General features: G+C 39.5%; 2 protein-coding genes across 2 annotated transcripts; one reads left to right on the top strand and one right to left on the bottom strand.

The window, feature by feature from the left end:
- Window positions 1-19,948: 19,948 nt before the first annotated feature.
- On the top strand, window positions 19,949-40,228 carry QUA1 (Nucleotide-diphospho-sugar transferases superfamily protein). The gene is made up of 3 exons (XM_010248417.3): window positions 19,949-20,381; window positions 20,470-21,720; window positions 39,589-40,228. Exons 1-3 carry the CDS (start codon window positions 20,199-20,201, stop codon window positions 39,862-39,864), a joined length of 1,710 nt encoding a protein of 569 aa, XP_010246719.1. The 5' UTR covers window positions 19,949-20,198; the 3' UTR covers window positions 39,865-40,228.
- Window positions 40,229-41,326: 1,098 nt separating this feature from the next.
- On the bottom strand, window positions 41,327-55,276 carry LOC104589936 (putative magnesium transporter NIPA2). Its single transcript, XM_010248415.3, has 9 exons — window positions 54,977-55,276; window positions 54,716-54,871; window positions 54,498-54,554; window positions 50,608-50,698; window positions 50,264-50,424; window positions 49,791-49,918; window positions 49,315-49,452; window positions 42,921-43,013; window positions 41,327-41,840 (listed from the first exon to the last, which is right to left on the bottom strand). Exons 2-9 carry the CDS (start codon window positions 54,840-54,842, stop codon window positions 41,658-41,660), a joined length of 978 nt encoding a protein of 325 aa, XP_010246717.1. The 5' UTR covers window positions 54,843-54,871; window positions 54,977-55,276; the 3' UTR covers window positions 41,327-41,657.
- Between the last annotated feature and the right edge of the window lie 16,813 nt (window positions 55,277-72,089).

Here is a 72,089-nt window from a genome sequence, read left to right as displayed (position 1 = left end):
AATCTTTCCATCTACAGAGAATTAAGATTATCAAGTTTTCAATTTTGCTAGTATTTACAAAAAAAAAAACTACTTTCTACTAATCTGTGGTTGAATTTTAGTAGTTAAATTTCTGATAGTTAATTCCAGTGGTTAAATTCAACTTAAAGATCACCACATATTGCATTAACTTTTTTCTATTTAGCAAATATAAGATAATATTTTCTGGACAAAACCTGTTATTACTAAACTATGTATTAGGGTAATTTTTTTGTTTGACAGCAAAATAAAATATACCAAGACTACATTTGTTTGAGGTGTAAAAACAAATTTACACTGAATATAAAATAAGAACCGGTTAGATGAGAGTGTAAATGGGAACCGGTTGCAGGCCCCATTTACCCTCATCATGTTTGGATGTAATTTAAACGTTTCACACTTTCATTGCCTACCCCCTACTCCTGCATCTTGTCACTGTTTCACTGCCTACCCTGCATCTTGTCACTGCCTACGGCTATCTAGCCAGTAGCCTAGCCTAGGCCGCAATCAACCAAGGGATTGGATTTACTTTTACGGTAAGCTCCCATCAGCTACCACCCCATAAAATTCTACAAGAAGATTTTTGGGGTCAAGCAACCTTTATAACACTGTCTCCGACCTTGGTAAAGAGGAGAGAGATTCACCAACCGGCTGAAGGGATGAGAGATCCATCCCATGGACGCCCAAAGATTGCGGAATAAGGGGCGAATTTCAAAAATTTTTCTCTCCCTTCAACTGGGAATCGCATTCCCTATTTAGGAAATCATATTTTCAATGATCATTCTTGAACCATAAACTAAACCAGATCTGAACCAAAAGGAGTAGGGGAGGATTATACCTGATACGGAGAAATAATATCCCCCAACGAAGGTGTTCACGCCCAAGGAAGGATCCAAAGATTGCTTCCACTGAAGATGGCACAGTGCAGGATGGAACAAAATCAGCAATGTTCTTCTTCAAGAACTCTGTCCTTCGCAAGAAACAGCAAGATGGTATGTGAGCACAGCTTCCTTTCAATCCTTTCACAAAGAATTGATGTCAAGATTGAATCTTGACTTCTCCCACAATTGGAGATCGAACTGGCAAACAGGGCGGCAAGAACAGGGAGGCGGCGCAGGGTGCAGAATTCTCTCTTCTTGTGATTTCAGCACTGAAGAAAATCTGATGTGTCTTCTAAAGGCTGCCGCCCCCTTCTTCTTTTGTTAACCTAAAAGAAGCAGCTCCTAATCCCATTAGGAGTTGCTTATCCAAATCATATTTGGATCAGCCTTCTCTTTAGATGATAAGGATAAACCCTTATCTTATCTGCTGAACACTTTCTGCTCACTTGGGTCATAGAATAGGTAACCTACAGAGCCTTTTGGGTAGCCTACAAATAGGCAACGGCTGGTCTTGGATTCCAACTTGTCTGCACTCGTTCTTTTAACGTGTGCTGGACAACCCCAAATCTTCAAATGTCTGACACTTGGTTTCTTTCCAGTCCAAAGTTCATATGGAGTATTCAGAACCGATTTGGTTGGAACTCGATTCAGCACGTAGATCACAGTCTCTAATGCGTAACCCTAAAAGGATGTGGGGAACTCTGAGTGTATGAGAAGTGACCGAACCATATCCAATAAGGTCCTATTCCTCCTCTCTGAAACACCGTTATGTTGTGGTGTAGCAGGAGGAGCTAACTGTGATACTATCCCATTGTCCTTTAAGTAGTCCCTGAATTCGTCAGAGAGATTCTCGCCACCTCGATCTGATTGAAGGGCTTTAATTTCTCTCCCTAACTGTTTCTCGACCTCTTGTCTAAACTCTTTGAACTTTTCAAAAGATTCAGACTTGTTGATGAAATACACGTGTTGGTTCTGTGTCCTAACACTCAGGGGACCACATACATCAGTATGTATTAGATTAAGTGTGCCTGTACATCTTTCAGGCTTACCGTTAAATGGTCGTTTCGTCATCTTACCTTGTAGGCAAGGCTCACAAGTGGGAAGATCTTCTACAGTTAGAAAATCCAAAGGACCATCCTTTACCAACCTTGTGATTCGGTCAACACCGATGTGGCCAAGTCGGTAATGCCACAGACACGTGGGATTGACTGTATCACGGGCTCTCTTCTTGGGGATTTCAGCCGACGTAGTTTCGGTTATGTTAGTTTCTAGAGAAGGATGTAGAACATAGAGACCGTTCTCTAGTTCCCTGTATGCAATGAATCTGTTGTTTCTTTTAATAGTAATCGTATTACTAAAGAAGACAGAATAACCATCTGCACACAGTTTTGAAATAGAAATCAAATTTCTCCTTAAATTTTGTACATAAAGACAATCTTCCAGTACAATTGTTCCTTCTCTAAAAAATAACTCCACGGTTCCTATGGCTGCGGCTGCAACAGTTGCATTAGTCCCCAAGTAGAGTGTGACTTCTCCTTCACTCAGCCTTCTGCTTACCTTGAACCCCTGCAGTGAGTTATACGCATGAGTTGAAGCCCCGGAGTCAATACACTAGGACGCAGAAGCTACCAATAAATTGGTTTCTATAACACAAGTTTTGAAGTTACCTTTCTTAGATTCCAGGTAGGCAGGACAGTTCCTTTTCTAGTGGCCGGTCTTCTTGCAGAAGTGACAGGCATCCGATGCTTTGTCTTTCTTCTACTTCTTGCCTTTAGTGGCTTTCTTCTGAGGCTTCTTTGCCTTCCTCTTTCTCTTGCCTGTCTTGCCAGCTTCAACAAGCATAACTACAGGCTCATCCTTTCTAATCAGTTCTTCAGCTCTTTGCAACATATTGCTGAGCTCTTGCAAACTGACATTCAGCTTGTTCATGTTATAGTTCATAATGAACGGATTAAAGGAAGGAGGCAAAGAATTAAGGATAGCATCTATCTGGGTTGCAAAGTCCAGCCCGGATCCAAGAGCCTCCAGTTCGTTGATGTAACCCATCATCCGAAAACAATGGTCGTGAACTTGTTGGCCCTTGGACATTTGTGCGGTCATGAACTGTTTCAAGACCTTTTGTCGAGTAGAACGATTCTGCTCTTCATACATTGTCCTGAGACTGTCCAATATGTCATTGGCAAGTTTGATCTGATCGAACTGCCTCTGTATTGGGTTGTCCAATAAGGCAATGATGTAACACCGGGCAAGGGAGTTTTTCTCCTCCCACTCCTGATAGTCTCTCCTTCCGGCCTCAGAAGCCCTATCACCCGGACGCTTCGGGGTAGGATTCTTTGCCACTTTGTCTAGCTTTTCGAAAGCTAGGACCAGCATAAGGTTTCTGTACCAGTCGGCATAGTTTGGGCCCTTCAACTTGTTGTCATCAAGCAATTTTGCAAATGATCCGTTTGCCATTTTCTGAAAAAAAGATCAAACATCAGTCCACAACCTAATTTGATTCATGTTCATTTCATAGATATGGATTTTAATCTACGTTCCATTTCCATTTATTCATCTCTGAGATTTCCCTCCTTTCTCAGTGATGGAGACTACGAGTCGTCTCTGGAAATGTGGGAAATCACATAGGGTGCATGGAGCCAACTGTTTCAGCTGCATAACCCCACCACCTTTCTGTGAAGGATCATATCCACTCATCATATGAGTTTTCCCATTGACCTCTGTCAGACAAGGTTCAGAGCCGTTTTTAGGTAAACCTTTTTTTCCAATGAGTGTTTACCCATCATATTCGTGAACGCCAAGGTACCGTGAGAGAGTTCCCATTTTCTGGTGAAACCCCTCCCACATCGGTCTATGATGCCCCTATCATCTTATGAAACATTTAGACAAGCCCAACAGCAAATGGATAGCCCATTTTCTGGTGCGTTTTCTCATTACTGAAGGACCCAACCTCATGCTAATGATGGAAGGCCTTTAGAGAGTTCATCATATGAATCTCCCTATCACATGCACTCATATTAGCTGGAGGGAACAGTTAATTACGCCCTAGTTCTAATTTTAGGTCAAACCAAAGTGGCTCCCACTGACTTTCATAAAGCCAGATTTCGGTGGGCCTAAAACGGCAAGGGTTCCGCACGTAACCTCTCAATGAGGTGTGGGGCCCACCACTGAGGGAGGTCATCCAATGACCAAAAGGGACACCATGGCAATGATGTGCATTCAGCCATGGTATGCGCAAGAGCCACTATCGATTGAGCATGGGCCAAGTACTTATAGCCCATGTTACATAGCACATCACACATCCATACATCACATGCAGGGATAAATTGATACAATCTATTAACCAACTGTATGGACCATTTGAAGCCCATTTTAAATCCATAATATTAACCATTAATATTATCTAGGTACATGGGCCGAATGGTTTAGCCCATATAGCTTTAAATGTTAAGTGGGATTTTAGCAGTTTTAACTTTTTAAAACTGGGCCTTTACAGGTTGGGCCGAATTAACCATTTAATTAAACATCAATCCTTAGGCCCATTAGTGGGAAAATTAGGGCTGACTTTCAGCCTTGATTAAACCCTAGATTCGGTCCAAACAATTTGAACCAATCTTGGTTCGAATGGGTATAGGGTTTGATCCTTAATTAAATATTTAATTCAAGAAAATAATCTAAAATTAAATACTGATAAAAGAAAATCAAGAATCAGTCAATTAGGACTGTTCACACAATCCATCCTGCAAAACAGAGGTTAGATCACAAAATGCAGTTTTACAAATTGCAAATCGCAAATAGCGATTCTCCCATCTGCGAAATCTCCTTCTCTGCGAAATCTCCTTTTCTGCGCCGCCATCTTCGATCGAAAATAAAATAAATAGAAATCCTATTTCTATTAATAATTACATCAGATCGAATACCTATACATTGAGTCTAGAAAAAAAAATTATTTACAGACCAAAAATAATTCAAGAACTGCAAAATCGCAAGTTCCCTGCGCAAACCAAGAATTCGATCTCCTCTTGTACGAACAGCCCATAAATCAAGAAAATCATAAAGAACAATTCTAAATAATAATCAGACTTATGTAAAATTAATTTCAGATTATTCGCCCATTAATTTTGGGAACAAATTTCCCAAAATCCAAATCTGCGCAAATCGGGTAGAACACCTTCTGCCCATTTGTACAGGTTCAGATCTGAAACAAATTGGTTCAAGATTTGAACCATGGCTCTGATACCACTGAAGGGATGAGAGATCCATCCCATGGACGCCCAAAGATTGCGGAATAAGGGGCGAATTTCAAAAATTTTTCTCTCCCTTCAACTGGGAATCGCATTCCCTATTTAGAAAATCATATTTTCAATGATCATTCTTGAACCATAAACTGAACCATATCTGAACCAAAAGGAGTAGGGGAGGATTATACCTGATACGGAGAAATAATATCTCCCAATGAAGGTGTTCACACCCAAGGAAGGATCCAAAGACTGCTCCCACTGAGGATGGCATAGTGCAGGATGGAGCAGAATCGGCAATGTTCTTCTCCAAGAACTCTATCCTTCGCAAGAAACAGCAGGATGGTATGTGAGCACAGCTTCCTTTCAATCCTTTCACAAAGAACTGATGTCAAGATCGAATCTTGACTTATCCCACAACTGGAGATCGAACTGGCAAACAGGGCGGCAAGAACAGGGAAGCGGCAAGAGAGTATTCGCAGGGTGCAGAATTCTCTCTTCTTGTGATTTCAGCACTGAAGAAAATCTGATGTGTGTCTTCTAAAGGATGCCGCCCCCTTCTTCTTTTGTTAACCTAAAAGATCATCTCCTAATCCCATTAGGAGCTGCTTATCCAAATCATATTTGGATCAGCCTTCTCTTCAGGTGATAAGGATAAACCCTTATCTTATGTGCAGATTAGATTAGCTTTTTCCTAATCTCATTAAGAGGTTTCTAGATCTAAATCACATTCAGATCTGGACTCTCTGAGTGGATAGGGTCAAAACCCTATCCTATCTACTAATCCATCTCAGAATTTGCCTCATTATTAACTAAATAAATAGCCCAGTTCGAAATGGGTTTTAGGCCCATTAAGCTTATGTACTCACTTAACCTTCCTAACTGCTGCCCAGTTGGGCTTCCTTGTATGGCGTGGGACCCAAGCATTGATCTACACATCAGCCACATGGGTTTGGCCCAGCCTTTGTTACAAGGCCTGGCCGAATACACTATTAAGGACAGTGCACCCCCTGAAACCCATCAAATAGGCTCAATGGGCCCAACACTTACCCTAAGTGGTCCCTGGGCCAAGCCACCTTGTAACACCCAGGGACTGTGGGCAGATGCAAGATTAGCCCATCAGGTATTATCCTCAATGGTCTTACACTTAACCTCTCAGCCCATAATGATCATACACTACCCGACAAGAGAGGACCTCTCCCCCGGCTGCAAGGAACAGTGTTGCACTCTCTACTTATATGGATCCCGGGAATTAAAACCTTCTTGCAAACAATTGAAAAACCATAATATATATACTTTTATATCTCATATAAAATATACTTTGCAAAACAAATCTCAACGGTTGAAATCGGCTGCCGGCAGTCTTGGTTTCCATCAGTGAGAGTGCATCCCCGATCATTACCTTTGTCCGACAAAGGGGCTGATCCTATCACTATGATCACCCACTCAGATGAATTCTCGGACTGTCCCAACATACCCAGGTTTTGACCCCCGCTAAGGATCTCACTGATTGGTACATCAAAGATAGCCCAATCCGACACCTAGTGCAGTATCATAATCGAGTCTAGGGGTCGGGTGAAACTTTCCAGTTTTGCCCATCAATCTCCAAGGTCCAGGGCAATACTGGAAATCTGGTCCAGTCCATAGATTCAATTAATCCTACACTGTATGTGCCTAGGGTCTCACCTTGGCAGCTGAGACAGGCCACCCTAACCGACTTGGTGGCACCACAGTGTCAGCTTTGTCAGGATAGGTCTCCCCAGACCGATCCACTGGTTGTGAACATTCTAATCTAACACGAGTCTCATTAAGTGTCCAATTTAAGGGTATTACACAAAAACATACCAAGGGAACATGAATCAAGTATGCACTTTTATTCATTTACAATAAACTCATAAAGTACATCCGTCTGATTGAAGCTAAGGGCATACAAAACTGTCTAACACCGGCAACCTCATGAAACTCTCAAGGAACGAAAATAATGGCACGGCTCGTGAGAGAAGATGAGGCAATGGGACGAGGGTAGGCTAGTTATTTGTACTTCAGATGTAGCTACCATTGATTCTCTGGAAACGACACAGCGTGGTTTCATCGGCCCTTATTCAAACTAATAAACAAAACAGTGCGACCGCGAGTGTAAAAGCTTTGATAGCCGCTCTAGCTACTTCATCGGTCGTTCCTGGAAACCACGCTCAAATGGCTCTGTGCATGAATCAATGGAGGCGTTACAGGAGAGAAGGGAAGAAAAAGAACTTAATCTGAGCTGATTCACGACGAGTTATTTTCTGAATAAAATTGTCGGCTACTGTAGCTGCAGTAAATGGATGTGACTATGCTAACAAGTGGCTGTATTTTAGATAGTGTGCATAATTTTCATATTATTTGTATTTTTTCTTATTTAATTAGTAAGTTAATTAATGGATTCTATTGTGTTTTAATTAGAAAATAGTAATTTGGAAAGAGAACTAAAAAGAGCCTGCAATATAGCCCCAGCACGTTGGGAGAAGACCAATACGATTTCAGCATGCATGAAGTGGGCCCCATCAACCCTAGTACGATTCGGCTGAATTGGAGGCGTGAATCACTAAGAGTTTTTGATAGAGTTTCTATTTCTTGCTGTACTTCTAAAAAGAAAGAAAGTCAAAGTCTATCTTAGTTAGGATTTCTAATTAGAAGATAATGATAAGATTATATCTGAATTAAGCATTATCCCATTAGGAAATTAGACTTTCTATTTTTGAGAATGAACTCCTAAGAGGTGTTGGAAACAGCCCCTCCCCCTAAGGCTATATAAATGGGGGCAGACTAGCAATCGAAACCACTCATTGAAGGAAGGAAGAAGAAAAGGAAGGAAGCAGAATTTGTCCTCCTCATCTAGAAGCTGCGATCTCTCCATGAAGTTGGAATAGCTTTTATTTTCTGGTTGAAGGTTAAGGAAGTCTTGGTTCTACAAAATTGTGAGATCTAATTGATTTTATTTCAGTTCATTCTTTATGAGTATTTATATATTTTCTGCAATTTCATGTTTAAGATTATTTTATTGATTGAGCAACAGGATCCATTGTTCAATCGATAAAATAACATATTGCCGATTAGATCATCAAATTCGTATATGTTTGTTAAATTTAATCTTTGTAGCAAATAACATAAACCGATTATGGACAAGTTTTCGGTTCATGTTATGAAGGTACATAATCTTGATAAGAACCCACTAGACGACCTGCTCTAGGAACTCTTGAATCAAGTTGTTATGTGCACCTAGAAACTAGAAAACAAGTTGTAGTTGATCAGATTAGAACATTAAAGAAACTAAATCCTTAAAGAATCCAATCTTGAAGATGCCACAAAGGTTGATCACTCCCTTGATAAGTCAAGATATTGTATTCTACCAAGAACACAAGAAGGCAAAGCTAAGATTGCTGAAAATACCACTGTATTATTGATTGATTTTCATGTTACATAGTTGTGGCCTTTATATAAGCATGTAAACATCATTATCTTATAAAGAAACTCCTAATCTTATAAGGAAATTCCTAATTAATGATGATCCCTTTAATTTAGGAAAGCAAATATGCTTTGAAATAGAAATCCTTCTAAAAGAATGACAACTAAGCATAGAAAAGTCAAAATAAACCAAAACAAGACAAAACTAGCCCATCAAACCCATCAATACATCTTACTATGCGAATTGGGCATTTTCTTATCATGTCCATGCACCAAGCCCATCAATACATCTTATGTCATGGATTCCAAGCTTTGTTCTTCAAGATCCATGCCTTGCTCATCGTCTTGCACATAAAGATAGGTGATTATCCTTGTGAAGCTTTGGACACTTCTAGAACAGTCTTAGAATCTTCTAGAACAACGTCTTTGTCATGCACTTTCATGATTAAGCCGTGTAAAGCCTATTTCATCTTCTTTGTTATTGCCCTAGTCATTGGTCCATCGATTCCTTGCAAAGGATCTTGAGAATATTTGGGAATATTAGCTTTAACCGAGCTTGTGTGTTCGCTGACCAGAATTGAGTCTCTCAATTTCATAATGTTGTTAATAGATTAAACCTTAAGAGCTTGTTTAGGGCTATCTATTAATAAGAGAATGAATCAAAGAGCTTGTTTTGGTTGCCAAAAATACAAGTAGAGATTGGCTAGTAGAGCTTGTTAGTAGCTATAAATTAGCTATAACCAATTTACTCATAAGCACTTGAATTCATCCTTGCATCGATGATCAATTGTAAGAATCAAGGCTAAACTTATCCCTTCAACCAGATGCTGCCTTCTATCGAATTTACCTTTATTTTCCTTATTTTTATAACAACCCTCTACTTCGTTTTTTTGTAAATAAATCAACCCAATCCCTGTGGAAACGACCTTGCTCATCACTATATACAAAAATATTTAATCCGAGCAAGACTTTTATTTTTGGTTGGATTCGACACCCACCAATTTTGTAAGGTGATCAACCATCACTAATATGACTGATTTGCCGGCAGAGGTTGGTAGGCCTGTTATAAAATCCATAAAAATATCTTCGCAAACTTGACTAGGTATGTATTTCTTTATGGAATTTACCGTCCAATAAAACTGGGACGATATTCTCTTTTATGTGCGTAGGACTCCTAAGTATCCACCCATCGGTGTCGCATGGAAGTAATTCACTAGTTGGTCCAAAAGGGCTGAGTCTATTGGCAACACCATTCTACCTTTATAGTACAGCACTGACCTTTCGATAAAATACCTAGGTTTGATACCTGGTTGCTGCAACAACTGCGCATTTATTACTTGGAGTTCCTTATTATTGTTTGCTTCCTCCCGTAATTGGTCCAATAGTGCTATAGTGGGTTGTTGGAACACATGCAATTGGAGTATTCTCTCCGCTAGTTGTTTGGGTTGATGCAACAGTGCATCAACAACTCTATTTGTTGCTCCAGGTTTGTATTCAATAGTATAATCAAAGCCTATTAACTTTGAAACCCAATGTTTCTGGTCTAGAGAAAGGACCCATTGTTCCAATAGTTATTTCAGACTTTGGTGATCAGTCTTAACCACAAACTTACGGCCTAGCAGGTAGGAGCGCTAATGCTGAACTGCCAATACAACTGCCATCAATTACCAGTTGTAGACTGAAGAGTGATTTTGTGTGGTAGATAAGGCCTTACTGCAGAAGGCAAGGGGTTGACCATCTTGCATCAGCACTACTCCCACGCCCAGTCCTGACGCATCGCACTCGACCACAATAGGCTTGTTGAAATCTGATAAAGCTAGAGCTGGTGAGGATGACACCGCTGCTCATAAGGCTTCAAATGCTACTTGGGCCTTGTTATTCAAGATGAAAGAGTCTTTCTTTAGAAGGACTGTCAATGGTGCTGCAATTATCCCATAGCTTTTAATGAAGCGTTGGTAGTACCATGTCAACCCTAGAAAGGCCCGATAATTCATAGACAAGCGGGCCCAGTCACATCCAGTTGTACACTAAAGAGTCTTGAATTCATCCAGGAGCTCATCTATTACCGAAATTGGATCCTTAACTGTAATATTATTAAGTGCCCGATAATCCACACAAAATTGCCATGTCCATCTTTCTTCTTAACAAGAAGAACGGGTGAAGAAAATGGGTTGTGGCTGGGTTGAATAAAATTTTTATCCAACAGTTCTTAAATCTACTTTTCAATTTCTTGTTTTAGAAAATAGGGATAACGGTAGGGCCTTACATTGGTAAGAGACGCATCCAGCAATAATGGAATCCTGTGGTCATGACTCCTTGTTGAGGGTAGATTCGTTGGTTCCTTGAAAACTGTAGCATATTGTTGGATAATGTTGCTGAGCTGTTGTTTGTAATCAGCTTGAGTCGATGTATCCTAGGCCTAGAATTGGACCTGTATGATTTAATCCCCAGATAATGAGTTGATTTGGGTCTTGTGCTTCTTTCAACAAGGATGCCAAGCTTACTGGGCTGGCTCGGCTAGCTAAGTGGCCTTGTAAATGCACTCTTGTTCCTTCTACCGTGAAATCCATAGACAAACAGGCCCAATCACATAGAACAGGTCCATGTTGCTGCAACCATTGAATTCCCATTACAATATCAGCCCCACTTAACTCCAGTGGGTAAAGATCAATCACAAATTGTTGCCCTTGGATGTGTAACCCAATATCTGTGCAAATTCCATCGCATTGGAGTGAGGTCCCATTTGCCGCATGGACCATAAATGAGGTTGTGGGCTGAACTGGTAATCCCAATTGTTTGACTAGCATTGTGGTTACAGAGTTTATGGTGCTAACACTATTGATGAGGATAGACACTTGGCAACCCCGAACTAGACCCGTCACCCTCATGGTTTTGGGTAATGAAAACCCAGCTAGGGCCTATAACAAGATTTCTGGTTCTATGGTCTTAGCCCAGTGTTCATCAACCGACGATCCTTCTTCCAGTTATCGATCCTCTTCTTCATTCTCAATCTGTAATAAGAATGCTTGTTGAGACTTGCATCTATGGCCGGGGCCAAACTTCTCTTTGCAACTGTAGTAGAGACACTTGTCTCGGCAATTGTGCATCTCTGCCCATGTTAGTTTCTTGAATGGAATAATGAGATGTGGGCCTACGTTACCTGGTGTTTGCTTAAGATGATGCCTTCTTTATTGGGTCCCATTCCTTTTTGGTTTGGGTGCCGTAAAAGATTTGTTCGTCTGCTGCCGCAAACGGTTTAGATGTCAAGCTCAAGCTATCTTTTTTTCTTGGGTGCAGGCTAGGGCTGCTTCGGCTCCATGAACTTCTTGGTTAGCTTCATTAGTAGTGTCACTACATGCGCAAGGCCAGGAATAAACCTCCTAAGATACGAGACTTTTCCTAAAAAGGTCTTTAATTGGGATTCATTATTTAGTGGTGGTAGATAATGATATCATGAAACAATTATGTACTTTTATTCATTTACAATAAATGTATATGTACATTAATCTGATTGGAGCTAAGGGCATACACTGTCTAACAGCTCCCACTTGCACTTAGGTCCAATCGGGTACAAGTCGGAGTCCCATACTTTCCACGTGTTTCTCAAACACTTTCTATGTTAGTGGCTTAGTTAATGGGTCTGCTACATTTTCTGCTGATGCTACCTTTTGAATCAGGACGTCCCCTCTTCCAACTATCTCCCGTAGTACATGGTACTTCCTCTTGATGTGTTTTGACTTCAAGTGGGCTCGCGGCTCCTTAGCCTAAGCAATGGCTCCAGTGTTGTCACACAACAGTGGAATGGGTGATGTGCTGAATGGAACTACTCCTAATTCCTAAATGAACTTTTTCACCCAAACTGCTTCCTTGGCAGCTTCACTTGCGGCAATGTACTCAGCCTCGGTCGTGGAATTTGCTATGGACCCTTGTTTGCTGCTTTTCTAGCTAACTGCACAGGACCCCATCGTAAAGATGTAACCAGATGTAGGCTTTCTATCATTTGGGTATGACTGGAAGTTGGCATTAGTATACCCAACCATCTGTAGTGAACTACCATCGAAAACAAGACAAGATTCTTTAGTCCTCCGTAGGTATTTGAGTATGTTTTTCACAGCGGTCCAATGCTCCTATCCTGGGTTTGATTGGTATCTACTTACCACACTCATAACTTAAGCAATATTTGGATGGCCAAACCATGGCAGATGGTTGTGAAGGGAAACATAAAGGGGGCTGAAAACATTGCTTAGAACACTAAACTACTGAAAATATCTCACAATAGAAAGCACTCTGCCAAAGACAGGGGCTGGAAATCATAGAATCAAAATTGACAAACTACCCTGACTAAAAAACACACCTCCGACAACAGGGGGCTGGAAAATCAAGTCACTATCCAGCAATTGTCTTTTGACAAGCTACTTTCTACCAAGATGTAGGGGGGCTAGTACAAAACTGCCTCTCGATAGAAAGCACCCTATCAAAAGACAGGGGGCTGAATTACAAAGAGAGTGAGAAGTTAACACAAAACAAACATTCCTAGCCCTCACCCAAATAAGACCACTATATAGTAATACAAGAATGCTTGTTGATAAGCACACACTTATTAATAAGCAGGGGGGCTAATAACCTAGCCAAATTAAAAATTCTTGATGTACACAATCTGCCATGTATCCCAATCATGAATAGGAATGATCACTAGACCCAACACGTTGAATGCAAAGAATCAAGGCGCCACAACACCCACGATCCCCTATCCTCATCACTGTAGCACGGACCTCCAAAGTGAACCCAATGATAAAAATGTTTATCAGTAAGCTCCCATATACCAATAAGCAAGGGGGATAATGTAGGTATATGTTGATTTCCACAACCGTAATAGCATAGAGGGTGCTAAACCGGTGCCACAAAGACACTCACAACGAGTCCACAACTTGGCAGACATCTACGATGAGCTAAGAACTCGGATAGACTTGCGATGAACTTAAAGCCCAAAATGAGTTGCGATGAGCTCACAACTTGCATAGACTTGTGATGAGCTTAAGTTCATCACAGGTCAAGAATGAATAAAGAAACACATGCTTCACTAATGACACGCGTGACAAAGCGTCCAGTAGGATTAGAAGGGACACGCGAGATAAGTATTGATGTCACCCGCACCACGTCAATCTAAGAAACTCGCAAAAGGAAGTAGTACACATCATCCTTAGATGAAAGGAAACCTCATCCTTGAGATATCTCATAAGACATGTGGTGAAACCCTAACAGTGTTCCCTGACAACTAACACCGAATCCAAGATTCCCTTCTCTAATGGGAATCAAACACTTTTAGCTCATTCCTTTCAGGACCTCGGGATTTCTCCCTATAAATAAGGGTCCAACTCATAATGATATCATCATCCTATCATTTCATTCACCTTACCCTTTAGCCTACGTCCTACTCTCTCTCTTGCTCTCGGCTTTCCTTTGTCCTTCAAGGAGACCCCCATACATAGCCTAAGCACCATACTCACAAAGAGAAAAGGGCAAGGAAAAGAAAATAAGGAGAGTTCAAATGGGTATTTTGGTCATTTAATGCATTCTGTCATTTGACTTAACAGCTAGGGGTGTGTCGTCGCAAAGTGAAAGTTCAGGGGGTCTTTGTCAATGACCCCAAAGTATAGGGGGTCTTCATAATTTAGCTTTTTATTTAATATGATAAATATATAATACTAGAGGCATACTCATGTTGCTACAGTATTTTAAAATTTATTTGTTTTTTATATTTTAGCATTTAATCAATGATATTATGGTTTGATCCATTTGACCCAAATATGGTTGCTTCACTAACTTATCACATGAATAGAAATATGGTTCAATTTCTGATTTGATTTCAAAGACATCAAGAATGATGCTTTAGAATTTGTTAGATAAAAAATTAAGGGAGGTTTAAAGATTTTTTCCTAACTTTAAAATAGTAGAAGGATATAAATAAGAAACTACACATTATGAACGAGAGTTCAATGTAAAATGATATTTTGGCACCCATTTCATCACATAGTCAATATTCAGAAATTTCACATTTTTTCATATCGGTGATGTAGCATTAACTACATGTAGGTAGGGGTGTAAATAGATCGAATTCAAATCGGATCAAGCAATATCCGAATTCGAATCCGATTAGAAAATTTGACATCTGAATTTGATTCGATATCCAATGGATATTAAAAAATAATATTCGAATTCGAATCTAATTAAATATTTGAATATTCGAATCGATTCAAATTCAACTAATTAATTAATTTAGGTAATTAATAAATATATAAAATAATTTATTTTATTTATATAAAGTATATAAATATACAAATTATTTATATAATTTGATTATTATATATATACATTATATAAGACATTAAATATTTTATATATTATATATAAGAATTAAATAATTAGTCGAATTCGGATATTTATCGAATCGAATCAAGTCATATTCGAATTCGAATCCGATTAACTATTTGGTATGAATAGAATGTCCAAATTCGACCGGTTAGATATCCGAATGATCCGAATTCAATTCGATTATGTCGAATCTCAAATTCAAAATCGGATTTTCGAATACCGTTGACACCTCTTGATAAGAACCCGCTAGACGACCTGCTCTAGGAACTCTTGAATCAAGTTGTTATGCGCACCCAGAAGTTAGAAAACAAGTTGCAGTTGATCAAATTAGAACCTTAAGGAAATTAAGTCCTTAAAGAATCCAATCTTGAAGACGCCACAAGGGTTGATCACTCCCTTGATAAGTCAAGATATTGTATTCTACCAAGAACACAAGAAGGCAAAGCTAAGCTTGCTGAAAATACCACTGTATTATTGATGATATCGTATTACATAGTTGCAGCCTTTATATAGGCATGTAAACATCATTATCTTATAAGGAAACTCTTAACTAATTATTATCTTATCAGGAAACACCTAATTGATGAGGATATTTAGAAGAACAAATCTGTTTTGAAATAGGAATCCTTCTAAATGACTACAACTAATGACAACTAAGCATAGAAAAGTCAAAGTAAAACAAAACAAGACAAAACAAGCCCATCAATACATCTTAGGATGCGAATTGGGCATTTTCTTATCATGTCCATGCGCCAAGCCCATCAAGCTTTGTTCTTCAAGTTCTAAGTCTTGTACATCATCTTGCACATAAAGATAGGTGATTATCCTTGGTGAAGTTTTGGGATCTGCTAGAACAGTCTTAGAATCTTCTAGAACAGCTTCTTTGTCACACACTTCCATGATTAAACCTTGTAGAGTCTCTTTCATCCTCTTTGTTCTTGCCCTAGTCATTGGTCCACCGATTCCTTGCAAAGGATCTTGAGAATATTTGGGAATATTAGCTTGAGCCATTTGGCCAGCACCTCGATCTTCATTAGCATATTTCCAATATGGAAAACTATGTTAATGTTGTTCAAGTCCTTGATAAGCTGGTATGTGGTATTATGCGAGCCTGGCTGGTAATTGTTATATTCATTAGAACCATCACACTCTGTCTTTCCCATGTCTCCAAATATGATGATTTGTTGTAATGAATTCTGCCCAAGGTAAGGGGACGACTTGAAAGAATGAATCTCGCTCCAAATGTATGAGCCATTAAATAATCGATGACCAAGCTTGTAAGTATACTCTGAATTAGGCCATAAATCTCTTAGGAAACTTGTATGTACAAAACCAAGATCACGCCAACCAACTGTCCATGCGGGTGCACCACACATGTTGTTCCGCTGAAATGTCAATTTCCCAGTTGAAATGTCAAGAGTTCCACGATTTGGTATGGCGGAACCGGGTATGAAGTCTATTTGATGCTCAATACCTCTTAAGGGAGGTAATCCATGGAGAATCTCCTCGGAATAATGATGGAAATCAAATACGTGCTCAACATTTCTTTCCCACTCTAAGTATAGTTTGGGATCATTCTTTCCTTGAAAGGTCGGAATCTTCATCTTTATGTTGCCCAAATTGCTATCTCTTTTGGAAACTGCATTCTTGCCTCGTTTAGAACTTGATTCATCCAAATCCGAATCATCTTCCTCTTCTTCCTCAAACACACATCTTCTAGTGGACTTAGAAATAGATGAGGATTGCAAATCATCCAGCTTCGCATTCAACTTTCTAAATTGTTCATTAACAGCCCTTATGAATAATTCCATGTCAATCTCTTGTGGTTTTCCTTTAATACTCATGGTTATAATCTAGAAAAACTCACTGGAAATAAAAGAATTTTGTTCCTCACCTCTCTTTGTTTATTTATTTTTTGTTCCTCACACACTCCCTCATGTGTTTGCACTCAAATCATATGGTTATCACGATCTCAGATCTCTTTGCCTTTTTTTTTCCACTCAGGCCAGCCCCCTTTATGTTCTTAACAGAATCAAGATCAACAAATCTCAAGGAGCAATCAGTTAGATGGTGGCAAATCTCAAAATCAGAACTTTAAAAACTTAGTTGAGGCAAACAGTAGAAATAAGGAAGGAAAAAACAATTATAGGAACCAAAAAAAAAAGAAAACTTCAAAAGGAAGCAAAAGACATGCAAAAAAAATCACTAGAATATGGAGCACGAAATTAAATTAATTTAGACACAAGAATCCTTATTTGATAAGGATTTGTACTAATTAATATAGTAAGACAGCTGTTTAAGGAAAAGAAATCCTTGTTCAAAATGGATTATACAGTTGTCTCTTGAATTAGCGAACTAGTCAAACCCAAAAAGAAAAGGAGAACTCGTATGACTTATAGGAATATGATATTGCAATTCAAGAAATCCCATTCATGCTGGGAAAATGATTAAAAAAAATCAGATCTGCAATCTAACTCCTCATTCTCTTTTTTTTTTTTGAATTGGATGTTCTTTTTTGTCTCTTTTTTTTCTTTATCTTTTTTTTTTCTTCTTTTCTTCTCTTTTTTTTTTGCCAAATTAAATACACAAAAACAGAATTGACTCTATTTCGAAAACACAAAGAAGTTGAATGGAAGAATTCAAAGAAACTATGCAAGGACAACACAAGAAACACACAAAGATCAAAGAAAAACACAAAACAAGGATAAGTACCTATTTCTAGAACCAAGGCTCTGATACCAAATGATAAGAACCCGCTAGACGACTTGCTCTAGGAACTCTTGAATCAAGTTGTTATGCGCACCCAGAAGCTAGAAAACAAGTTGTAGCTGATCAGATTAGAACCTTAAGGAAACTATTAAAGAATCAAATCTTGAAGATGCCACAAGGGTTGATCACTCCCTTGATAAGTCAAGATATTGTATTCTACAAAGAACACAAGAAGGCAAAACTAAGCTTGCTGAAAATACCATTGTATTATTGATGATATCGTATTACATAGTTGCAGCCTTTATATAGGCATGTAAACATCATTATCTTATAAGGAAACTCCTAATCTTATAAGGAAACTCTTAACTAATGATTATCTTATCAGGAAATACCTAACTGATGAGAATCCCTTTAACTTAGGAGAACAAATCTATTTTGAAATAGGAATCCTTCTAAAAGACTACAATTAATGACAACTAAGCATAGAAAAGTCAAAGTAAAACAAAACAAGACAAAACAAGCCCATCAATACATCTTAGCATGCGAATTGGGCATTTTCTTATCATGTCCATGCGCCAAGCCCATCAAGCTTTGTTCTTCAAGTTCTAAGCCTTGTACATCGTCTTGCACATAAAGATAGGTGATTATCTTTGGTGAAGTTTTGGGAACTGCTAGAACAGTCTTAGAATTTTCTAGAACAACCTCTTTGTCACGCACTTCCATGATTAAACCTTGTAGAGTCTCTTTCATCCTCTTTGTTCTTGCCTTAATCATTGGTCCATCGATTCCTTGCAAAGGATCTTGAAAATATTTGGGAATATTAGCTTGAGCCATTTAGCTAGCACCTCGATCTCCATTACCTCTACATGTAGGGATTAAATGATATAAAAACTAAACCAAATCCATATTTCGCTAATGCACGCCATTCATGCCCAACAATACATCCCAACCATACATTAGGAATATCTCCCCATGACAAGTAAAAAAGATATTCCCAATGCACATTGAGAAGTGTTATAGTGCACATGTGGGTGAATTTGGATAAACTACCAAAACACAATCTTAACAACGTCCCAACCTGCCATTACAGCCGGACATTGGAAAGATCTACTCATGAATGACAAGAGATGTTCTCATTGCCCGGTTGTAGTGGCTTGTTGGAACAGTATGGGAAGCGTTTGATTGGTAGCAGATCCCTACCCTGCTCTGTGGGGAGACAATCCCAATTCTACTAGACTTGGTCAATGGATTAATGGGTCATTGGGCACAAAGGGCCCATTGGCACACAATGTAGACTTGTGGAGAAATCCCTTACAAGTTACAACGAAGTCAACATCAAGACCCACCCATAATTTAAGAATATGCAGTAGTCCATGTTTTATTGGGTGGTCATACGACAATAAATTCATACTTAATTTGGTTCCAAAGCATGTGCATATGTCACCCCCAGGCCCATTCTAGCCAATCAAACATTCTCAAAGTTTAATTCCCCACTTACGTTGGCTTTGGCAATTCAGATCTCAGAGATGTACACCGACACATTTGCTCTATTGATTATTTTCATATTTTTTCATGGACTGAGAGGGAAAGAGCCAGATTAAGGGACATAATAGGAATAAAATAAATTGCAGAGGTCATAGGTGGTTCATAAAAATCAAAGGCAATAAAGCCCAATAGGGGTGTTCGTTAAAAAGTCCAGATCACCGAATCGAACCAACCGAAATTTAATATGATATTGCTTGGACATAGAAACGGTTTGGTTCGTTTTGGGATTTTACAGTTCGATTCGATTTGGTTTTCTGTATTTTAAAAACCAAATCAAACTATAAACCATATACCTCTATATAAATAACATAAAATTATTATTTATGCAAGCATATATGATTAATTAGATTAAAGTAAATAGAATGGCCCAAACGCATAAAATCGTAATACAACGGTTCGGTTTGATTTCTATCTCAAAATGGTTTGATTTGGTTTAAAACATTCTCAAACGGTCAAACCCTATTTTACTTATTTAATTTCTTATTTGATTCGAGATCTTTCCATTATTCCATACTGCAACAAATGACCAAACCAGACGGTCAACAGCCCCTTTAACCAGCCGATATCCCACTCACTAACCTCTATAATGGGCACCTCTTTTTATTATCTTCACTGAAAACGGATGAGAGAGGAATTTATCTTGCCACGTGGCAAAAGTTAATTAATTTGAAAATTCTAATGATAGAAGCTTACGTGGGAGCCCATCCAAGTCGTTGATAAAACAACCTCAGGCTCAGGAATGCTGATAGATACCCACTGTTTTTTGTTTCTTTTTATAAAGAGTGATTTTTTATGAAGGCATAAAAGCGTGATTTAAGCTTGATTATTTTGTCTTTTAATTATAGTTGTAGACAGTCTCCAGTCTCTACTGTGACTCTGTGATCTACCCCCCGAGTTTCGCTCTTGACAACGAGCGAGACTTCGACTGTTAATGGATCTCTGAAATCCCTCTTAATAGCTTCTTCTTTCGAATTTCAACCCTAGACAAGGAAAGATGGCGAACGCAGCGCTTCGGAGCTCTCGAGCAATCTCAGAGAGAAACAATGGAGGAGCCGCTCAAAGCTTACTCTTCCCTAACAGGCTCTTCCTCTTTGCCATTGCCGTCTCAGTATTTCTCTTCGTTATTGCCTTTACTTTCTTATCCTCAACCTCTGATTCAAGAGCAGAGACTGATCTGGTAAGTAGTTCGCTTTCAAGTCCTTCTCTTTTCTGTTTTGTTCTGGTTCTTCTCAAGTAACTGAATCTTGTTTTTCTGCTTGAATTAGGGCGTCGTGGCTTCTGGTTTTAATGGCGGCCTATTTGCTCGGCGATCCGTCCTTGCTGTCAAATCCGATCCACTGAAACCACGCGTGGATCAGATTCGGAAGCAGGCCGACGACCACAGAACTCTCGCCCTTGCTTACGCTTCATTCGCGCGCAAGCTTAAGCTCGAGAACACAAAGCTTGTTAGGGGTTTCGCCGATCTCGCTCGGAATTACACGGATCTCATGTCCAGGCCGTCCTATCGGTCTCTTTTTAGCTCTGATGACGTTTCCATCGACGAGTCTGTGCTTCGGCAATTCGAGAAGGAAGTAAAGGAGCGGATCAAGGTGACGCGGCAGGTGATTGCCGAGTCCAAGGAGTCCTTCGATAACCAGCTGAAAATTCAGAAGCTTAAGGACACGATTTTTGCTGTCAACGAACACCTCACTAAGGCGAAGAAGCAAGGTGCTTTCTCGAGTTTAATTGCTGCCAAATCCATCCCAAAGAGCTTGCATTGTGTCACGATGCGGCTGATGCAAGAGCGAATTGAGAATCCAGAGAAGTATTCGGAGGAAGGAAAGACGCCTCCTCCGGAACTGGAGGATGCTAAGCTTTACCACTATGCAATTTTTTCCGATAATGTGGTCGCTGCGTCTGTTGTGGTTAATTCGGCGGTGAAGAATTCGAAAGAGCCGTGGAAGCACGTTTTTCATGTCGTAACTGACAAGATGAATCTTGGGGCAATGCAAGTCATGTTCAAGATGAGACATTACAAGGGAGCTCACATAGAGGTGAAAGCAGTGGAAGATTACAAGTTTTTGAACTCTTCTTACGTTCCAGTGCTCCGGCAGCTTGAATCTGCAAACTTGCAGAGGTTTTATTTTGAGAACAAGCTTGAGAACGCTACCAAAGATACAACAAACATGAAATTCAGGAACCCAAAGTATCTCTCGATGCTCAATCACCTGAGATTTTATTTACCAGAGATGTATCCGAAGTTGCACAGGATATTGTTTTTGGATGACGATATCGTTGTTCAGAGGGATCTTACGGGGTTGTGGAAGATTGATATGGATGGGAAGGTAAACGGGGCAGTTGAGACCTGTTTTGGATCGTTCCATCGTTATGCCCAGTATATGAATTTCTCGCACCCTTTGATCAAAGAGAAGTTTAATCCCAAGGCGTGTGGATGGGCATATGGTATGAATTTCTTTGATCTTGATGCTTGGAGAAGGGAGAAGTGTACAGAACAGTATCACTACTGGCAGAATCTGGTAAGACTAAACCTCTATGATCATATTTGGAAGTTATTAACCAAGTTAAAGCTTGAAAACTAATTAATATCTACAGTATAAAATAGCTAATATTGGACAGAATTTAGTTTTGGCTAGAACTCTTAGGTATGTAAACTGAACCGATATATTTTTGTTGAATTTGGATGTTAGAAATTTTCAATGCTAAGTTAGCATATCCTCTTGATTATCCGCATGCTTAACATTAATTATCAATTGATGCAGTTAAAAACAAATATTATGATTGGAATTCAGAAGTTGAAACTTGCATGTATGCTATTTCCAGATTAGTAATGACCTTTAACCTCTTACGATGTGCCTCTTCAGTGCATTATTTGAAGTTTTTAGTTATCATGTTAGAAGTTCATTTGTTTGTTACAAGTGTTTCTTTTTATGGATATTCACAATGGACTGAATTCAGAAGTTGAGGCTTCATGATTGCTATTCTGGACCAGTTATGACCTTTAACCTCTTACAACCTAATTCTCCAGTGCATTATTTGAAGTTTTTAGTCATCATGTTAGAAGTCCATTTCTTTGTTACAAGTGTTTCTTTTTATGGATATTCACAATGGACCGAATTTGAAATATTAAGTATAGATTGCTTACATGATTAGAAATATACTAATTGTCCATTGTATATTATGGAAAAATATTCATACCAACAGATAAGTTAATTATCTGAGTCCCAGTATTCCCAAACTTTTGGATCAGACAGGTCCCAACTCCTACATACCCACATTGAGCATTACCACCTGAATTAATGTAATAGATAATAGAGTCCAACCGCAACAGACATTTCAACAGAAAATTTTACAATAAAGCCCAAAAAAGCTGTTGTCTTTGAACTCCCTGTTTAGCTTGAGAATCAGCCATTCCATTTACAGTTCTCCTAACCCATGTAAACGAGGCATTAAGTTCCCTTTCTATGCTTACTATCTCCCTTAACAGATGTTTGTAGTACCAAGGAACATTACTGGGTGAATTGGTCCAAGGTATCACTGTTTTTGAGTCCCCTTCTATCTCCAAGTTCTTAAAATCAGCTTGGGTTAGCAATCTTTAGCCCTTCAAATAGAGCTAAAAGTTCATCTTTTAAAGAGTCACCTTCCCCTAAAGGTCCTCAATACATAGCCAATACTTTGCTTGAGGAGTCCCTGGTCGGACCACTAGACCTGTTCATGGGCCGGGTGGCCCAACGGGCCGGCCCAACCCAGCCTCCGGACGGGCTTGAACATGTTTATAGGCCCGCGGGCTTAAACTCGGGCCAAAAAGCCCAGCCCGCAATAAATTCGAGCCGGGCTCGGGTTTTGTCAAAATAGCCCGGCCCGATCCAACCCGACCTAAAATTAGACTTAAAATAGGTTATGTGATTATGTCCATTTGAATAAATTTTTTGATTTAAGAATGTAAAATTGTGTTTTAAAACGTAAAAGAAAGGGAAAAAAAAATCTTGTAGGCCCATTGTTCATTTAAATAGGAAAAAAAAAACATCTGAATTTTTAATTCTAATTTGAAGGGAATATTGTAATTTTTTTTATTAGGTCCGGCTTCGGGCTCGGGCTCAGGCCCATGTTATAGGCCCGTTGGTCGGGTCAGGCTCGGGCTCGGGCCTAGCGTATTTCCATTAATGATGAGTAAAAGCCCGACCCGAGCCTGGCCCGGCCCGACACATGAACAGGTCTACGCACCACCAATGCCTGCCATACCCGGATTTCCTATAGAGCTCCCATCAAAGTTCAGCTTTAACTTATTGGGGCCTAGAGGCTTCCACTCCGCCACTTCTCTTTCCTTCTTCTCTGTAGTGTGTGCCACTTCATTCCATGCTCTTACAATATCCGTAATTGAGGTATTTAAAAGAGCTAGAGTGATTTTAGCCAGTGTGCAACTTTTATCTTTATGGCCTCCACAATGGCCTCTTTTGGCCTATGCTTCTCATTGAACATTCTTGCATTCCTTTCCTCCCATATTGTCCACACCACTGCCACCCTTGCTGATTTCCACATCACCCTTTCTCTTTTTGTTGGCTGCCTTAGAAAGTTTGGATTAAAGAGGCTTATTACATCTTGGGGATAGGGGTGTAAATGGATCAAATTTGAATAGAATCAGACAATATCCGAATTCGAATCCGATTAGAAAATTCGATATCCGACGGATATTGAAAATTAATATTCAAATTCGAATTCGATTAAATACTCAAATGTTTGATTCGATTCCAATTCGATCAATTACTTATTTTAGGTAATCAATAAATATAATAAATATTTTACTTATATAAAATATATAAATATATAAATTATTTATATAATTTAATTATTATATATAAATTATATAAAACATTTTCTTTTTTGGTATTTGATGCTATGCACCATTAATAACTTCCCCTTGACCCCTTTTCCATAAAATGCTGGTTACAGGATTTGATTCCACATCAACGTTGGAACAAACCAGCTAACACACCAATAAATTAAATAAAACATTTAAATATTTCATATATTATATATAAGAATTAAATAATCAGTTGAATTCAGATATTTATCAAATTGAATCAGGTCATATCCGAATTTGGCTGATTAGATATTCGAATTATCTGAATTCGATTCGGTTATGTCGAATCTCGAATTCGAAATTGGATTTTCAAATACTGTTGACACCCCTACCTAGGGAGCACTCCACCTGCAGCCAAAGATAGAGCAAAGAGATTCCCAAACAAACAATACAAAAGAGCAATGGATCGATAAATAGGGTAGGGATTCACCATCTGCAGAGCAAAGAGAGCACATATGAGGGGAGAGGCATTTATTTGGCCTCCTTTTCTGAAGCATGTCACAAGTATTTACCTTCCCTAAAAACACCTCCCAACACAGAGCTTGAATTTTTGGTGGAATGGGCTTGCTCCAAATCTCTTTCACCGGGAAATTATCACCCCCAACATGAGTTTATACTAGGGTATTGAAGAAAGAAGCACAGGTAAAGGTGCCATCAAAAGAAGCAAACCACACTCTAGTGTCCTCCAAGGATTGAACGAAGAAAACTGACTTGAGAGCATCAAGCAAGCGGATAAGAGACTCACACTAATTATCCCTCAAACCTCTTGTAAAACCAAAATCCCAACTCAATCCAGAGTGAGAAAGTGTGACAAAATTTGAGATGGGTTTTAACTTGTAGTTAGAGACTGAATAGATCAGTGAAAAGGGAGTAGAAAGGAGGCCCATCTTGTAGGTGCTTCAACTGTTGGCTCTTTTAGAAGTATTAGAGATAAAGGTAGAGGTAGAAGGCTTAAGTAGTAGGTTTCGATGGATTTCGAACCTTCTTTGTTATAAATATTAGGGTTTTGATGTTTGTAACTATATTTTGGATTTGATGGTAATGTTTGGGTATGTTTTTAATTTGGAAGGGCTCTAGTCACACAAGGTGCTTCAGATGTTAAGAAGTGTGTAATAGGAAGTTTTAAGTTTTGTACCCTCGATTCCTCCCTCATGAACTAAATGTTTGTTTTTTCTTTATTAATCTTTTTTGAGGTTTGGTCCATTTGGAGAAGTGCTTATTTGTATATCTCAGAGGCCCCTTGTATTTTCTCTGGCTGCAAAGCTTATTATTCCTGTTTTGAATTTTCTTAATAAAATTATATCTTTAGTGTCCAATAAAACAAGTGAAAGCTTTCACTGAATGAAAGACAAATTCTTATTATCTTCCTTCAACTGTTGCAAACATCTGTATTTATAGCTTCTAGACCTACATAATAGATTTAGATACAAGCCTTAATAGCTAAAATATTCAAAAGTTGTGTTAATTGACTTCACTTTCTAAGACTTAATAACTAAGTTTTAACACATTTCTTTACTCACATTTATAGAGAGACATACATACTAATAAAACAATAAATAACTTGATTTGAACTGGACTTTTATTGTGCACTTACATACCAAAATGGCCCTCCTCTTTTGCCTCACTCTTACTCGGCAAAAGGCCAAAATACCCACTTGCTTCTGTCTACATCAACATAGGCTGCAATTATGTGGGAGTGTTTGGAATGGAATATCTTTGAAAATGAAGAGTTAGAAGTGAATATCCTTGTAAACTTAACATTTGTAATGGTAGCTCATTTGGTTTCACATGGGGGGCATTGTTTGGTATAATGGTAAATCTTGTTCTGGCAAATGTGAGAATGTGGGTTTGAGTTTGAGCAGCCACTTTGTGCAAGAAAAATGCCAAAGGTTAGGACAATCCTGTTTACACTTCTCAAGACCCCAGATGGCTGGGGCCAACATTGAGTAAATGACCTTCAGTTCATTTGGTTTCAAGAAGGTATGAATTTGAAGGGCTTCCCATCTTGGGTGCTGGAAATGTTGTAGCAAGTAATGTCCTTATGGGACTATTGGAAGAAGTTTGGTGCAGCAAATTTGAAGAAGCCAAGATAATGATATGGACTCAACTTGTTTGTTGTTGAGAAAGAAAAAGGTGATATAGACTTGACTTTGATGGTTGTACTCTAGAAGACCAATTTTGTGAGGTGTTCCACCATCCCAAGGCATGAGGTGCAGTGTAACTCAGAATGTAGGAGGTATAAGCCTCTTGAGCATGAATTTTAATTATTAAGTAATTAAAAATAAGGTAAATAAATATAAATATAGTAAGTATCCCATAAAAGTAGGAAACTTTGTGAGAAGTTAGAAAATCTCAAAATTTTAATTTCTAATAGTAAACTTTGACATTTAAATATGGAATTGAAATATCATTGCATGAATTATCATCATTCATAATTGCATGAATATCATCAACCATCAATATATTACTCGCATAGTTGCAAATAAAAATTTCTGAGTTAGCAATTCACACTAATTGCTCACCATTAACATAAACAAATGTGTCATTATATATTACAATAAACAAATTTGGAAGGTTTTCATTCTTTGTATTATGTTAATATATAATGGGGAACATGATAATGTCAACAGATCCATAGCAGAATACAAAATTTATGGGGATGAAGAATGGATGATTCAACCCTACCCCAAGGGTCCTTTATATAGAAAGTGAAATTACAAAAATTCCAGAGAGGCCCTTTTAGGGCTGAAGTGAAAATAATAATAAATAAGAAAGCAATACAATAAGGACTACAATAAAATGGTACATCAGGGAGTTTCTTCACACTCCCCTCAAACTGATGCAGAGGCATGAGCATCAGTTTGCGTACTAGAAATAAGTGTTTGGATCTCGTCATTGCATTTGTGAAGATGTCAACAACTTGCATATCAGAGGCAACATGAGGGAAAGAGATAGAGTTTGCAAGAAACAGATCACAGATAAAGTGGCAATCCACCTCAATATGCTTTGTCCTTTCATGTAAGATAGGATTAGAAGCAATCTTAATAGCACTAGTATTATCCACGTACAGAGGAATGGGCATAGGAGAGGAATGTCCTAACTTTTGAAATAAAGATTGAAGCCAAACAACTTCACTACAAACAGATGACATTGCCCTGTACTCTGCTTCCGTAGAGGACTTGGAAACAGTTTGTTGTTTCCTACACTTTCATGATATTAGAGAGTCACCCATGAAGATACACCACCCGGTAGTGGAGTGTCGTGTGTTGGGGCATCCAACCCAATTTGCATCAGCATAGGCCTTCAATTGGAGAGAAGAAGATGAAGAGAAGAAAATACCCTATGATAAAGAACCTCGAATGTAGCAGATGATTCGATGCACCGTAGTCAAATGAGGTTGACGAGGTGCAGAGACAAACTGACTAACAACTTGAACTGCATGTGAGATGTCAGGTCGAGTCATGATCAAATGAGAGACCCTACAAGTTGCTGATAGAGGGAAACATCAGGAAGCAGGGAGCCTTCTGATTTGGATAATTTGACATTCATCTCCAAGGGAGTATCAACCAGTTTATTATCAGTGAGGTTGGCCAACTTAACAAGATCAGAGGCATACTTGTGTTGGCAGACAAAATAACCTCGGGAGCTCCGTTGGACTTCAAATCTCAAGAAATAGTTAAGAGGGCCGAGATCCTTCATGTGGAAGGAACTATGGAGAATAGACTTGAGGTCCTGGATTCCTTCTATATCATCTCTAGTCAATAGTATATCATCCACATACATTAAGAGAATGGTAAGGCCTGGGGTCTTTTTTGAACAAAGAGAGAGTAGTCTAATGCGCTTTGGCTATATCTGGCTTGCACGACATCTCTGAATTTTTCTAACCAAGCTTGAGGAGCTTGCTTGAGCCCATAAAAGGGACTTCTTTAATCGACAAACGAAGGAGGGATCACTATGGTACCTTGGAGGAGGTTTCATATATATTGTTTCCTTTAGATGCTCGTGTAAAAAGGGTTTTTTCACATCCAGTTGAAAGATTGTCCAAGAGTGAGCAGCAGAGAGGGCTAAAAGAACACGGACTATAGTAATCTTGGCTACTGGAGTGAAAGTCCCTTCATAGTCAATGCCATACTCCTGCTTATATCCCTATGCCATAAGCTTGGCTCTATAATAGTCCAGGGACCCATCAAATTTCAGCTTGATGTAATAGACCCATTTGCTCCCAATAATAAAGCTATCTGAAGGTGTTGGGACAAGGTCTCAGGTGTCATTCTCATGCGAAGCTTGAATCTTTGCATCCATGGCTTCTTGCTACTAAGGGCTACTACCAGCTTGTTGGTAAGAACAGGGAATATCTTTAGAGTTTCAAACAGCAGAGAAGGAGCTATTGTTTGAAGGAAAACCATAGCGGTCAGGTGGTCTAGAGATACGAGCAGGACGACGTAAAGGAACAAGAGGAATAATTGATGAATCTAAAACTGGGGCATCACTTACAGGGTTGTCAATGATGGGCAAGGGATCCGGACTAGGAGTAAGAGGGGTCGTAGGCGTAGGAGCTGGACCATGAACCCGCTTGCGAGAGAAGACGAGAAGTTCCTTCTCAATAGTGGATGATGGAGAATCCTGTTGTTCAAAATCATGCAAAATTGAAACAGAGGGTGTAGATAACTTGGCAATTCCTAAAAAAAGGAGATATGCTCAAGAAAAATCACATTTCGAGAGATACAGATTTGATATGCTGAGGGATCGTAACAAATGAATCCCTTGTGGTTCGAGCTATACCCCACAAAAAACACACATGACGGACTGAGTTGAAAGCTTTGAACGTTCACGAGGAGGAAGATGAACAAAGCATAGACACCCAAAGACATGAAGATGGGAAAGATCTGGGGGGGATCCAAAAATCTTTTGATGAGGAGAATGTTAGCAAGCATAGATGATAGGATACAATTGATAAGATATACTGAAGTGCTAGCAGCCTCAACCTAGAATGTGAGAGGCGCATGTGATTCTTGTAGGAGAGTCCTTAAAACACTGAGAATGTGATCATTCTTTCTTTCTACCACACCATTTTGTTGAGGAGTGTCTGGACAACATCATTGGACTTGTATGCCATGATGTTTCAGGTAAGCCAAAAAATCTCCGTCATTGTATTCTCCCCTTGAGTCTAAGTGTAAAGTCCTTAAAACATTGAGAATGTGATCATTCTTTCTTTCTACCACACCATTTTGTTGAGGAGTGTCTGGACAACATCATTGGACTTGTATGCCATGATGTTTCAGGTAAGCCAAAAAATCTCCGTCATTGTATTCTCCCCTTGAGTCTAAGTGTAAGATTTGCATATTCACTTAGAAACGAACTCAAACCATGTTATGAAACAACCTAAAGGTTGGAAAAACTTCTGATTTGTGTTTGAGAAAGTAGATCCAACTGTACGTGGTACAATCATCAATAAATAGCATAAAATACTTGTATTCAAAAGGCGAAGTAGCATGTTCCACTTGGTGAGTGAATGGTAAAATATGACTCTTACTCAAACAACAAGAAACACAAGATGTATCAAAGGATTTCATAGAAGGAATTTTAGTTTTAATAAAACCAGACTCAAACAAGTATTTAAGTTTATCAGAATTTGAGTGGCCCAAGCGTTTATGCCATAATCCCAAACATAGTTTCTCTGACTCAAAACATGACTCAATGTAGAAGAGCTGAAAAAAGTAGAGGATGATGTTGATGGAGGTTTCTCAAACTCCAATGCAAACAAATGGCCCATCCTACGCCCCTTCCCTTTCACCTTCCTAGTACACTGGTCCTGAATCAAACAACCATCAGAAGAAAGGGTTAGAATATGAACTTCATCAACTAATTGATCAATTGAAATAAGGTTGGCAGTAAGTTTAGGAACAGGGAAGGTTTTTAGCAAGGGACAAGGAATTTGAGGGAGAAAGTTTGATACACAAGTCATCACTCCTAATGATGTCAAGTTTCTCACCATTAGCAATGACAATGTGTCTATGGTTGGTTGCAGACTGTTGAAGTTCGACCTGCCTTAGAATTCTGTCTTGTTCGTTGACTGTAAAGTAAAGTAAAGTGAACAGCAAGAAGTAGAAGTAGGAGAGGAAAGAAGAAGAGAGAAGGTCTGGTTCGAATTAGAGAAAAAGTTATCCCTAGATTCGGCCAGACCTGTTATTATATTATTAACTTATTGGAAAAGACTTAAGTGCCCTTATTTAAGTAAGAGGCACTCGAACTAACATAGCAGTACACATCAACATTCTCAACAAGTGCAAAGACCAAAATACCCCTTCACTAACACCACTAACACTCCCCCTCAAGCTGGTGAGTATATATCATATAATCCTAGCTTGTTACATATGTAGTCCACTCTCCCCCGACTCAAACCTTTTGTAAATAAGTCTGCCCACTGGTTTCCCGTACTAACATATGTAGTTTCTATCACTCCATTCAGCACTTTCTCTCTTACAAAATGACAGTCAACTTCGATGTGCTTGGTTCTTTCATGAAACACCAGATTGGAAGAGATATGAACCGCTGCCTGATTGTCACAATAGAGCTTCATTGGAGTACTGATGTCATATCCTATCTCTTGTAGAAGGTTCCTTAGCCACACTAATTCACAAGCAGTATATGCCATGGCCCTATATTCTGCTTCTGCACTGCTTCTTGCCACAACTGTTTGCTTCTTACTTTTCCACGTTACCAAGTTACCCCCCAGAAAGGTGCAATAGCCTGTGGTAGATCGTCTATCAGACATAGAACCTGCTCAATCAGCATCAGTGTACCCTTCTACTACCAGTTTTCCACCACTCCTGTACAGCAAACCATGACCAGGAGCTCCTTTCAGATACCTCACAATCCTTAGCACTGCATTCCAATGTGGGACCAAAGGTTTCTGCATGAACTGACTCACCACACTAACCGCAAATGAAATATTTGGCCGAGTAATGGTTAGATAGTTTAGTTTGCCTACAAGTCATCGGTATCTGCCAGGGTCTTCAAATACTTCACCTATATCACTACTCAGCCTCGTATTTGTTTTCATAGGTGTCTCAGTCGGTTTAGTACCCAACAACCCTGTTTCTTCCAGTAAATCAAGCACATATTTCCTTTGACACAAATTAATGCCATGCTTAGATCTTGCTACCTCTATGCCCAAAAAGTATTTCAACTTGCCAATGTCCTTTGTCTGAAGTGTTCCTGTAGGAATGCCTTCAATCTGTCAATGCCCATTTTATCATTCCCAGTCACAACGATATCATCCACATACACCACCAATATTATTTTGCCTGCCGAAGAGTCAAAACTGAAGACAGAATGATCAACTTGGCACTGTTTCATACCAAACTTCTTGACCACCTCACTGAACCTACCAAACCATGCTCGAGGGGACTGTTTAAGTCCATATATAGCCTTCTTAAGTCTGCATACCTTACCATCCTCCCCCTGAGCAACAAACCCTGGTGGTTGCTCCATGTAGACCTCCTCGAGCAAATCACCATGCAAAAAGGCATTTTTGATATCTAGCTGATGTAGAGGCCAATCATACATAGCTACAAGGGAGATGACGACACAAACTGACCCTATCTTAGCAACCGGGGAGAATGTCTCTGTGTAGTCAATGCCATAGGTTTGGGAGTACCCTTTGGCAACCAACCGTGCCTTCAGGCGCTCAACATGACCATCTGGCAAGTACTTAACACTATACACCCACTTACAACCGACGCCTGCTTCCCAGGAGGAAGAGCGGTGAGGTCCCAAGTTTGATTATGATGCAGAGCAGAGAGCTCTTCTTCCATAGCACGGCACCACTCTGGAGAGGTAAGGGCTTCCTGGACATCCTTAGGAACAACCACGGAGGATAACAAAGAGATGAACTGGCGATGGGAGGCGGAGAGGTGAGTAAGTGAAACAAAATTGGAAATAGGGTGAAGGGTGCAGGTACGTTTACCTTTTCGGAAGGCAATAGGAAGATCTAGGTCGGAAGCTGGTGTGGGAGTTGGAGCTGGATCTGTCAACGGTGATGAAGTCGGAGGAGCTACAGCCGGTACACGCGGGCGATGTGTATACACGTGACGGATGGGTGGACCGTCAACAGTCGGTGGCACCGGAGGCGAGGACGTAGGCATGACTGGAACCAGAGGAGGTGGATCAGCCACAGGAAGAGGAAGAGGAGGTGGTGATGTGGAGGAAGCAGCATCACCGGACCCCACGAAGAACGGAGTAGACTCGAAGAATGTAACATCAGCACATACCAAGGAACGACGAGAACTGGGATGATAACACTTGTACCCTTTCTGAGTTCGGGAATAGCCAAGGAAGGTACTCTTCAGGGAACGTGCATCTAACTTGTCAGTCCCGGGACCCAGATTATGAATGAAGCAGACACACCCAAATACCCGAGGAGGAAGCGGAAACGGAGACATGTTGGGGAATAAGACACTAAAAGGAGAACGACCATCAAGAATAGACGTGGGCATCCGATTAATTAAGAAACAAGAGGTGAGCATTGCATCGCTCCAAAAGGTTTTGGGAACATTCATGTGGTGCATGAGGGAGCGTGCCGTTTCTTTCTCTCAGCAACCCCATTTTGTTGCGGAGTGTAGGCATAGGAAGTTTGGTGTATAATGCCATGTTGGTCCAAGTATTCTTGAAAAGATGAAGACAAGTATTCACGACCATTATCAGAACGGAAAATTTTGATGTGAACGCCAAATTGATTGCGGATCTCAGCATAAAATTTCTGGAAGATGGCAAATAATTCACTTATTTCTTTCATTAAATAGAGCCATGTCATTCTTGAACAGTCATCAACAAAAATATCAAAATATCTGTATCTATTATATGACATCACTTTATAAGGACCCCAAACATTTGAATGAATCAAAGAAAAAAGACTTGACACACAGTTATCGACCCTAGAATGAAAGGGAACACAATGGTGTTTCCCAAATTGACATGATTCACAATCTAAAACAGAAAGTTGACTCAATGAAGGGACTAAGGACTGCAACACTTTCAGCGAAGGATGACCAAATCTACAATGCCACTGGAGAGGAGAAATGGATGATTGAAGGGCCATTGACGTTCTTCCACCACCATCAAGATAATACAGTCCACCGGCTTCATGCCCTCCACTAATCTTCATCCCCGTCTTGAGATCCTGAAAAACGCACATAGAGGGGTAAAATGTGATGGAGCACTTAAGGGACTTGGTCAGCTTACTAACGGACATAAGATTAAATGGAAGCTTAGGTACAAATAAAATAGAGGATAGGGATACAGGGTCTAGGTCAACATTACCAACACCACAGATAGATGATGTGGAGCCATTAGCAAGGGTAACAGATTGTGATGTTGAGCAATGGGTGAGAGATGAAAACACACCTGGAGTTCCCGTCATGTGATCGGAGGCTCCAGAGTCAATAATCCAGGGGTTGGGTGTGGATGCCAAACAAGCCATACCTGAGTATGCAAAGGTAGTTGTGTTCTACTGCGACTTGGATTGAACAAACCTTTCATACTCATCCCGAGGAACACTCACCATCTCCTTGGTGTCACTAGTCATGGCATGGTTGGCCCACGTCGAGGGAGGACCATGTAAGTCATAGCAGTAGTTAATAGTATGTCCATCCAAACCACAATGAGTACACTTCCGTGGACCCGAGCCACGTCCTCTACCATGAGCTCCCCTTGAATCTCTGCCTCCAGTACGACCACCACCATGGGTATGTGTAGGTCCACCACTACCACTCTTGCCAGGCTGGGCTCCTCGAGCCCCACTTCTGCCACCTTGACCTCTCGATACTGCAAATGCTAATTTATCTGAGACATTAGAATCCATAGATCCAATGGAAGCCCTTCGAAGACGAGCAAACACCTCCTCTAAAGGTGGAAGAGCAGATCCCTCTAGTATCTGGGCTCGTACTGGTTCATACTCAGACTTCAGCCCCACCAGAAAGCGTGTCACATCAAGCTGCTCTCGTTGTTGTTGTTGAACTTTGACATCAGAAGTGAGAGGATGATAGACGTTTAACTCATTACGGATATTTCTCACACTGGCATAGTACTCCTCAAGGCTCTGATTTCCCTGTTGCAGATTGAAGTCTTCCTGATACAGTTGATATACCCTAGTGGTATTATCCTGACCTGAATACAGTTTCTTAGCATGATCCCACACTTCTTTGGCTGTGTCAAGAAACATGAAGTTCACACTAATTCTGGGTTCCATACTGTTCCACAACCATGTGATGATCTGTGCATCTTCCTGTTCCCAGTCTTCATACTCTCGAGAATTAACGGGGGGTTTCTCCTCTCTTATGTGCTTCATTTTCTTCTTCGCCTTCAGAAAAACCTCTACAGACTTGGCCCAAGGGACATAGTTCTCTCCATTCAGTTTAATGGAGGTCATTTGGACATTCAGGTAGTCAGTAGATATCATGACACTAGGTTTACTATCACTGTTATCTGCCATTGCCGAACTCCCTTATCACTGAATTCTGAGCACTACACACTGCACACTTCACCGAAATCTGCACACTGATTTCAACAGTAATAAATGCTGAGAACTGCAACACTACAAACCCTACTCACCGAAATCTGCACTCTGATTTCAGCAATATTAAATGCTGAAAACTGCAACACCACAAACCCTACTCACCGAAGTCTGCACACTAATTTCAGCAATATTAAATGCTGAAAAACCACACTTGTAACACCACAAACCCTAATCCACAGCTACCGGAAGTTTCACCATTAAGTAGACACTATTGCCCTTCGAATCACACACAAACCAGAAGAAACCTTAGCATAAACCCTAGCATAATGCAATCTGAAAACCCATCATACGAACTGTACTACACCTCTCATGTATTCCATAACAGAAAATATGCATAAAAAAAAACTTTACCTCACCGCCTGAAGGCCAACCACACGAAGGATTGAGACACCACTGCACCACACATACCAGCCCTAATTAGGGCTTAGAAACCACAACAACCAATCACCAACGACACAATCGGAGGCATAGGAACCTCCAAGGGAAGAGGGCGATCACTCCTTTTCAGCCCTTTTCCCAGTCTCCAACTCACAGCTGAGAAACCCAAGAGAAACCCTAGTTCGAATGCGCAGAAGACAAAATTCTATCAAGTCTGATTTGTTCAATGTGGCTCTGATACCATGTTGAAGTTCGTCCTGCCCTAGAATTCTGTCTTGTTCGTTGACTGTAAAGTAAAGTGAACAGCAAGAAGTAGTAGGAGAGGAAAGAAGAAGAGAAAAGGTCTGGTTCGAATTAGAGAAAAAGTTATCCCTAGATTCGGCCAGACCTGGTATTATATTATTAACTTATTGGAAAAGACTTAAGTGCCCTTATTTAAGTAAGAGGCACTCGAACTAACATAACAGTACACATTAACATTCTCAACAAGTGCAAAGACCAAAATACCCCTTCACTAACACCACTAACACAGACAATCTGTTTGAAGGTTCAGGATAGGCCCCAGTCATATGATTTGTAGCACCAGAATCAATTATCCAAACGGGAGAAGAGCAATAACCGGAGAACTCACCAGATAGGCCGGTAGAAGAAAAGGCAAATGAGATGGCAGAAGATACTAGTTGTTGTATCTCTTTTTTATTATTCATGGAAGTAGAGGATTCTCCCTTGGCAATAGGGGTATCGGACACTCGTCCCTCAGACGCTTGATAAGCTTGTGGCTGATTTCTTCATGGGTCCCTTGGGTGGACGAATTGGGCAATTTGGAATGATATGTCCATGTTTGCAATATGTGCTGAAATTCTTCTTTTTGCAATGAGAGGCTTTATGTCCATATGCTTTATATTCATAGCATTGAGTTTTAGAAGGGTCCTTTCCACCAGATTTCTTATTCCCTTGTGCAAGAAAAACAGTATCAATCCCTAAATCAGGATGTTTTCCTTCTATGTTTGTAGCAGTTAGGAGTCTAGTTTCTTCCCTCAACAACTCTCCCATCACAGAGTTTCAAGTCTAGAAGAGTTCCTCTACTCAAAATATTTGACATGATTATTTCATACTCAGGTCTTAGCCTCATGAGAAATTGGTTAACTTTTCTATTTTCAAAATGTTTTTGCAAATACTTGACACATTCAACGGGATCAGAGGGTTCAGTATGAACAAGTTCATATTCAGCCCAGAGATCAATAAATCCTAAATAGTATTCTTGTATTTTTTTGCCCCCCTGGCAATAAGCAAAGATTTCAGATTCAATCTGGTATTGCCATGACATATTGGACTGATGATAAACTTTTTTCAAGTAGCCATACATCTCATAGGCAGTCCTCAGTGTTGTCATAGGAACACTAATGTGAGGCACAATGGAGCTCAAAATCTAGGAGACTAACTTTCCGTTGTCAAGCTTCCATTGTGTATAGGCTTTACTATCAGCCTCAGACTCATCAAGTTTATTTACAGTCCCATTCAAGTAACCTTCGAGTCCCTTTCCCTCAACATAGAAATCAAAATGGAACTTCCACATATTGTAGTTAGTTCCATCAAATTTTACAGGGAGAAAATCAATCTTTTCAGCCATCATAAACGAGCAAAAAAACAACCTAGAATAGCAGCACTGATGTTGGAAAAGTACTCAAATCAGCAATGAACAAGGAAGAAAAAATTACTTCAGCTAAACACAGTAGTCTTCAGAAAAGTAAAATGAGGGCTGAGGCATGAAATACAGACAAATCCAAGGCAACTTCAGCAGTAAACTTTAGAGAAGAATGAAAAATCCTCCAATAGCACCACAGAATTAGGGCAGCACAAACTAGGGTTCCAAGGATTGATAACAGTCGATTATGACAATAGTGTGATGCACCAACCTGAAATGAGAAGTTTTCCAGATCAGTTTTAAAGAGAGGACCTGATGTCTATTGAAGTTCCTTGGTCAGAAGAAGAAACCAGGCTTGAATACTGCTGCTGTTGAGGGAGGAAGCAGCCAGACTGTTGAGACTCTTTAATCTGTGACTGTTCGAAACTGAACCACAGAGAGAAAGGCTGCTGCCGCCCAGGAGAAATCAGTACACAGTCAGAGGAAGAAAACAAAATTTCTGCCCCCTAGGAGAGAAGACCGGAACTCCTCCAAGACTTGTCAGTTTCTGCTGATTTTCTGAGGGAAAGAAGAAGGTTCTGGGTGACACAGCTGGTCGGAAATCCTTCCAGACAGAAGCCTTCAAGAGGAACCAGGGTTAGAAGAGCCCTAACACCAGCCAAAAGCACCCTGAGAACAGAAACCCTAATATGCCCAACGAATGAGCAAGGAAAGAACAGCCTGCTCTGATACCATGTCAACAGACCCAGAGCAGAATACAAAATTCTAGGGATGAAGAATGGATGCCCTACCCCAAGGGTCCTTTATATAGAAAGTGAAATTACAGAAATTACAGAGAGGTCCTTGCAGGGCTGAAGTAAAAATAAAAGTAAATAAGAAAACAATACAATAAGGACTACAATAAAATGCTACATCAGGGAGTTTCTTCACAGATAAAAGGTTTCTTCACTTTTAATTATAATTATTTTATTATAAAAAAAAACTAGCTTAAAAGATAAGAGCTTGAAGTGTATGCCACCTGTATTTGGCCACTAAGAGAAGGTTTCTTATGGGTTGTGAGGACAAAAAAGTTCTACTCCAAACTAGAAAAAAAAAAGATCTCCATAAAAAAGCTGCCACTTTTCATGGAATGAATAGATGTCTCACATCTTCACAATTGTTACACAAACGGTCAATCATGAGGATGCTGTCCAAGGCTACCAAGTACCGACCACACAAAAGCTTTCACCTTAGGAGGAACATGTTACCCCTAATCTCCCTTATTTTAGAAGCCTCCACTTGATTTCTGATAATTGAAGTAGAATACAATTTCACTGTAAAATGCCTGTTGCTGCATTCTTTCCACCATCTTGCATCACTGTATGTAGGATTAATCTATTCTGCTTCAATTGTAATGGTAAAATCTCAGGTTGACAATCATGAGAATGTGGATTCAAGTTTGAGATTACTCTTTTGGTGTATCTAGGATTGCAAGTTGAGTTCGCCTAATTAAATAATTTCAACTAATACTTTAACCCCCGTCTTTCAGATCTTGATACATTCTGAACCCAACCCTACGCGGTTACACTATCCATATCCAATCTACTACCCATCTCAACACCCCAGATAGCTGGGATCGTCATTGAACAATGGTCCTTTTGACTTGAGCAAATAATCTTCATCTTTCCTGATTCTGTCACTAGTGGAGTGGATAGATGCCTTTTTTTGTTCTTTTACTTTCTTCGATAATTATTTTTTTTCCTTTTTTTTTTTTGGGGTGCTTTGCATATTCTGAATTAGAGTTTGTCCAGCCTTGTGCTTTATGTCTGAACTCCCCCTTTACCCATCTTATGGAAAGGGGCCATCACTTTTTCTTGACACTCAAAAACAAGTCCTTTTTTGCTTCTTATGAATTATGATCAAAGGATAAGAGACTGTTTTTTCTGTTTTACTGTAACACTGTAACTTTGCTCTATTAATTAAATAAAATTCCTCTTTTGCTGATAGAAAAAGGCTCCTTTTCATTTCTCATTTTTCTGGCTCATTACAAAAAGTGTGAGGGAGGAGTCTGGACATTTTGCAAACAAACTCATGTTTGAGGTGCTGCTAGTTTGAGGTGTTTATTTCAGTCAATAAAATAGGCAATGTCAATATGTTTTGTTGTTTGGGGAGATCATTTTGGTAGATTAGGTCTGTTTTGGACCATTCTTCTATTTTTTTTGGCATTGAGTAGAATGTGGTGATAAGATGAGATAACTATGGATGCCAAATGCTAGGGGTAAAATGAAGGGTAATCTTTGGAAAGAAGTAAGCTGGAGGCAAAAGGAAAAAAATTAGATGAATGAAGGGAAAAGAACTTGATGTTTTCCATAGCCTGGCAAGGGGTGAAGCAAAACAATGAAGATAGTACTAGTGACCAGGGAAAAAGAGAAAGAAAAGCCTGCCTAAAGAAGAATGAGGATAGTCTTGAAATAAAACGAAGGGTAATCTTTGGAAAGAAGTAGGCTAGAGGCAAAAGGAAAAAAGTAGATGAATGAAGGGAACAGAACATTAAGTTTTTCATAGCCTGCTGCCCAAGGAATGAAGGAAAACAATGAAGATAGTACTAGTGACCTAGAGGAGATTAAATGATGCCAATGTCATAGTTTAAGAAACATTCTCCCTCAGGTTCATACCCAAAATGGAGAGGTTATTTTCATAAAAAAGTTGAGGGCTTACTGCTTATTTCTATATTTTTGTTTGACATGTTCCAACATTCCATGGAATTATTTACATGGAAGAGTGACACGATTTAGTACCACATACATCTATTAGCTTTTTATTTCCTGTTTCATTTATGTGTTTTGGTAATCCTTGCCTCATCTTAATACTTGAATCTTTTCTTTTTTATTCATTTAATACTTGAATTTTTTTATGTGCACTGACCATTGATGTTGATATTGCTGCAGAATGAAAATCGGACCTTGTGGAAATTGGGGACCTTGCCCCCAGGCTTGATAACGTTTTATTCCACAACTAAGCCTCTGGACAAATCTTGGCACGTACTTGGACTTGGCTATAATCCAAGCATTAGTATGGATGAGATCCGGAATGCTGCAGTTGTACACTTCAATGGTAACATGAAACCATGGCTTGATATTGCCATGAATCAGTTCCGGCCGCTTTGGACAAAGTATGTTGACTATGAAAATGAATTTATCCAGCAATGCAATTTTGGTATCTAAAGAAATTCTTCATGGTTAAAGCCTCCAATCCTTCCACCTAGATAAGCATTACCCACAAGCTTGCAATTGTTGCACCAATAGTAGATTGTCTTATTCATGATGGTAGTTACTAGTAGTTCTCATCCAAGTGTAGTATGCTGTAATATTCCATTTGGTTTGATGCCTCAGAAAAAGCAAAAAGAATGGTACTTTGCCCATTTATGGAACATATACATAGTTGTCCCCACGAATCTTCGTCTCCAGGTGATCAGATCTGTATTTGTTTCTAAAGAAGCAATGTATATGGATTTGGTTATTCCCTAGAACCTTGAATTTTTAACTATTTAATGAATGGCTTTGAAGAGTGATCTGCTTTTTTCATTAAGCCGATTGGTACCCAATATAAGCCGAGTGATCGCTCTGATTGCATTAAACTACTTTCTACATAAACAGCACAGCAAATAGAAGAATATCTGAGATCCAAACTTGTTTCCTTTCAGAAGCTCAACAAGTTTCATGGAAAGGATTAGAACCTGCAAGTCAAACCACAGTTGAAATTTAGTTGCCATAACCCACAAGAGAGATTGCTTAGAATATCCTGAAATTCAAGCTGCTGACACATTCATAAGTAGGAAAACAGGGTTTCATTCATTCCGTTTTTTCCAAGGGAGGCAATCATCAGATTGGGTTCTTTGACCATGATCCCCCCCAGTAAATGAAGAGGTTGTAAAGAGTCTAGAGACGCTGTATGTAAATAGAGAAAAAACGTTATAAAAAGAGCGTTTAAAAGTAGAGGTGGCAATTTCTGATGCAACCCACCCGACAATCCAACCCAAGAGCACGTCTGCTACAACGGTCACTGCACTACATTGCCATCCGCCCAGTGAAGCATGGATACACTAGTCATGGAAGTTCACGTGATGTTTTGAATTCATTTCCATCACTGGTGTGTTTGTTTTTCTCTGATCACTGGCTCACCATGGCAATGCTTGCAGTAGATGTGAGCTCATCCAATCCATATTTACTTATAATTCATTGAAATCCATCCTTTTAGGATGTTGAATTGCATCTCATGATGTATACTCAAAGGTTTTAATACATATTGGTGCGTATGTATCGAGTTAGGACGTCTGCCAACTTTTAAGGCTAATACCCTTCCTTGTTCCTCAGTTGAAGCTTAAAAAACATTATATTTTAGAGCATCAAATCACCCTTTTGAATCGTGCAATACGCAGTTTTTCTGCCTTTATTGTATCAATACTTTGAATCTTGTGTATACCAATACGTGTTAGATACGGTGAAATTTTGCATGACTGTGTCACGTATTGCTATCACCAAAAAGTGACATTATCAAAAAGGCAATCACCCAATGCTGGTCCAAGATATAAGGATGGTCTTGGGAGGGGTGGTGGAAGTGTAAACGCATGGCCAACCCGGTTGGCTGATTGTTAAGACATTAAATACAGAAAGGATAGAAACTATGTACTAGAAACTCTGCAATGTTCTGTGCTTATCATCTCAAAGAACTCTCCAAGCTTACAATTATGAAACCTATTCACATTAGGTATGGCGAGCTTGCAAAAAACAGAGCAGAAATTTTAGCAACATAAGGCATCAAGATCTTTAGGCGGGCTCCTGTGGATTGCCTAACATTCATGGAATTTGAATTTTCAGGTATCTGTTACATGGTGTCAAGAGTCATGCCTATACCAGGAGATTCTTTCTTTGCTTGTCAATACGCCTTTTCACATTGCAAAGAGGAACTTTGACCTGAGAGGTACAACATCCAAATGGTTGAAATCTAACACCTATGCCTATCTAGAACTTGAAGCTGAGGAGCTTATAGATTCAGGAATTGAAGCCATCAAGATGGCTGACTCGCCAGATTGATTATCACCCATATCCTTCGTCTTGTGTAGAAGAAAAGTTCCAGAAAAGATGGTCACGAAACCACATAATTCAGTTGCAATTTGTGATGCATCTTGCGAGTCCCAGTCCTAAAATTTTTAACAAGTATAAAAAACAAAAGTAAAAGATTATCAATCTTGAAAATTTTAATTGTTATTGAAAACTCAGCTATTTCATTACAATGGCATGATATCATGACTTGACTGATGGCAATCAAAAAAATAATTGGTTGTCAAACAATCGTAGAAACAATGCAATGCATAAATTGTATCTATCAGGCATGACAGAAAAACTTCTTTTTCTTCTGTTTTTTTTTATTTTTATTTTTTGGATAATGGGCATGATAATAGATAACAGGGATAAGAAACTACTCGCTAGTGCCCAAGTGAAAGTGGGGTAAATCCATGGATCTCATCAACAGTGGCAAATAGCTACTGATTAACAACCATGGTTCTTTTCTTCGATGATCTTTCGTTACTTCCTGCACTTGATCTTTGGAAATGCCGGGGCACTGTAAGTATTTCATGTTTTTTGAAATATGTGCCTTGTCATACCATTCTCAATTGCAAATATTTTATGAGGATTTTAGCCTCTATGTGAACTAGAGGGGTAGGTTTCTTGATTGATTGAAAGTAGGAGAGATAGGAGAGAATTTTAACAAAAAAAAGTTTTATGAGTAGAAGTGAAAAAGTGGGAGTTTTAGGGAGTTCAACAAAAAATTAGAAAGTAGGAGAGATGGAAGAATTTTAACAAAATAGCTTTTTGAGTAGAAGAGAAAAGTGAGGAGAGTTTTTGGAATTAGAAAAATTAAGAGAGAGGTTGACTGCAGTAATTGGAATTTGGCAATGATAAAAAGGAAAAAATAGAAATATGAAAAAATAAAGGCGAGGGATCACATGCCTAAAGCTTAATCTCATGCCTGAATTGAATTTTACAAATTTTTGAAAAAATATAAAAAAATAGGGAGAGCCATGTTACCATCTCCCTGCTATAATATATAGTATAGATGTCCTAAACATTTTAATGATGAAAAGCTTACAAAAATTACTTTCACTAAAACATAGCAGATATTTCAATATGCACGGGTATGATTATTATGATCTGTGTGACAGTGTGAAATCTGGAACTTTACACAAAACTGGCAAAAATAAAGTGCTTTGCTAAATCACCTTAAACATGATCATGCTTGCTATGATGGTGAAAGATGTGAACATAACATAGTAAACAGGGGATATAACAGCAGTATTGAAGGTGTCCAATGCCTGCAAATATAAATTACACAGAAATGAGTTTTAAGAATTATTCCCAGTAGATAAAAACAAGACAATACACAAGATTAACTTGTAGAATAGAAAATACCAAATAACTATCTAATCAGATATGTCTTTTTTCATGGCACCTTAAGATAAAGAACCATCTACTTCAAAAAGAGATCACTTTTGTTGTAGTGCAGGGATAAAACCAAAAATCATGGCCTTAGATTTATTGCTGCAGCCCCACCAAGACATCACTTCATCTAATTCAAGGTGGGACCATATCAATACATCGAAGGCTTTGATTTTATTGTTTCAGTGCAGTGCTACAACATTGTCGTAGAAAAAGTGGTTTATTTCAAAAACAATACTCAAATGAACTTTACACTTCAGGTAGCTAGCACTCAAATTCAAGTGAAGTGAAGACTAGTTGTTTTGACATTTCTAGTCAATGCAATGACTGGTCAATCAAAAAATAGATATACTCCAAATTTAAGATATTGATACTATCCCATAATTTAATGTAGACTAAAAATATGTGATAAAAGAATGGAAGCAAAACATCTAGTTTACAGTGTGGATTTTTTGAAGCTAAATGTCATTTCTCAAGACATATGCCTTGCCAAATTTAGTTAAATTTCTAATATGTCTGGATTTTTTATAATATGATTTGTTAAAACATACCATTTTACATATTTTAGAAGTGTTAATGTTATATCATCAAGAAGTATCCATTGCAGTATCCAGTATCATATGGCACCAGTACATTAGGGAAGTCTCTGTATTTGGGTATCATAGAATTTAATAATGATATATTTGAAGAATAGTTAAGTATATAAAGTAAATAAGTACAGATATTTCAGGGGGATATTCAAGAAATCCACCCTTTTTTTATCAATAACTGATGTAGCGCAATCCGGCTGCTCCCTGCAGGAGATGATCTGGCTACCAGCAATGACGAGCTTGATGAACCTGCAAGAGATGAACTAGAGAACTCGGGGTTGTTTACCCGGCGGGGTCGCTCCGATGCTTAAGTTAGCACTTGGTTGCGAGCTGAAAATGATATTAGATTGTGAGAGAGCTAGAGAGCAGAGATTACGCATCCCCTCACCCCCGGGGGGTGAGGCCTTTATATACTGGAGTCCTTGTGGGTTCGGTGGAGTAGTTCCGGAATTCTCGCTACGACAGGATCCGTTTCCATGTTAGTTGGGGATAATGCTACCAATCGGTAAGGCTGACCATTTCCGCCTGAATCGGGGAGTGGGGAGATGATATTAGCCGTTACAAGGTATGATCCTATAAGACGCGGAGTATGGTGACGAGATCCCCGGGGTTGCCATGCGGTGGTCGGCCAGCATTGCCTGAGCTCGTGCTCTTTAAATCCGACCTGATATGAATGCCGAAGTGCCTTGGGACGGAGGTGGTCCTGATGTGACCTTGCACCGAGGTATACTCGTCCCGAGGTAGACTTGTCCCGAGGTGGACTTGTCCGAGGTGGTCTTGTCCCGAGGTGGCCTGATTATCTGAGCTCGATCCGTTGCGGACTTGGCGTGTTAGGCTGAGTTGTTGTTCTACTAGTTAGGTCGCCAAGTCGGCGCATGTGCCAAGTCGGAACCTGGGCCAGGCCGCCAGCTTGGACACCATCAACTTGGCAAGTTGTTGCCTAAGTGGTTCCGGGTGTCACCTAGTTGTTTTGAGGTGCCATGTGTCACAATGTCACCTAGTGGTTCCGGGTATAGAGATTTTATCATGACCCGAGCTCAGTGGCTTCGGGGTGTACATCCATGATTCAAACAAAGGAAGAGAAAAAGAAGAAAAAACTATCTCGCGGGAGGACTGCCAGCCATATCCGAAGGGTCCACCACTTCGACCTTGTCATCGCTCTCCTCCTCTGACGAGTCGGGCTCCTCGTTCGCTGCCTTGGCCACTCCGGGGACTAAGCCCGACATCGTGATGGCACCGAGGTCGAGATCGGGGAACTTCTGCCGGACCGGATACCTGCACAGCTTGAACCCGGAGCGGTAAGAGCTTGAGCCATATTCGACTTGGAGAGCATGGAACTCCAAGGACTTTTTGAAGTGCTCAACGACCTGGTTCCTTTCTTCTGACTGCGCCTCCTGGATGGCGGTCTTGAAGATTTGGGTACACTCTTGGACCATCGCTTCGAGATTTTCGACTTCTCGTTGAAGCCGTGCCTTCTCCTAAGTCATTGTTGAGATCAGCTCCTTCTGCTTCTTCGCGTTCTCCTCAGTCATCGATGAGATCAGCTCCTTTTGCTTAGCGTTCTCCTCGGTCAGCGAGGAGATCTGTCCCTCCTGGTCCAAAATCAGCTGCTTCTGGCACTCTGTTCCCTTTCTAGCCCAAAGTACCTCGCCCCGAGCTAGGTCCAACTCGCGATGGAGCTTCCGTACCTCCACCTTGGCGTCCCGAGCCTCCTTTGAGCGGATCGCGGACTGGCAGGCCATTGCGTGAAGGGCAGAATTGACCTATCAAAAGAAAACCGAGGTAAGTAAAAAAAAGAAAAAAGAAAGCGGAAATGAAGGAAGAATACTTACCACCATGCAATGGCTGGAAGCTAATCCCAAGAGCCGGGCCGAAGACATGTCAGCCCATCACGCGACCTCGTCCGAAAAGATGGCATCCTTGCTCTTGCGCACCGCGGTCATGTGATCCATGATGCTCTCTTTCTCGCTCACAGGGGCGATCTCTGGCTCGGCAACTGGCCCCTTTGATGCAGACATGTCCTCTGGTTCCTGAGGATGAGTATCCTCCTCGCGGCCCTCGTTCACGACTACTTCGGGGCATCCAGGTCGGGCTTCCTCCCTAGGGGGCTCAGTGGAGATCGGCTCCACGGCCAGGACCGCAGTTGGTCCAGAGGTTGAAGGCTCGACTTCCCGACGAAGTCTATTCGCGGCCTTCCGCTTCTTCCCCCTCTGGGAGCTTCTCAGGAGGCTCTCCGCGTCGACCTTTGGCATTGTAACTGCAAAAAGCGGGACAGTTAGTCAAGAACTTAAAGGGTATTTTAAGTAAACATCCGAAAGGAAACCTACCGGGAGGGCTCAAACCAGCTCGCACCATCGCGTCTTCGGTCAAGAAGTTTTTCATCTCAAGCTCGAGGTCCCTCCACGAGTTGATCACCACCCTAGTCTCTCCGTCCAAGCTCACCCTGGGGTCCTGAGTAGCCACCCTCCAGTGGGTTGGGAAAGGCCACCCTTCCGGGTTACGAGCGATGAAGTATCGCCTTTTCCAGGCCGAAACCTTGTTCGGGCATCCGTGCAAGATTTTGAATCCGGGCCTGGGAGAGATGTAATAGCTCTGTTTGACATCCCCGCGCAGACAGGCCGAGTTTCGCTTGATCGCACAGATCAAGCTGAAGGTATCCAGGGTTAGGGGTCGGCCGTAGGAGTGGAACAGGGAAATAGTGCCAACAATGTTCCGAATAGAATTCGGATGAAGCTGGTCAATGGTAATATTATAAAACCTAACTATTTCTACCAAGAAAGGGTGAAGTGGGAAGCGCAGCCCTGCCGCGAGTTGCTCCTCAAAAATGGCGAGCTCATTGTGATCATGAGCCCAAGGGTATTGGCCTAAAGGTAAGCTAAAGACCAAGCTATCGGGGAGACGATAGCAGGACACTAAGTACAACAGTCTGGCCGAAGATAGTGTGGAAGGCCCGAAGTCACCGGGATCCCGACCTTGGGAAGAAGTTGGGGCCCCCGATCTGGAGGACGGACCCACTTCCTGAGCTTCGGTCTCCCCGAGCCGAGATGGCTCGACTTCAGGGTTAGAGGTTCCCTCTAAAGGCCGAAGAGGGAGGCACCCTACCAAGAGGTGACTTCCCCGGCAGGAACAACAACACCCTCTACCTCGCTAACACTATCTAAGAGCCTATCTACACTAGGACTCGACATGATTTGAAAAGCAGGAAAAAGCTAAGGAACGAGGACTCACCAAAAAGAAAAGACGAAGTGGAAAACCGAACTGGAAGACTCCGACGCGACCTCGGGAGAGCTCAATCACTGAATTTGTGGCGAGAAAAATGAGTCGCGGACCCTCTATTTATAGCCGCTATGTCTGAGAACTAACGGTCGAGATCGAAGCAATCCAATGGCTCCTAGGAAAACCGGCTGCGCGACCCCCGAGGATAAAATCGGTTTAGCGCGTTTTTTGACGTCCGCAGCGTTTACAAATCGTGTGACATCCGTGCGTAAGCCAAACGCGACCTGGGTTTTCCTTGTTGAGTCGGGTGGCCGAACAATTCCGACCCGTGATCCATCTGACAAGCTGCCCGGACCTCGGACCAAATCCACTTGGCTCGCCATGAACTCCCCGCACCAGGTCAGGACCCCTGGCTCGGGGAGTGGGGGGCAATTGATGTAGGGCAATTTGGCTCGACCTAGTAATAGGGGGGCACGTGGACATGACCTAACTGATAGGATGACAGCTCACTCTGACACATCAAGTCTACAACGGGCCGAGCTCGGATAACCGAACCACCTCGGGACAAGTCCACCTCAGAACACGATCGCATTAGGACCACCCCGGCTCCAAGGCACTTCAGCATTCGTACCAGGTCGGATCCAAGGGGCACTAGCTCGGGTAATATTGACCGACCTCTGCATGACGACCCCAAAGATCTTGCCACTAGATTCCACGCTTTACGGGATCACGCCTCGTAACATCTAGCCTTATCTCCCCTGATTGATTCGGGCGGCAGTGATAAGCCTTATCAGCTGGCAGCGTTATCTCCTGTTTATGTGGAAACGGGCCTCATTATAGCAAGAATCCCGGAACCACTCCGAAAAACCCGCGAGGACTCCAATATATAAAGACCCCAACCCTCCGGGGGCAAAGGTACACGTAATCTTTGCTCACTATCTCTCTTGCTTTCTAAACTACCATCAGCTCGCAAATCACTGACTTAAGCATCAGAGCGACCTCGTCGAGTAAGCACCCCCGGGTTCTCTGATTCCCCTTTTTGCAGATTAGCCAACTCCGTCGTCTACTGGAAGCTAAGTCATCTCCACCCTTTTTTTATCAATAACCATGATTTCATTAATTGAAATAAAGTAAGAATACAACATCCAAGGGAAGGGGTAAACTCTCTTAACCCTCTCCAAGGATAGATAAAGCACAGTCAATGATTTACAGGCATACTTACAGTGAATGAACCCTTCCCACCCCTTGTTTAGTTAAGGCATCAGCAAAGGAGTTAGCACTCCTTTTAACCTACTGAAGCCTTACAACCATACCCCTTGACAGCCACTTAAATTCCTTTTTTTAATTTGCGTATTCCCAAAGTCCATTCTCTTCTTTCTCCAGCCAGACAATAAATACCTTGGAATCACCTTCAATGATTAGATTTTGTATATTTAGTTCTTTTGCTTTTCTTACCCCTTCCAACACAGCCAAGACCTCAGCCTTGAGAGAATTACCTCCACCCACTGACTCAGAGAGTAGTGCTACAACCTGTACTAAGTATGGGGTAACTACACCTATATATCATTATTTCGTTTTATTTTATTTTGGTAATAATATCATTTTTTTTTTAGATTCAACATTTATTTGGTAACTATTATCTAATTTGAATTCCTTGTTAAATTTAAATAATTAAATCAGGTTTAATTTGTAATTTAAAAGTTTAATGAGTCTTTTATTTCAATTAGGAAATTGAATTACAAAGATTGATATGGGACCCACATCTTTTAGAGTGGGTACATTTTCTTTTAGAATAGATAGACACAAGAAGAAAGCTTCTTGAGAGTGGAAAGTACCCATTTCTTGGATACTGTTGCTTGAAAAAATAGAATTCTGTGTTTCTGAAGGACAATCTATCTGAGGGCTTTCCTTTAATTAAGGTGTGCAAGTGCATGTGTGTGTGTGTGTGATTTAAGCAGTGAGCGAATATTTATTTAGTATATCTTAACCCATCTTAAAATTATCCCTTGTACCTTAGTTCTTAAGGGTAACAATGTCATATGTAAAAGATTCTAATTTGGGATAAATAGTACATGCATCAGCAACCATATTTTTAAACTGTAACTCTTGAAGTAAAATAACATTAATGTTTAAATAATCACCATAAGTTTTTATGTAAATACTGACTGTACCATGACTTAAATAATCCTATAATTCCTTTCAAATCTCAGCAATATCATCAATTTATTAGAAAAGTATATGAAAATTACATATCCACTAATAAATCAAGGCTTTATTAGTTTAATGTTGAAACTACATTGTCCACTGTGTAGCAATCTTCGAAGTTGATATTTTAAAACTTAAAAGTCTTTCTTTTTTTGTTGTGCATTACCTTGTTCAAATAGTTCAACTGCATGAGGCAGCATAAAACAACTACAACAATGAAAACCCATGTTTGGAAGTAGATAAACTGATTCAATCCTGAAAAAGTTAACTTCAAGGCAATTCCCACTGCTTTGACAGACATAACCTGAACCAGAAGGGTAAAGAATGTCAGGTGCAGATATAATGTTTTTTTTAAGGTAAATTGTATTAATATCATACAAGCTGCTTGTGTACAATGAGGATCTGCACATCCAGCCAATTACAAGTTAATAGGCCCCCAAAAAATCTATATACAAAAAGGAATGGCCTACATATCCATTGGAGGAACTATGAATGGATAGCTAGCCCCTCAACAAATCAAAGGAAGAGTTTATCACATTATCTACAGGATTTTTATTTCCTTCAAAACTCTAGCATTCCTCTCTAGCCAAGTAGCCCAAATGGTTTTGAGTTTGTATAAACTGAAAAAGATGCTAAACATACCGTAAGAGAACCCATGAGAGAGCAAATTCCAACATATACCACCATATATTTTTGCCCATAACGTGGCACAAACCGGAAAATGAGCACAAGAACCAATAGTGAAACTATACAAATGTAAACAATGAAGCCTGTTGGAAAAAAGAAAAATTACATATTAGTTTTACTGATTCAAAAAAGAAGCCAAGGAATCAATAATCAATAAAAAAAGTTTTTCAGTTAATTTAAACCATATACATCAAAGAGGATATTTATGAAACTCCGAGTCAATCCATTCTTCAAAATAAGTCCACACATATAAACTCAAATGGATGCAATACAAAATTTAGAATGAATATGTAGAAAACAATCTGTAATTCATGTCTATTTACAAAAATCAATTAAACAAGTAGTATGAAAGATGTAGCAAAGATTACAAGAAATCTTGGGGGGGTTGGATATCCAATTAGAAGTGTAACTAACAGATTTCAAATTACCTGGCCCAGTGGCTAGGTTCCATACTTCTTTAACTGATTCAACAGCTTTCTCTCGTGGAGCATGTAGAACAATAGTAACAGAGCCTACCACACAAAGAACACAGCCAAGAATGCCAAAAATGTGCAATTTTTCATCCAAAATGAAATGAGCCAGCACTGAGCTGCATTAAGGAATTTACCTTCAGAAATAAAATTAGATAATGATAAAGTTGAATGGTGAAACAAGATTCCCATAGCCAACCCCATATAGCTAGGATAGGATTTTGTTGCATTGAAGTTGATGAAAATTAAGTGAAAATTGGCATGTCTGAGAACTTGGATTGCAATGCTATCTTGAACCATACCTGAAGATGATACTCAGAGCTCCCATAGGAGTCACAAGAATTGCAGGAGCAAATGCATAAGCAGCAAAGTTTGCTATCTCGCCAATGGCCACTAGCAAAGCATATAGAAGCATTATTTATATAAACTGGAGAAATCTTCTAGGAAAAAAAGAATTATATGAAAAAGAAATATTCACAAGATCTAAAATAATAGGTAGAAAATAAAAGAGGTTCAGTATAAGCACAGACATATGAACTGTCAAAAAGCAAATGGGACTATCTAGTAAAGATTTATCAAAGACTGTCTATGAAAAACATCTAGTCCGCCCCTCCCAGGACTCCAGATAGCTGGGGCAAAAGCATTTTGGTTAAAAGGGTAAGTCACTTATATGTCCACAGTAAATATTTATATCCATGCTGCCCACATAGTTGATTGTAGGTGGTAGGTCTCCAAAATTGCCCAGTTGATACCTAGGCAGGCTAGGCTTGCCTAGCTTCACTGTTGTAGTGTCTCTGTAGTTTTTCTTTTTAGTGATGACAATCTATATGGACTGATCAAGTGGATATGCATTGCTAATGATCTGTACTACAACTTTAAACTCTCTTCCTTTTTAAATAACTAGTCTTGGAGCCCAGTTAGGGATGTAAACATGTCAGACAGTTGTCAAGCTGTTGCCTAGTCACCTCGTATAAATAACATCATTTATAAATAGACGCCTGTCCAAGTAACTAGGCACCTGCCTAGACAATAAGGTGCCCCCATAGGTGACAAAAAAAAACGAAACGGATGTGCTATATTGTAATATTGTTACTACAGCTACATATTATTACTGTGTGTAAATACATCCTATCATATATTATATGTATAACATATTTTTAAAGATTTTACCATTACAACATAAAAGATCCAAGGGTTTTAATAAGAAAAAGAAAATAAAGAAGAGAATGGTAAAGACTTTTCTCTTTATAAACAGTTTCTCTCTCTCTCTCTCTCTACATTAAAAAGAAAAAGGGCTCTGCCACTTGTTCTTTTCTCTTTCCTTTACTCTCTTAAAACTTTTCAGTATAAAATTATAGCCTTATTTAGTTGTTGATGATTTTCTGACATGAAATTTCCCTATTAAATATTTATAAAGTTATAGAGTTGCGCTTCAAATATTGAAATTAATTGATTTGAAATACCATTATCTTTTATGTATAATGATTTGCTATGTTTTGAGAGAAAAATTAATGTTATTACTTATAAGTAAAGAGTATTATTCATGTTGATTGGTATGTAAACCTAGGGAACTAACCTAGGATTTAGTCATTTTTTGCAAAACTTTATCACCTAGACAATGCCTAGGTGCTCCACTATTGCCTAGAATCTCTTAGACGCCTTCACAACCATGATATCAGATTTAAATTGGGTTCAAATATCTTAGTTCGCTAGTATTAGATGCTTACTAGATCCAGATTTGATCTAAGGTCCATTCCATCAACTCTATATCCATATTAGAACTTGATGTGATCAAGGCTGGACTCAAAACAATCTACACTTGTAAAGTCAAACAAAGAAATGTTACATAATCTGCAACATTTTTATTGCAAACACAAAAACTTGGACCAACCAAGGTAATAAAATATTTGTTGGTTTTTATGCATTAAATATATGAATGTCTATCTTTTGTGATGAGATAAAAAGAAAATAGAAATAGTTCTCATAATGTCATATGTTAAAGCAGCTCTACATTTAGGATATGCCACTGTTTGCCTCTTCTTGCAGTAACCTTTTGATAGGTTATCTCCTTTTCCCAATGCTTCCACTTTGCCCAAGGTTTAGGTGGCATTACAACCTATGCTTTTTGGTTAACTACAAAATTAAATTATATGGAGAACAATTTTAGTAAAATAAAAATATAAATGAAAGAACAGTTAAAATGATGGATGAGAATAGCCCCCTGAAACCAACCATGAGTGAGAGAGAGTACTCACCTGGTATTTGGGAGGATAAAATTAGACATTTTTACATATGGAACATAGATCCCATGCCAATGATACCTTGATATATGGCACAGGTGCCAAGTAGTCAGATGTTCAAATGTGCGCAGCATGTCAATCTCCAAAATCATCACAGGGGTACAACCATAAATAATATTTATTACACAAGGAAAAAATGTTTCCAATCAGGTCGAGTAGGAAGCCTCCTTACAGAACTAATCTTATTTATTTCACTTGTAAGTATGATATGGCAAATACAAACTGTTCATCATATGTACAACCATCTTGATTGGCTAGATATTCAACCCTCCAATCCTATTGTTATAGAAATTGTATTGGTGATTTCTTCACAAATATTTTTTAACTGTAATTTCTTCACAAATATTAACTGTTAAATATTTTAATATTATAATATAAAAATTTGCCCAGAAAGCACTTATTTTTGACATTTATCAAGTCTTTTGGGGCTGAAACCTGCCTCATGAATAGAGTTCACTGAGACAGCTAGCGTGTGGAATCCTTGTGGGCTCCCAACTAAAATGCCAAGCTGAATGATCCTAGATCATTAAGAGAAGCTCACTAAATGACCCGACTAGCAGACCTGCTTCCATTACATAAGCAGTTAAAAGATATAGTAAAAATAAGAAAATCCATGTGTGGCCTCCTTAGATATGCCCCTTCTTATGAGTTATGATATCTTGTTTGCTAGTGTTAAGTACCCAGGTTTTCCGCTGATTTTTCTTGGAGCATCATCTAGAGCCTATAAAAGGGGTTATTTCAAATGCCAAGTTTTAGCATAACAGAACCTTTAGTATCAAGGTGAGCTGGTAAAAATGCCCAACAACAACAAAATCAGGAAAAGTCAAATAAGATGGTTTATTCATTTGAATGAGAAATGAAGATGGAGTGGAATGGCAGAGAAAATGCATCTAGCCAATCCCAAATAAAGGCTAAAGCTGCTCATGCTTCAACTTATGTATCCTATAAAATTGATAGACACTGAATTAAGAATTGCTGGTCTGAAATTATACAATATATGTGCTTATCAGCTTGACAAAAAAAAAATGTTCTTTAGACAAGCAAGTTGTATTTGGAAAATCTCCCAGTGAATCTTTTGAAGGTGCAGAACCCATAGCATTTTATGTGTGAGGACTTTGTATCATTGAACAGGAGTGAAGGATCACAGGTGGATTCAGAGAGGCAAAGGGGCAATCACGCAAAGTTTTTGAAAACTCCATATGCTTATATAAAGTGAATCCCATATTTCCTTTGTAAATTACTAACTTAACACCCCCTCAAATTATTTTTCTATTGGCTCCATCTCTGTGGAGGATGCAAGGGAAGTCTTAATATCAAGTCCAGAATTTTATTATAGACTAAGAGAAAGGGAAATTTCTGTACAAATATAAATAAATAAATAAACCTAAGGAGGATCAAGTAAAGTATGAATAACTTTCCAGGGGAAACAATTCATTATCGAATTCCATAATTAAAAATAAACTAAAATAATCATGAGTAGCAGGTTTCCTATAAGTTTGAAATAAATAGTTTGATAACCACAATACCATTCATGACTTTCAGGATGGCAACCATGAGATCAGTTCAATCCCAGTTAACCAACTAAAAAATGGAAAAAGGATGCAACACAAAACAATTTAACATTTAGGGCCTCTTCATTCATGTCTGCAGTCTGACTCCGAATGCAGTTCTGAATTCTGAAAATTGACAAATATCCATTTTAACTTAATATATAAGAACTTTTATTTGTGCTTTGGGGTATCATTAGCAAACAAAAAGTTGTAAGATTCCTCTGTAAGAGATAAGAGATAAGAGGAACACCCCTTTAAGAGGAAACTAACAGGTCCTTAGCTTCTATTAATTTCATCATAAATGTTCCCATCGTCGAGCCAAATAATAGAAGAGGCACTTACTGGATATCATTCCAAGCCACCACAAAGGCTCGTACAAGTATGAGAACCCACCTAAACCTGAATAGAATAAATAATCTCAGTACTGGAGTAAAAAGAAATAAAGAAATACTGAAATTTTCTATCGTGCTGCCTAATCTGATATCTACGATATTTTCAGAAAAAAAATGGTCACAACCCAAATGCTGAAACTTACTGGAATAAGGAAAAAGAAGACAAACCTGCTCTGACTCCATGCATCCCTGCTCTCATAAGCCCCTTTTTCTTCACTATAAAACTCGAACCAATAAAAAAGCTCGAAGAAACGGCCAAAACAAACCCACGTACGTTGTCAGAATTCATCCCCATTATAGAAATGAGATCAAGATCTTGCAGAGCTAATGCCACCAAATCAAACCCGTACAGACCAACACATGAAAAAAAAAATGATCAGTAAAAACAAAACCAGGAAGCCAATAGACTAAACAATATTCAGGACTTACCCTCTTGGTTCTATCATCTACGTTGCCATTCCAAATCTGTATAACGACCCAAAAGCCTCATGAATTGACGATGATTGAGACGGGTTAGATGAGGAGGAGGACGACAACGACGATGGGTTGTGTTTCATGGAAGCTTCCTCTGCAAATGAGGAAGGGAGAGAAGGTGTTGAGGATCAGGGCCAGACTCAGGTCAGGCTCAGGCTGAGAGGCTCAGGTCAGTGTGGAATAGAATGCAGCGCCAGAGCAACGGGTATTTCCGTTACGTCGAGTCCCAAACGAATACAAACACCACCACACTTTAAGATCCCGCGTTTCCTGCGGCTTAAAAGATACAGCTCCTTTTCTCATTTTTACCCCTACTTATTTCCCTTATCTTCTCATTTACCTGTCATGTCATTCTGAGGAGACCGGATTTGCTCCTCACACCTGGCGCCTCACACGCACATCCTACATGCATTGGGAACATCTCCCATACTTATTAGTTATAATTCACGGGATGTTTCCAATGCGTGGATGTGCCTAGCTCCCATGCTTTCTTTGCTTCCCAAATTACCCCTATTCCTTTTTCTTTTGACAAATCATCCCCTGGCTACTTTGGCCAAAGGCAACCCGAGTTCAGAGTTCAGATTGGCTCCCCACATAGCACCCCTTACAAATCATTCATGGCTCCCCACAAGCCGAGAACATTAGTTATTTGAGCTTGGCTCGCAAATAAACCATCAAGCTTGGGCTCAAATTCAACTCGAGTCAAATGCTCATAAGTTCAAGCTCAGCTCGGTTCGAGCTCGATTATGAGCCAAACATTTTATAAAAGTAATAGGTATATATTTATAAATTGTTTTTTATTTAACATATAATATATTAAGAATATAAAAATTAGTTGTTATTATTATATATATAAAATAAAAATATTATATATAATATTTTTTATTATGTATATTATTTTTATATTTATTATTTTTTATATGTATAATATGTATGTATCTATGTGTATATATGCATGTATGTATATGTACATATTTATACTACTTATAAAAGTGTGAATAAGGTATTGGCTTCTAGAATTTTTCCTTACTAAAATACCCATTTTCTTGATTTTGGTTCATCTCCATCGTAAGGGTAGAAAATATAATTAAAATAATACTATTAAGTACATTCAATTACTTCTCATTAAGTCTCACATTTAAGTCATCAAATAAATCACATTCTCTTTCTCACTGAATACAACATTATACTTTTGTTTCTCATCATTACATTCCACTAATAAACCCATACACAATAATTATTAATACAATGAAATTTTATATTTTAAAATAAACCTATAAATAAAATCATATTTTTCTATTTAGGTGGTGGTGGGTAAGTAGTTCAACCATTTGGGTCAAATGGATAATTCTATGATGTTATAAATAAATAATAAAAATTTAGAAATCTAAAAATATAGAAAATATAGAACATAAAGAAATTTTGAAAAAACAAATTCGACACATTTCTATTATTATGTATTTGTCATATTAAAAAATAAGTATGATAAAATAGACATAATTTTATTAATGATGGACACGGAATATACAACTTAAAACTAATGGGAAATGAAACAATTTTCCTATCTAGGGGATGGGTTAGTGGTTCAACCTTTCAGGCCAAATGGGTTAACTTGTGATGTATAATAAAAAATATATAAATTTTAAAATAGATAATAAAACATATGAAATAATTTTGGGCACATCTATAATATTATATATTAATCATATAATAAAAAAATAAGTATGATGGATAATAATTGTTTTATTAGTGATATAAATTAAATGCAAAATTCAAAACCAACTTGAAAATGAAACCAGTTTCATATCTAGATGGAATGTCAACGATCTAATCTTCGAGGCTAAATGGATCAATCTATGATATCATAACTAAGTAATAAATATTAAAAAATATATAAAAACTCAAAAAAATATAAGCTTTTTATAAAGAATTTTGATACAGTTCTACTGTTATATAATCATAATACTGAACAAAAATAAATTTGAAAATAAGAATTACTTTTATTAATGATGGAAATGGAATACAAGATTTAAAATCAACTAAAAAAGCAAAATGACTTTTCCATCCAAGTGGTGGATTAGTGGTTCAATTGTCCATATCAAAAGGATCAACACATGATGTTATAATTAAATAATAAAATATATAAAATTATAGAAAATTATAGATAAATTTGCATACATTCTATAATATTATATATTCACCATATAAAAAAAGTGTGATAAATGAGAATTATTTTCATTAATGATGAAAATGGTACAAAAATTAAGAGAAAAAAAGCATTAATGTCCAACACATGACTCCACTAACCACATCGAATGGTTTGGTGGTAAATGAACCTACAATCTTGAAGTGAATGGTTGGTTAAGCAATCTAATAAATTGATTTGACTCCAATATTAAAAACCAATATCAAATAATATATTGGAATTACATTTCCTCTTGGTAAATAAGTAAATTTTATTATGTTATAAATTAAATAATAAAAAATAAAAATATAGAATTTTTTATAAATTTTATAGAAAATTTTGAACATGCACTAATGTCATATATTCTTCATATTAAACAAAAAGTTCTATTATTCTCAACACTCTAAATGTAAACGAATTATCTTGATATTTGAAAAAATGAGAATTGTTGTTAGTAAAAATAAAAATTAATGTCTTAACCATAGCCCATTTTCTTGGTTAAATAGATTAGTGGTTCAACCAGTAAGGACCTCATTTGGTTGTTGACCAAGCCAATGATTTTTTTGCAATAAATTGGTATAGGCTAAAACGTACTAAAAAAATATGTCCAAATGATAAACTAATAAATCCAACTCCATGGTTCAACCACATGTTGAAAACATTGATAGAAACTATAAGAACACTTGAAATTAGGTCTTTGAGTTGAATGACAATATATACACTGCCACGTGCAACGCGTGTTCACTTTTACTAGTATATGTCAAAGCTCAATTAAGGTCGTGAACCTCATGAGCCGAGCTTTATTAGGCTCAAGCTCGACTCTAAACTTGGTTTAGACTGAGCTGAATCGAGTTTTTCGCAAGTCAAGCTCGAATAGCTTGTGAAAAGCTCGACTAAGCTTGGCTCATGACCACCCTACCGATGAGTTGAGATCTTCTGCCAACAAAACATTTTCCAACCCTCTACCAACTTGATCTAACACCGCACATCTCGCTATGAGGCTAGGACCCATCATGTATAAGATGTGTGGTGTAAGATTATGTTGGTAGAGAGTTGGAATGTGTTTTGTTGGCAGGTGATCTGAACTCGTTCCCGATGTGATTGGGACAGTGTTAGGAGTAGATCTGAATTCATGCAAAGTTATAATCTCTTGTGGGGTTGACGTGGGAGTTGTTAGTGGGGAGCCACTACAAATTCAAGCAAAAGATACTCATGAAGTTTGGCCAATACTAGCTTTGATTTTGGAGAGCTCATAAAAATTAAATTTGATTATATATAATATTGATTTATATCTTTGCAATACTCTTTAGCCTCAGTTTAGAAAGAGTACAAATACAAATATGTACCGTTCAAATACATATTAAATAATACAAAATATTAATTTTTACACTCCTTATTTTCACACATGTATATAATAGATACCCTTACACTAGTATTGATAAAACAACAATACTAATCAGCCCATTGATAGAACATAAGAACGGAAATCAAAGTGTGTGTGGTTTGAAAAGAGTTGTAAGAGTTTTTGATGGAAAGAATAGAGATGAAAAGTCGGGGGCATTTTGGAAATTTTAGCATAGTAAGAGGACAAAGATGGATCATGGATTTAAATTAACTAATTATTATTTGGGGTTAATTCAAAAACGAGATGGTGAGTTGTGAGTGGTTGTGACTTGTTAAGCGACTTGGCTGGATTTGTAACATTTCTTTTTTTTAATAGTTGACCCGATTAACCAAGTTTGGTAATTTCATAAATCTCTACATGCTAAATTAAGCAGAATAAAACCTCCAAAGGAGAGCAGATTTTTCACTTTTCAGCAACAACAAAGTTAGGCATATCATAGGTTTTGTGCCATCTGTCCATCAATACATGTGAGTTTTCAAAAAGTAATGTGTATAAATGCATTTTCTCATATATTTATGGACATGTGGCAGAAAATTGTGGTGTGTCCAATGTTGTTTTCTTACTAGCCGATCTCAGTCGGGTTTTCATCTCTCATCCAAGCATGGTCCAAAATATCACTATATATGTAACAGTGATTCAAAATTTCATACTGTATTCTACAATATATGTAACAGTGATTCAATATTTAACGTTTCATCTCATGCATGGAAGAATGGCTTAAAATATTGCAATATTATATGGTTCAAAATATCATAATGTATTGGTCTGTATTGTGTAATAGATATTGATTTTTAGAATTTAGTGATCCATTAAATATATGGATTTTTTTAGAGGTGTTATGTATAATCATTAGAACCTCACCTTAAAACTAGGGATGGCAATGGATAGGATTCTCATCAAAAATTGTCTTTCCCATTCTTGAGTCCACTAAGTACCCTTGATCCTAAACTTACCCCAAATTTTTCTCCCAATTTCTGATTATAATTTGGAAAATCTTATTATTGGTGTCATTTTTCAAATTTGAAATTCAAATTCAATTACCTCAATTAATGCCCATTAAATTCACTATAACTATAATTGACTCAATTATCTGTATCTCATAATTAATTCAATTAATTCCATTTTAAGCCTTGGAATCCCTTTGGTTTCTAAGTGTTACTACTGTCTTCAAGCTGAAATGGAAGATGTTAATCATTTATGGGTTTGAGGTTGTTTGGCGAGGAGGGTGTGGAGGTATTTTAGCAGAACTATGGGGCTACATTTCAGTGTATAAGGGATTTTCTCTCACAATGGTTGCTACAAGCCACCAGCACAACGAAGCAATGGACCTCTCTAGTGGGCCTAATTACTTGTTTTGCAGTTTGGGAAAATTGGAAAAGAAAGGAACCGGTGCAAACTTGAAAATAAATCACGCTGCTCACAATCGGTTATTTGGACAGTGTTAAAGTGGGTTCACGAAGTAGCTCCTTTGCCGAGTTACAAAACCTCTGTTAGCTATGGTCAACAGATTTCCATTAGAGGGTTGGACTTAAAGGTTCAGTAGGTCCCAAGAAGAAGAGTGACGGTAGCCCATATGAATGTGATTACTGCTGATTTCTTTAAGTTAAACATAGATGGCGCTTCTAAGGGAAACCCAAGACCTTGTGGCAGATGTGGTTTAATCATAAGTGGGTTTAATGGTATTGTTAGTACATTTTCCAACAGCTATGGTAATGATACGAACATGATGGCCGAAGCTAAAGATCTATTGGATGGATTGCATCTTAGGGCTTAACAAAATTTTGGTGGGATCGGAATCAACAATTCTATTTGATATTTTAAGAGGAAGTTTATGCAGAACCTTGGTTTCTTTTGTATTTGTTAGACAATGTATGTTCTTAGTTCCAATCAGAATGATGTACATTATGACATTTAATGTAAATAAATAAAGTATATATTTGATTCGTATTACTATGGACATATATATACATACATATATTATGGTTCCAAAATGTTTGCAAAAGGTTTTAATTCCTAGAATCCATGTGAGTAGAGAGTGCAACACTGTACTTTGCAGTCGAGGGAGAGATTCTCTCTTGTCGGGCAGTGCTTGATCATTATGCGCTGAGAGGTTAAGTGTAAAACCATTGAGGGTAATACCTGATGGGCTAATCTTGCATCTGCTCATAGTCCTTGGGCTTTTATAAGGTGGCTTGACCCAATGACCATTTAATATAAATGTTGGGCCCATTAAGAGCCCATGGTGATGGGATCAGGGGTTCACTGTCTTCTATAGTGAATTCGGCTAGACCTTGTAACAGAGGCTGGGCTGAACTCATGTGGCTGATGTGTAGATCAATGTTTGAGTCCCACGCAATATAATGATATCCAACTGGGCAGCAATTTGGAGGGTAAGTGAGCATATGGGCTTAATGGGCCTAAAGCCCAATTCAAACTGGCTTAATGAGATTAATTAAAAAGGGGCGGTTCTGGGATTTAGATCAACAAATAGGATAAGGGATTATCCCTATCCACTCAGAGAGTCCAGATCCAAATAGAGATTTGGATCAGGAAACTCCTAATTAGATTAGGAGGGCTGATCTTTATCTGCAGATAAGATAAGGGATTATTCTTATCTCTAAAAGATAGTTCAGATCCAAATACAAGATTTGGAGTAGGAAACTCCTAGTGGGATTAGGAGAACCTCTCTTTAAGGCTATAAATAGGAGAGCAGGGCCAACCCTCAGTACAGAACAGAAATCTGTTAGATTGCTGAATTCCAGAGAGAGAGACAACACAGTTTGACTGCACTGTCTCCTTCTCCCTGCTCTTGCCGCCATACCAGTTCGATCTCCACCTATGGGAGTGATCAAGAAGTGTTCTTCATATTACCTTTTGGTAGAAAAGGTAACCAAAAGTCGTGCTCACTAGCCCTCCATCAGATTCTTGCTAAAGAATCATGTTCTTGCTGAAGAGCCATCCTGCTGATTCTACTTCATCCAGCACCGTGTCATCTTCGGTGGAAGCAGTCTTTGGACCTTTCCTTAGGCGTGAACACCTTTATTGGAGGTTATTGTTACTTTGTACCAGGTATAACCCTCCACTCCTATTTTGGTTTCAGATCTGGTCTGGTTTAGATTTAAGATTGATCATTGAAAATGCAGTTTTCTAAAATAGGGAATGTGATTCCCACATGGGAGAGAGAGAGAAATTTTTGAAATTTCGCCCAACCTACCTGCAGGGTTCGGCCATCCATATGATGGATCTCTCATCCATTCAGTATTGGCATGTACAGGTTAAGGAGATTATAGAGTCATTAGAGATTTTTTGCATACATATTTATAGAGAGGTTAATAATCCAGTAGATGCTCTTGCTAAGCTCAAGAGTTTGGCCTCTCAACAGATTATTTATGTTAACTTTAATAGTTTACCCTCACATGTATAGAAACTTATTAAAGCTGATGATAGTGGACTTCATTTTCTTAGAGTTAGAGTCTGTTAGTCTTATAGGTTTTGTTGGATTTTGCTTGTTTATTTATGAGCCAGTGGCCCTCTGTATAGGCTCTTTGAGGGGTAAGGCTTTTACCGTCCTCCCCTGCTAGGTGGTTTTGAGCTTTTATTAATAAAATTTTTGGTGGTCATTGTTAGACAATGTATGCCTTTAGTTTCAATTAGATTGATGTACTGATGCATTTATTGTAAATGAATAAAAGTACATAATTGTTTTATGTTATAATTGATGTGTTTTTGTTTAATTACCCTTAAACTAGACACTTATGAAACTCGTGTTAGTTTAGAATGTTCTCAGCTGTTGGATAGACTTGGGGAAGTTTGTCCTGTCAAGGTTGACACTGATGTGCTGTTGGGGCAGCCTATCTCAACTGCCAAGGTTGGACTCGAAGCACATGCAGTGTGTGTTTGTTCGAAACACTGAACCCAAACCATTTTTCAGTTATGCCCTGGACCTTGGAGACTGGTGGGCAAAACTGCAAAGTTACACATAACCCCTAGACTCGATTATGGTAATACACTGGGTGTCAACTTCAGAGCTCCTCGTTCTTTGCAAATTCACTTTTGCTTTAATGGTGGAAAGGGTGCCATGACTAGTTGACCTCTTTCTCTTTGTACCCTCATTGTTTTCGAGGTAAGTCTGAGAGAAAAGAATGGATCTTTTTTGCCTCTCTGTGAAAAGGCAATGGTGTTTTTGGTTACTATGTTTCATTGTTTTTCTTTTGGATTTTCTTCTTCTCTTTTTGTCTATTTGTTATACTAGAAGCTTCTAAGCTGGTTTTTGCCTTTCCTTTTGACCAATTTCATTGTTGCAATGACTATTCTTTGGCAGATTTTTAAACTGTTGAGTTTGTCAATGAAGAAACAAGTAGAGAAAGTTGGTTGTCTGGTTTGAATTATGGTAGAACTATTGTGATTAGAAGGGGAAGACATGTTGGGAGCAAAAGACTATGATTACCCACTAACACCATTTCTCTCTATCGAAGATCTGAAAACTGGGTAACAGTTTTGCTCACGGGCGATGATCCTTACCTGGCTTACAAAAGAGGGATGAAGGGTAATATTGGATTAAAAGAATTATACATCATGCAATGTCATGTGTGTACAAATTTTGACAAAACATTAATGGATGCTAACGATAGGGGTAGACTTAATTAATTGTTTGAAATAGTATGGGTGGTTTAAGTAGGGGTGGCCACGAGCCGAACTCTTCACGAGCTATTCAAGCTCGGCTCGTGAAAATCTTGGCTTAGCTCGATTTCAACTGAGTTCAAGCCCAATTTACAGGCTCATTTATTAATTGAGTCGAGCTCAAATAGTTACATAATAATAATAATAATAATAGTAATAGTAATAATAATAATAATAATAATAATAATAATAATAATAATAATAATAAATAAGGGAAATTGTCTAAAACTCACCATGTCAATAAGTTTTTATTTTCCAAAGCTCACCTTCTATTAGTGCACCGTTAATGCTTCTTAACAGAGGTGTCTATGTCAGCATAAATAAAAATTTTCATAACCAAATTACCCTTGCATGGTGAGTTAGAAGAAAAATGGTCTTTTTCAGTTTCAATTTTCTTGTTGTTTTGCATTTTTAATGTTTTGTTATAATTTTCCTATATTTTTGTTATTTATTTACAATTTTTTGTGTTTTTCTATAATTTTTTTGTGTTTTTTCTACAATTTTTATTTTCTGATTTTGTTTTTTAATTTCTATAGTTTCTATAATCTGAAAATAATTTTTTATTTTGTTTACAATTTCTGTAATTTTTTATGTTTTTTTTGTATTTTCTATCTTTTTATGTATTTTATATTTGAAAATATTGTTTTGAACTTTTTCCTTTGTTCATGTATAAATATTAAAATGGTAATATATTAACACCTGTTAATTTATTTTGTATAAATTTTATATTTTTCTATAAAGGTTAAAATGTTAATATATTAACGCCTATTAGTCTGTTTAACGTCAAGTTAGTGACATGGTGAGTTTTAGACAATTTCCCTAATAATAATAATAAAGTATAAAATTATAAAAAATAATACATATATATATAATAACTAATTATTATAGTTCTTAATTTTTTAAATATCAAATAAAAAGTATTATATATATATATATATATATATATATATATATATATCATTTTTATAAAACATTTTTCTCAAGTCAAGCTTGAGTCGAGCCGAGCTTGAGCTCAAGGTTCTATCTCGAATCGAGCTCGAGCCTCGTACTGCCTTGGCGAGCCAATCTTGAATAGCAAGCTATCTGGCTCAGCTCAGTTCGAATCCACCCTTAGGTTTAAGACAATAGTTACATAGTAAGGGTATAGTTTGTCAATTAGCTAAATAGTAGGGGTAGTTTAAGAAATTTTACCTATTATTAATTATATCTAATATATTTTATAAGAAATAATTTACATAATAAAGAGTTAAGAGAGGATTCAAATCCTTGCCCTTAAGTCTATTGATGCTCGATTTGGCCGAGGGCAACAAAGTAATTTTACTCCTAAGATTTGAGGGAAGGCCGAAGACTTTGAGGGTTTAGAGGAGATGAGCCGAGGCCGAGGGCTAGGGGCCGAGGTGAATCGCTCCTTTGGATACTGTAGGAGCCAAGGGCTACTACTGAGAAGGGTGTCTGAGGGAGGATAAGATGTTCCCGTTGTAGTGAGTCTGCGGGGGAGAAGATGTCAGAGGCCTCTGGTGATTACCCGAGGCGAGGACTCCAACGATCAAGTTAATATGTGCACAAGGTAAGCGATGAGTTTGGAACCGAGGGTCTAGACGAGGTCTCAGATAACGTTGGATCCTTAGAGGAGAGAGCACTAGAGATCACAAAGGTTGCGAATCATTTGCCTTGTGGGGGGTGCCTTGCATTTATAGTCGGAGCTGCTAGGGGGTAGTTGGGCTCGGATGGTCCAGATGTGAGCCGTATGAGGGCCTGGCAAGATGATTTGCTAGAGCCGCGCGTCGCCATAAGACTGGGTCCGCGTGGCCCATGTTAGGTAACCCTGAGCATCCTCATGGTAAGCCTATGCGGGCGTCCTCCATTCTCCACATGGACAGTGCGACCGAGGGCCTTATTCGAGGTGCTTGCCAACATAAAAAGGGCATCGGCTCTTGCATTCTCGGCTCATGGGACTTGCTGCAAGGAGAAGCGTTGGAAGTGGAGGGTTATTTCTTGAACTTTGGTGAGGTACTTGGATATGCTTTACTCTTTGGCCTCGTACTCGCCATTGACTTGATTCACCACCAGTTGCGAATCGCTGAAGGCTTCAACATGTAAGGAGCAGAGGTCCCTGGCAAGCTACAAACCAGCGAGGAGGGGCTTATACTTGGCTTCGTTATTGGATGCAGGGAATTTGAACCTTAGCGCATACTCTATGACTGCATTGTCTGGAGTGAGGAGGATGAGGCCTGCTCTGCTTCCTTTGGCATTGGATGAACCGCCAACAAAGAGTGTCCACTTGGGGTGAGTCTCCTCGACCGAATGGTCCCCTTCAGTATTTTCGGGGGCTCAGCAAAGGGCTCGGATGAAAGTGCATTTTGCTACGAACTTTGCTAGGGCTTGTGCTTTGATAGTGGGCCTCGGCTGGTACTATATGTCAAATTCAGATAGCTCAATGGCCCATTTGGTCAAGCGCCTTGAGGTCTCAGGTTTGGTGAGGACAACCCTAAGGGGCTGGTTTCTTAGGACCGTTATAGTGTGAGCTTGGATGTACGGCTTGAGCTTTCTAGTTGAGACCATGTGGCCAAAGGCCAATTTCTCCACCTCGAGATATCTGGTTTCGGCATCGTAGAGGACCTTGCTGATGTAGTATATTAGCTTCTACGTTCCATCTTCTTTATTTAGCACTGAGCTGATTGCCTCGTGCCTGGCCGATAGGTATAGATATAGGGTCTCTCTTGGGGCTGGCCGAGTGAGGAAGAGAGGTGAGGCGAGGTAGACCTTTAGCTCATCAAAGGTTTGCTGGCATTCCTCTGTCCACTGAAAATCCTTCAACTTTTTGATGGTGCGGAAGAAGGGAAGGCAGCGGTCAGCCGAATTTGACATGAAGCGGTTAAGAGCAGCTATCTGGCCGGTGAGTCTCTAGGTCTCCTTCACCCACCAAGGGGGCGCCACGTCTAGTATGGCCTATATCTTGTCAAGGTTGGCCTCAATGCCTCTTTGAGTAATGACGAAGCCTAAGAACTTGCCTGAGGTGACGCTGAAGGCACACTTGTTGGGATAAAGCTTCATGTTGAACTTCCGCAAGGTGTCAAAGGTCTTGGCTACGTTCGAGGTGTGCATCTCGGCTTTCAATCTCTTTACTACCATATCATCCACGTATTCTTTGACATTCCTCCCCATTTGATTTTTAAGCACCTTGTTGACGAGGCATTGGTAGGTGGCCCCTGCATTCTTAAGGCTAAAGGCTATCGTTTTGTAATAGTAAGTTCTGTTACAAAACCATGCTTGACGAAGTGTATCTTTATTTGGTTGTATCCAGAGAAGGCATCCATGAAGTTGAGTAGCTCGTACCCTGCAGTGGCGTCGATGAGGTGGTCTATCCTCGGAAAAGTAAAACTGTCCTTAGGGAAGGCTCGGTTAAGGTCTGTGAAGTTAATATAGATCTGCCATTTCCCATTAGCTTTCTTTACCAAAACCATGCTTGACAACTAGTTAGGATAGTATACCTCTCAGATGAAGCCGGCGTCGAGTAGCTTACCAACTTCCTCTCCTAGGCCTTCCAATGCTCTAGTGGTAGTGCTTCCTTATTCTTTCCCTTTAGTGTTGCCACATAGCACTGGTGGGCCGCTTGTTGGTCCCCCTAAACAACTTCAATGCCGTGATCGGTAGGGAACTTGAGGGCGAGGTGATATGAGGAGGTGGGTGCCTTAAGCGCATGAAGGGTCGGTCTCCCCATGATTGCATTGTAGGGCGAGCCAATCCTCACGACCAAAAACTCATTCATCCTCGTCACCTGTTGAGGCTCGGTCCCTACCATGATAGGTAGGGTAATTTTTCCCTCTGGTCTAACAACGTTACCAGAGAAGCCGACCAGTGGGACATCGGCTGGCTGGAGGTGCTCAGGTGCTATCTTCATCTCCTGAAGAGCTTCATAGAAAAGAATGTCAGCCGAGAAACTAGTGTCGACGAGGATCCTCTTAACTATAAAGTTTGCTATGATGGTCGAGATCACCAAAGCGTCATCATGGGGGACTGTGACCCCCTTCGAGTCATCATCCGTGAAGGAGAGGGTTTTCTACTGCTTCAATTTCTGGGGGCAGGCCCGTGGATGCTCAACTTCCTGGCATAGGCCTAGCGGGCCGAGGGTGAGGCTCCACCCGAGGCCGTGCGCCCGGCGATGATGTCAATGATGCCGACTATCTCCAAGTGCTGCTATTGCTGATGTTATTGCTACTGGGAGGATGAGGTGCCTGCCTCGCCCTCGACATACTACTTGAGGTGCCCACTTCGGATGAGGGACTTTATCTTGTTCTTCAGGTCATAGCAGTCCTTTGTGTCGTGGCCAATGCTGCGGTGGTACTTGCAGTACTTCTTGGGATTTCCCCTTTTGGGGTTCCTCTTCATCTTCTCAGGCCACTTCATGAATTTCTCCTTCATGGCCTACATCAAGATCTGGGTCTTGGTGGAATTGTGTGGCGTGTATTGGTTGTAAGCCAGGGCCGAGGCCGATGGCTTCTTGTTGTCCTTGCTGTGGTTGTTGTGTGGTGGTGGTCTCTACCCATCCTCTTCTTCTCAGGGGGCCTGTTGTGGCGCTCGGCCACCCACTCTTGGTGGTCCTGGCCGAAAAGCCTCTTCGGCCACAATGTATTTTTGGGCCTTCTTGAGGAATTCTAGCTTCGTCTTCAGTGGGGTCTTGGCGACCGAGCACTTCAGGACCGAACTAGAGTGGAGCCCATCGATGGCAGCGTGCATGGAGACCATGGGGTCGAGGTCACGGACCTCGAGCTCTTCCTTTTTGAAGTGGTCGATGTAGGACTGCAGACTCTCTATTTGCTTCTGCTTGATAGACATTAGTGAGACTACACTCTTCTAGCATCATCTGATTCTGATGAAGTGAGCCAAGAATAGGTTAGCAAACTGCTGATTGACCGAGGTGGGAGGCTAGAGAACCAATGATGGGCAGCCCCCTAGAATGTGGCCTGGAATGTCCAGCACGTCAAGGCATCAGAATATCCATAGAGTATCATGAGCAGTCTGAAACTTTCCAGGTTGTCATCGTGGTCTAAGTTCCTGTCGTACATCTCCAGCGCGGGGGCGTTGAAGTGCTGGGGGAGAGGGTCGGAGATGATATCCAGGGTGAAGGCATCCATTCTCCTCGTCAGATTGCTTTGGTTGGCCGAGGCGTCAACTCGACTTTCTCAGACTTGGCAGAGCTTGTCCTTGACAACCCCGAGCTTGGCCCGCAACTCTGCAATCCGAGGGTCGGCTTGGGTTTGCCACCTGTCTTCTTCTTCACGGGCACGGTGAAGGTTTGCATGAACTCCAGAATGCTCCGAGGCAAGACCGCATGCCTCCCATCTGGCGCGATGGTTGTTCAGGATGTCGTGGAGGTCTGAGACCAGCACAGGAGAGGCACGATGTTGGCCCTTGGCCCTTGAGTAAGCGCTACGACGGCCGAGGTGCCCGCACTCGTCCTAGGGGTTCTCCCTTCGGCGACGGTGGTGTTAAACAGAAGGTTGGCGGTTGTCTTCGGACTGCGCTGGTTCTTCCCCCCTTTGACTAGGAGGTCTCTCATTCCTATGTGGTGGGCTGAGGGGTCGGCTGTTCCTAGACTCGACGGGCTCGGCCCATTGGGGGTCGGCTAGGCTGAGTGTTGGGGGCTCGATGTGCTCACGTCGGCCCTAGCGATTTGACACCAATGGGGTGGTCGCCTCGGGAGGAACCTCCTTGTTAGACAGTTTTTGTATGTCCTTAGCTTCAATCAGAATGATATACATTATGAGTTTATTGTAAATGAATAAAGTACATATTTGATTCATGTTCCTTTGGTGTGTTTCTGTAAAATACCCTTAAACTGGACACTTAATGAGACTCGTGTTAGTTTAGAATGTTCACAGCAAGTGGGTCGGTCTGGGGAGACCTATCTTGATAAGGCTGACACTAGTGTGCCACCAAGTCGGTTGGGGTGGCCTGTCTCAGCCACCAGGGTGAGACCCAAGGCACATGCAGTGTAGGATTAATTGAATCCTTGAACCGGACCAGATTTCTAGTATTGCCCTAGACCTTGGAGATTAATGGGCAAAAACTGGAAAGTTACACCCGACCCCTAGACTCAATTATGATATTGCACTGGGTATCGGATTGGGCTATCTTTGATGTACCAATCAGTGAGATCCTTAGCGGGGGTCAAAACCTGGGTATGTTGGTATAGTTTGAGAATTCATCTGAGTGGGTGATCATAGTGACAGAATTAGCCCCTTTGTCAGACAAAGGTAATGATCGAGGATGCGCTCTCTCTGATGGAAACCAAGACTGCCGGCAGCCGATTTCAATCATTGAGATTTGTTTTGCGAAATATATTTTATATGAGATATAAATGTATATATATATATTATGGTTTCCAAAATGTTTGCAAAATGTTTTAATTCCCGGGATCCATATAAGAAGAGAGTGCAACACTGTTCCTTGCAGCTGAGGGAGAGGTCCTCTCTTGTTGGGCAGTGTTTGATCATTATGGGCTGAGAGGTTAAGTGTAAGACCATTGAGGGTAATACCTGATGGGCTAATCTTGCATCTGCCCACAGTCCTTGGGTGTTACCAGGTGGCTTGGCCCAGGGACCACTTAGGGTAAGTGTTGGGCCCATAGAGCCCATGTGATGGGTTTCATGGGGTGCACTGTCCATAACAGTGTATTCAGCTAGGCCTTGTAACAAAGGCTGGGCTAAACCCATGTGGCTGATGTGTAGATCAATGTTTGGGTCCCACGTCATACAAGGAAGCCCAACTGGGCAGTAGTTTGGAAGGCTAAGTAAGCACCTAACCTTAATGGGCCTAATGCCCATTTCGAACTGGGCTGATTTGATCAGTTAAATTAGGGGCGAATTCTAGGATTGGATAGGCAGATAGGATAGTCTTAAACTTATCCACTCAGAGAGTCCAGATTTGAATGTGATTCAGATCTGGAAACCTCCTAATGAGATTAGGAGAAGGCTGATCCAACCTGCAAATAAGATAAGGGTTTACACTTATTACTTAAAGGGATGTTTGATCCAAATATGATTTGGATCAGCAACTTCTAATGGGATTAGGAGCTGATCCCTTTAAGGTTACAAAAGAAGGAGGGGGCGGCAACCTTTGGAAGACACATATTTACATCCTCTTCAAAGCTGAAATCAGAGAAGGAAGAATTAAGCAACCCTGCCCAATTCTTTCTTGCCGCCTCCTTCCTATTGCCGCCTCACCTGCTAGTTCGATCTCCAGTTCAGTGGGAGAAATCAAGATTCGATCTTGACATCAGTTCCTTGTGAAGGGATTTGTGGAAAGCTATGCTCAAATGCCATCCTGCTACTTCTTGTGAAGGATTAGGTTCTTGGAGAGAACATTGCTGATTCTGCTCCATTCTACACTATGCCATTTTCAGTGGGAGCAGTCTGACGGGTTTGTCGAAGCCCTCAAAATTAGTACTATTCCCACAATAAAATATTTGTAGTAAAAGTGGTACTAGGTCGAATCCCACTGGGAGCAAATCAGTAATCTCTTAGCCGAATGGATAAAGTAATTGTGTGGGAAAATTTAATAACTAAAATTAAAGGAATAACAAACTAAGCAAACAAGAGAAAATCAGTCTTTCCGAATTCTGGTTCAAGGGTTCGGGTTGAATCGATTGGCCATCGATCCTAGGTACATTTAAGCATTCTTGCAATTCAAGCATTTAACCTTAAATTTATTAGGATAGCCATAATAAACCTTGTGTTTTTCTAATTCAGTTGAGCAAACCCAGCATTCGATCAACACTTATCACCACTCAACTAGGTACGATAGCGTTCCATGTTAAACAATGATAGCATTAAGATTTGTGAAAACAGTTAAACCAAAATAACAATAATTGAGATAGTTGCAATTACTAAATTTTATTCCATCGATTCCTTTAGGTTGAACCATGTCAAAACATTGGTCAAAGGCTATCACGAACAATTGACCCAAAAAGATATCAACCTAATTGCTACTTGTACCATTATTCGTGACAATTACGGATCACCGAAATCATGGATAGCAATAGGAAAATCAACATTAATTCAGTTTGTCAAAATAATTAACATCAACATCCAATAAAAATATGCACAAGAATTAATGAATACTTGAATTAAAAAGCAAGAAAGTAAATTAACTACAGAACCTCACAATGGCACAATCGAACCTCCCCCCTTGAACCAGAGAAAGAAGCTTAGCTGCTCATGATCTGCGCAATCTCCATGCTTTTCTTCTCCATAGCCGAACTGCCTTCTTGAGCTTCTTGGTCTTTTTGATGATCTCTTGGGTCTGAGAGTGAGTGATGGCAAAGCTGGTTCACCCCCCTCTTTATAGCCAAGGAGAGGGCTGTTTTTCAACTCCTTCTAGGAGATCATCTTATCTTTAGGGAGTCTTGATCTTCTTTGAACTAATCCTATCCTATCTCTTATCTAATGATCTAATCTCAATCTCTCTAGGATTACATTCAAGACTTTAGATCTGATAAGACTCTCTCTTTAGAGATTACATTCGAGATTTGGACTCTTGACTCTTGAATTCGAGTTGGCCTGCTTTAAAACTTGGGCTGCTTCAAGGTACTTCTGCGAGTTGGGCTTAAGTTGTGAAATGGGTCTGGCTGTGAACTTGCTCCGACTTCGGGCTCATTTTTGTACTCGATGCGGGCTGAATCTGTCAAATCCCAAAATATAAAAGTTGTGAGCCTTCCTTTCATCTTTCTAATTCTTCTTGAATTTTCCAATTCGGTGTCCGGAATTGAGAGTTAGGCCCAGATTACTGACTATCGC

This window comes from Nelumbo nucifera, chromosome 1 (assembly GCF_055504915.1).
Source record: "Nelumbo nucifera cultivar China Antique chromosome 1, China Antique-T2T, whole genome shotgun sequence".
NCBI classification, from domain to species: Eukaryota; Viridiplantae; Streptophyta; class Magnoliopsida; order Proteales; family Nelumbonaceae; genus Nelumbo; species Nelumbo nucifera.
Note: the sequence above shows the minus strand (reverse complement) of the source record. Positions and strands in the feature narration are given on the sequence as shown.

Bases quoted from the DNA above. Each gene is read 5' to 3' on its own strand.
- QUA1 (XM_010248417.3), top strand. From the start codon at position 20,199: ATGGCGAACGCAGCGCTTCGGAGCTCTCGAGCAATCTCAGAGAGAAAC. The intron at 20,382-20,469 runs GTAAGTAGTTCG...TGCTTGAATTAG, and splicing joins CAAGAGCAGAGACTGATCTG to GGCGTCGTGGCTTCTGGTTT. The intron at 21,721-39,588 runs GTAAGACTAAAC...ATATTGCTGCAG, and splicing joins ATCACTACTGGCAGAATCTG to AATGAAAATCGGACCTTGTG.
- LOC104589936 (XM_010248415.3), bottom strand. From the start codon at position 54,842: ATGGGGATGAATTCTGACAACGTACGTGGGTTTGTTTTGGCCGTTTCT. The intron at 49,453-49,790 runs GTATGTTTAGCA...CTTCTGGTTCAG, and splicing joins CTCTCATGGGTTCTCTTACG to GTTATGTCTGTCAAAGCAGT. The intron at 41,841-42,920 runs GTGATTTAGCAA...TAAAAATTTTAG, and splicing joins CAAGCATGATCATGTTTAAG to GACTGGGACTCGCAAGATGC.